Below are 72,089 nucleotides of genomic sequence, written 5' to 3' on the forward strand. Positions count from 1 at the left end.
ATCTCTTGCTACATATGACCGTGGGGAAGAAGTTGAATTTGTGTATCATTGTGGGGATGAACCTTAACTATGTGTGGATTGACACTCCCCCAACTTTTGCTAGCAAAATTTAGTAACTATCTAGAATAGTGCAACAACCAAATATTAGTGACCATAGATCTCCAATCTCAAAAGTAAACCAATGATATAGGATAGAGAGCTATTTCTACTCTTTAAATACTAGAAAGAATGAGTCTATGAAGCAAAACACAAAGTTGCAATACAGAATGAACCCGTGCCCCATTAAAACACAGTTGCTTCCATTTAAACTCAAGTGTAAAACTAGCTCAATATTATAACAACACAGAAAATTCATCACACGAACACAATGTCTCCCTTAAAAACCCAAATGATAAAAGAAACATTATATTGGCTTCAACCAAACTCTTTATTTCTTAGCGATGTACAAGTTGCAGTGTCCTTTTCCTCTCTAGTCCGTCCTCAGTGTTCATGTGGGAATTTGGGCTACAATTTCTTCCACTTTAAGCCAAAGAATCCTTCTTCTTTTGTGAAGCAAAAGTAAATAGGAGAATAGCTCGACTGGAATTGAAGCTAAAAGGCCAAGCCTCCCCAACTCTTTCACTTCCCCAAGTTCAATGTGCTTCTCCTCTTGTGTATTTTCCAATTACATTTGAGGGACCATCTCATGTTTTTATTTATTTAATGCACAATTTCTTTTTCTTTTTCCTTTTTTTCTTTTCACTTTATTTCAACACATTTGTTTCATTCATTTACACTCTCAATGCATACATTGAGAGTACTATGTTAATGCAAGTGGAACTGTCTCATGTTTTTATTTATTTAATACACAATTTGTTATTCTTTTTCCATTTTTCCAATACATTTTTTTCATTCATTTACATTCTCAATGCTTACATTGGGAGTACTATGTTAATGCAAGCGTGGACATCAATTATGATGGCATGGAGCCCTTTATGCCATCAACATTGTCTCCGACCTCATCCATAGTGTTGAAACTTATCTGTGTTGATATTTGTAGAACTCGGGCCGATAGCCCATCGTGTTCTATAGATTCAATTCGAATCAAAAGCGAGATTAATCCTAATTTACATAGATCTTGTGGAAGGAAATATGAATGAAGAACCTCTCAAGCAACAAGTTGGGTACCTTTGAGAACATCACCATTAAAACCCCAAACTCTGGTAGAAAAATGTTTTGCCAAAGGAAAGAAAAATTTTGTCCATTAACATTTGGCCGTATGGCTTTCTTATCGAGCTGAAATGGTGGAAAGGTAGCAAAACAAGGCACTTTTGGTGACCCAAATTTGTGGGTTCTAAATGGTGCAAGTGGCTATGGAGCAAACCACTATAAATATTTGATTTGAACTTGTGATTCAAACAACAGCTTTAGGTTGGTCAACATAGCAGTAGTCTTCTCTAAATCAGTTGTGGTTGTTAAATTTCCACGAAACTCTGTAACTACATAGATGAATAACTGAAAGATAAGCAACTGAAAACTGAAACCAAATTTACTTTCACCAAGATACAGAGTTTGTTACAAATTAGAAGCAGCAGAATAAAAACACCATAGATAAAAAACGCATCACACAAATTGACACATTTGTTTACGCAGGAAACCCAACAAGAGAACCTGTTATCCTTGTTGATGTATTTTATTGATAGTTCTTGAGCAATTGGATCTATTACAAACCAATATGTCTCTGAGAAAGTGTCTTCCTTCTTCTCACAATCTCAACTAATACAATTGATCTCATCTTGCCTTGATCATTGCTCAATCTTGGCCCTCTAGCATGCAATTGCTCCCCTGTTGCCTCCTTGACTTGCCCTGCGTCTTGGCTGATCCCAACCCCTTGATCTTTGCGCACTAGCAGCCTCCTAAATCCTTGCACAAATCCTCCTATTTACTAGCGCAAGCCTAGCTCCTATTTTGTAGTGCAAATCCTCCTATTCTCTTGCACACTTGTGGTCTCCTATTTCTTAGGACAGAAGCTCGTAAATCTGCGAACAATCTTCCTAAATCCTTGCACACTTGTGAGCTCGTATTTCTTAGGACACGAGCTTCAAATATGCGCTCTCCACAACCAAAGATGATCTTACAAACTCGTGAACTGTCTTGTCTCACAACCTTGTGTACAAAACTTATGATTTCCTATGCCTTCGTCCTCCACTTTATAGACCCAATTCAAACATGGAAGGAGGCCCAGTTTTATTTTAGAAGTCGAATTTTGATTGAGAGCTAACTAAGAGTTCTTCTCATCCTTACTCCAATCAACATTGGAGTTCTTAACTCGTTCTCTCTCCAATCAACACTGGAGACTAACTCGCCCTAACTGAACATGTAACTGCCACCTCGTTCTGTAATCAAATTGATGAAGACTCCACTTAACTTAAGCTCCAACTCTACGCATGCCAACTTGATTATTCCAGTGAACTGGAAATAAATTCATCCTAACTGAAGTCTAATTATGAGCTCGCACTTATACTAAGAGAAGGGCAAATCAAGGCCTTCACTGGCTAAGGCACAAGCCAAAAGACCTTTACTCGCTACATTTTCAACAGTGGTAGACACCAAATGGAAATTTGATAATGTTCATTCAGTTTGATGGCTTGCTCAAATCTCATGTAAAAACTTTCTTTGAAAATATAGTTCTTCATCCAGAGAAAGCATAGGAGAAGTTTACAGAGCACTTTCTCAAGAAAACAGTCGCCTCTCATTACTTCTCTGAGGATTTTCATCTTGCTTCATCTAGACTCTTATCAATTTCGACAACCCAATCCACACTACCAGCAGAACGTCCTTAGGTCAGTGCTGGAGATATTGTTTGCCAATGACTCCCAGAATAGGTATGGCTATTTTATTTTTAATAGGATTTCTAAGACAACTAAAAATGATAACATTTTATATGTAATTCGGAAGTCAATACCAAGCTTGTGATACTCCCTAGCTTGCATACTGCAGAATAGGTTTAAATTATCTCTTGAAATTAAGTAGCACCTCAGCCAGCTTTATAATGTTTTGCTTTTAAATAATATTCACTTTCACAGTGAAAAAATACATTGCAGTGTGCCATAAAATCCATGTAACACCCATGCAAATAGCTGTATCTTGCGATAATGAAATCATAAATACTACTGTAAACATCAATAGCAATAGACTTATGCTATGTAAGAACAAGGTCATCTAAAAATAATTTATCAATCTGCCATGCTTGATGCATCTGGAATAGCTATCAAGATATTTTCCTAAATTTTCAAATGAATAAACGTGGAATCCATGTCTAGACACAAGCATCAATACATGTTGGAAGATGGTGAAACTTTCAAATCATTTATGCAAAGTGGTGAATATGGGGATTGAGATGATGCTCGCCATTTTGAGAGAGACATTACCCATACAAGTACATCCACTGACCGTTCTTAGATGCTAATCCCATTAAGGACGACTGAAACCAATTACAGGAAAAATGAGTTCTGTTGGGAAGGCAAGTATGGGGTTTGGCATGAACTCTTAGGAGTTTGTCAATGGCAGTGATCATCCATCTACAACATCAATTTTCTCATTCTACTTTCCATCATTCTGTTCAAAATTTTCAACCTCCAACATTAATCTTTGAAGGGTATTAAGCTTTTTTGAATCCCAAAAGCTACCTAGTAGCAAGACTCTGGACACTTAATTTCCCCGAAGATCAATCTCCTCTTTCCACAATGTTCCATTTTAAAGGAAGCCTTTCCCCTTGCAAAAATCTCTCCGAACATTTCGCATAGTGAAAGTTGAATACATTTGTTGTTACAAGTAACTTCAATGCTCCACACTTATAATATCAAAAGTTATTATAGTCCTATTAGAGGGTATTTTTTATAGTTTCAATTCGCTTTTTCTTACATTTGAGAAGCAAGCACATGACAGCTGTGTCTTGCACAGTAATGGATATGAGGATATCCTACATTACTAACATTTCAATCAGATCCATTTTCAGAATCATAGATCCTTTGCTTCATAGTAACTTCTGGAAAACCAGAAGGCCCCCGGAGACTGATTTTATTGTGTATATACACAAACGTAGTTGTACGTTTCTCACAGATTGACATGTACAACACCGTTTTGATAGCATGTACAACACCACAGAGTTCCCATCTAGGAACAGGATCTCCAAAAGAATTACGTTACAGAGAATATGAAAGACATCCATCAACATGGATTACAAACAAACAGAATTTATACAAACGGCTACAGCTACATCTGGAGTTGATACATACAGATAGCCAAGAACAGGCACCAAAAGAGCCTATCATGCCTTTGCTCAGATACCAAGAAGAAAGAAAACCGTCCCAATCTATTCATCCCTGCTTCTCTGCATCACACTGTCACTGCGAACTTGGCAGTGGATCACCACAAATGGAAACTTGTGATCAAGATTTATCACATCCTGTCCTGTCCATAGCCTCCTTGTTTTAAATTGCTAGTTCAAAGATCTCCACTTTTTTCGTGATTGTTTCTTCAACGGATTAATGCAGAGAAGAAAGTTGAACAGTGGAACACTATCCAAACAACAGAACTTCGCTCAAACCATATCTCAGTTCTTATTTTCAGGCAAGAATAAGTAGCGAAACCTTAAATCAAATGGTGTTATGGCATAACTCCGAGAGCCAAGGAACCGTTGTCTTCTCTGCGTAAAGCAATTTTGCACCACAGCTGCCTGGGATGGAGCAAGAAACTGACATATCCAATCTACTAGCTCATTCTCCTCAATCACTCCCTTTGCAAAACAGTGAAGCAGCTTTGGCACAAGTAATTTCCCTTTGCTGCTTATACCAACAGATGCACAAACATAATCATGCAATGCATGGTGCAGATCTTCATGTACTTTCTCAGCTGTAAATATTCGCACCTGTATACAAGATGGAAAGTTTATGAGACAGTAAAATGGCAAAAATAAAACGTTTCCTCTGATATTAAAATAAATAAAAACTATAATAATTAAAATTTAATAGAATAAAATAAAATAAACTCTAGAAAAACTGAAAATGAACGAATTCTGAAATGCTGAAAGGTATATTAGTCCAGATTCCATAATCTTCTTGCAATTTCTAATCATGCCAACAACAATAATTGAGCTTGTTACCTTAAATTCAGTAAAGTTTTAGCTAAATTATCAGCAAGAGTGGCACACTCGAACACATTGATTTGCTATCAGCGTTTATTTTCAATGAAACAATTATGTCATGCTAAACCAACAAGATATAGCTGAAGAGCAAGAATTTAAAAACATCTTGGCATAGTTGTTAGATAATAAGCTGATGCACAACTTGTATAGCAGTAAACGTCAGCTTGCAACACATCCAAATAAAACAACTAAACTAAATACCAGCAGCTGGTTTTCAATGCATTTATGCAATTAAGATAGAGCCAGGAACTTCTGAAGACCACTTGATGAAAATCCATCAGAAGCATCACTGTTGACAGTAGAGTGCATATTCCCAACTTCCCCTATTTTATTGTTTTCTTTATGAAAATATCCTGTTTTTCCAACTTCTGCAGGAATTTTGATTCTATCCCCAAGTGTATACTCGTTGATTTCTTATGCTAGTAGCCCGCCCTTGTGATGGTCATGCAAGCACTTCCCATGTCCTTGCTGGGCTACATCCCCTGGATTGAGCACCTCCTCCTTGTAGAGATATTGGCACCACCAAGGTCTACATAAAAGTACATATATACCAATCATTTTACAGCCTGCCACCTCAGTGTTCTACCTTAAGCTGATACCATCCACAATGTCCATTTCGGTTTCACACATCAATGGAATACTACTGACATCCTGTTCAAACACCTGTAACATAGCCTACAATCTTCAAAAATGAAACATGCCCAATTAAACTAATACAGATATGCCAATTCCCAAAGTATCACAATACCACACTGTGAAATGATTGTTCATTTGTATGCCTATCAATCAAAGACATGGCAAAAAGAAACCACCAATGAACACTCTGAAGTCTAGAATTTTGTTCCACTAACCCTATTTTGTCTACCTTCTTTGACTCTGTTCCTGACTCCTAGGTCAACCCCTACAATGAAATCTGGAATTTTGTTCCACTAACCCTATTTTGTCTATCTTCTTTGACTCTGTTCCCGACACCTAGGTCAACCCCTACAATGAAATACTTTGATCATTATGCACTATATTTGTTTCACCATTAACTGACAATCTCGAGACAAACTGAATAAGCAATTTATGGATGGCAACAACTATAGACGTGTCACAAACATCAAATGGTTTGCAATACCAATTTATTAGATGGATATCAATGCTTGTAAGCTGTTATCAACATTAAAACTGAAAGGTTTTCTTAAGAAATAATAAAATAACTTGTCATCAACATAAAACTGAAATGATTAGTCAATAAAAAATAAAGAACTTGTGCATAAGTTTAAACCATACCAATCATTTCTCTCTGTGAGAGAGTGTACTCTCCTCTACCAGAGTCGACTTGCAACATATATAGAGTGTTCCAATTTTTCCCGACTAGGCTAAGTGAAGATATAACAAATAGAACACAAAGAAGCATCAATATATTCATGAAACCTTTTATCTCAGTTAGGTAAATTACAAATTATGGATATATGTGACCTTTGATAAATTAAACACCAGAATTTATAGATTTCCCAATCACATGAAACTCCTTCCTTTTGTGGCACCTAGGATGGACCAAAATTTTCTGAATCCATCCATCAAAATGCCAAAAGAAGCTTCAAGAGAGCGAGATTTTTCGAAACCTCTAAAAAAATCTCTAATGAGCTAGCCGATAATCCAAGTGATGATGAGTTTCAAATGAGAGAGATACTCTCTTATTTATACAAGACTAATGAGTTCGAATTCCTAAAGAGTAAGCCCCTAAAGTGTCAAATGAGGCAACAAAACCCTTTTATTACAAGCCAACCAAGATAGCTTTAACATTAATTATTATTTTATTTCTCCTTTAGCCCATGTCATTAATGCGAAGTGCTCTCCAATGCTAGCGTTGAGGCCTTATGTGCTGAGGATGAGGGTGAGGGCCTCAAAAGTGATGAATAAGAGGGGGATGCCCTCCAAATGCTGCAAAACATCTCCAAACCCCAATTTGGGCTTTGTGGGCTCCAAATGGGTCTCATGGGTCTCCAAATGGCTCAAGATCAAGTCGATGCTCCATCAATGAGGGCTAGAAGATGACACATGCCCTCCCATGTCTCCCCGGGAAAGACAAAACCTCCTCTAGGCCCTGGATCAGTTGCTAAGTGCCAAGTGTAATGTGTAGTCGGTTGGGCAACGTGGTCCAAGTGCATCATCATCTTTGTATAACTGGGGCACAAACAAGCAATGTGGTGGTGTTGAAGAAGCTCATGGTGTGTCAATCAATGCTCTGCATGGCTGGAGGCCCATAGCTCTCAATGCTCACCCTACAAGTGTCATTATGACCCTTGGGAAGGCTTGGATCCTGTATAGGGAGGCCAAGTCCAAGATGAAACCCCATCTGCAATCCTATATAAGATCCAATGCATCTCCTCACCTTCTAATACAATAATTCATTACTGCAAGTGAGAAAGTAAGCTCAATAATCAAGGGAAGAAGTGGACATTTCATAGTGGCATGCCCTTCCAAATGCGCCTTTAGACATGCCCAAATGTTTCCTTCCTTGGCAAGAGAGGTTAATAAATGACCATATTAGGTGATTTCAACCTCTAAGGGAGTGACAGGTCCATGGTACACCCATCAAATGGCAGGTGTCATATGAAATAGTGATGGAACAGATTAGGGGCAACAGGGGAAGCTCCAAGCCACATGCCATGGTACAAGGGTAGCTATGATGAGGGAGGCCCACACCTTGAGTGTATGAATGTAGGAGAGAGCAAACGTGGTACATGAGTTGCCCCGGCCTTTGTTTTTCCACCCTTCTTCATATGACTTTTTCCTTTTATTGATTTTTCTTCATTTTACTGCTTGACGCTGAAGGAGATGAGAGCATGACGTGTAAGATAAAGTTGTGATTACCCCCTTAAGGTGGGGTAGTTCATTGCCCACTAGGGGTTGGGACAATCATGGTTTCATTGATGATGCAAGGGGCACTCATAGGGGCCCTAGGAACCGGGTTGATGGCCATAATGATGGGGGCAGAGCTCATGTTTGACTTTTGCCCACATGCTAAATTTTATTGTCCTAGCCATCTTTTGCATTATGTGGTTACATTTCTTCTTGTATGTGGCCATATTATGCTTTTTTCTTTTTAGCTACATCAACCTCTGGGGCATCGTTCCATGCCCGACCCAATGTGTGGACAAGGGAAGGAGGAGGCTAACACATTGTGGACCCAAATGGGGAGAATGTGAAAAGGGCTTATAATGAGCGGAGGAAAGTTAGATATGTGGTATCGAGAAGCAGGACCACGCAACCAAATTCAAGGTTTCCCATGTAGTGTCACTCCTAAAGCTAATGGCCCATAAAGGAGATCCCATGGGACTAGGATACAAGATTAACCCCCAAAGTTGAGGCAAGGAAACAAGAGTACAACCAAAGCCCTTTCTTTTTGCTGAAACCCCCCACTAATCCATGCCCAAGTGTGCACAAGAAAAGCAAGCATAAACACCCAATTACATAATGAAAATATTTCATACCTTCAAGGTTGGATGGCCCACCTTCAAACATACTATCATGACAAGTGAGCGAGAGCACACGATAGCTGGCTCAAGTGGCGCATAATAGTAGCACATCGAGCTATCAGGTGGCTGCAAGGGGATGATGGTTGTCGGTTGAAGACAAATCTAGGGAAAAAAATTCCCCTATAGGGGTCACCCACAGGTGGTGGGTAATAGTTCCCACAAGTGACATGTTGAGCTCATATCGAGTATATTGTTGTAGAGGCTTCGAGCCTTGTTGTTGACCGGACTTGTGCCCTCAAAGATTCTAGGGTTTAGCTTGGGTACCATCGTCAAAATGAGGGGAAGTACATAGGGGTTTTCCCCTGGCTTTGTAACCTGGAAAAATAAAAGGGGAAAAAAAGAGCATAAAAAAGTAGGAAGACAAACTTATGCAACATAAAGCTAAAACACTTGTTGGGAAACCAAAATAATAAAGGACAAAATACTTCCTAGGAAACCAGTATCCAATAATATAGCTAAAACATTCATTGAACATGCTAACCCAAAAATATAATGAGGATGTTAGCAACTTACCAGTACCAACCCAAGTGAATGTTACAAGTACTAGCTTGAAGCGGAAAAGATTAATGAATAGATAATGCCTAGCTCCATTGTTAGATATGTTCAATCATGTAGCTTGTGAAGGTATTTTGAAAAAGAGGGAATCAATTCTACCAATTATAGTAAGAAATACCAATAGATTACAAAAGGTAAATACACCATCCAAAACACTATTCTTCAAATTGTATAAGTGCAAAATCTAGATTAGAATAATTTGTCAATCGAGTCTAGCCCTGGTTGTTGTGAGGAGTATTGTCCTCCCCACGCAATTGCAATTCTCACAAGTGGCATGTTGATCTCTTTAATGAGTATATTGTTGTAACAAACTTGAGCCCTATGTTGACAAAGCCCAAATCTTCTACAAAATCCAGTTCACGTAGGGCACCATCCTTGGAACGAGTGAAAGTGCCCAGCATGTTTCCCCAGGATGTGTATTTCATGAAAAACGAATATGAATTAGAATAAAAGAAACCAAAATGATGTATGTGAGCTATGAAGAGAAAATCGAGAGTAAGAACCCTATCCACTTGATTCTATTACGGTCTCGAGAATGAGGGGGCTCAGCGGTTGGTCCTTAGCCGCCCAACCCCCTCTTCCATACTACCCCTTGCCACTCTAGTTCGACAGTGCCTCCACGGTTGTTGTTGATACCTGTTGCCTAATGTCGCCTTCAATGGGGAGTCGCTCTGTGTTTTCTTGTTGCTATCTCTTGGTGTGGTGGTTAGTTATTAGGGTTTCGTGGCTACAATGAACTTATGCTTATGTTCGTTCAGATGCATGTGGGGAGTTAAGGAAGTGAGTTCATGACGACTCTCATGCCACTGTAGACACTGGTTCGTGCCTCTTTCATGTTGAGGTTTGCAAATGCCGCTTCTCATTCGTCGTCGTTTCCTCTGGTGTCGTCAACCGCTTGGGGTTTGTCATGGGTTTTGGTGGAGCCTTTGCCTGATTTTTTTATGAAGGCCTGCTCTGGGCATGTTTTTTGGGGCTAGCTAGGCAACCTATTCCCAACATTTTGGCTAGTTATTTGGCCAGCATTTCGTTTTGTTGGGGTTTCTGGGTTGTATATTTTGCACCCTTTGGGCTTTTGTTTTCTAGTTATTTTTGTTGCACCCATTGGGGATTCTTGGCGAGCATGCTTGCCCTGCTTACTTGCTTGGCCTTTTGGCCTTTTTTATGAATAGGCGTGAGGCGGTAATTCTTGTATGCATTCAGCATATGAAAAATGTAACTTTGTTCCTCCTTCAGATGAATAAAATTACGGGTTTCTTTTCTTAAGAAAAAAAATTAGGAACCAAAATAGGAAAAGAAAGTTAAGCAGAAAACTTTATCAGATTCTATAACAGAACATAAATAAGGCATGCAGTGAAGAAGGTATGCAAAAGAATAGGTGGGTTTCAAGAAGGCCTTTGAAATAGTCCTTAGCAAAAATTATATGTAACAAATTCACCAAATTAGAGGTTTCCTTGAGACATGTAAAAGCACAAATGATATAACAACTGGCTATCTGATACAACTGAAACTAAAATAGGCATGACCATTGCCTATTATCACAAAACTTTCTTGTAAATCGAAAAGTTGAACTTCGAAAATTTAAAATAGGCAAGTAAAGAAGTATACAAAATAGGGTAATAATCAAACAATAGCTAAAACTTCTAAAAACTTTAAACGGGCAAGAGAAGTACACAAAATAGGGTAACAATTGGACATGATTAAAACTTTAAAAAAAAAAAACTAGGCAAGTACATACACAAAATAGGGTAACAATTGGACATGGTTAAAACTTTAAAATAATGGAAAGTTTGGCATGCATAAAAGATTTAAAATCCTTGAACTAAAGGCAATAGGTTTCACATACTACATACCTTAGTTTACGTCATATGAGACTAACTAATCCTATAAGAATATTACCTCGCCATAGGTAGAAGTTTGAAAGTTGAGTATCTTTGTTTGGCAGCAACGTTACTCTTATAGAGCGGCACATTCACTCTTTGTGTTTCCTTGAAGGATCAGGCTGCAAATAGGATCATCCTTGGGAAAGGGTTTTCAGGGTCACTTCTCACCTATCCATTGACATATACTTTACAAGTGAACCCTACACAACCTAGACTCTTCCCATCGGTGAAAGTCTATAAAGAGCAGGGAGACTTAGCTGTGGTGACAGTGGACTAAGCCTCCACCGTTGCCTTTAGCCTAGCGATTGCCCTCTTAGGAACTCCTTTAGGTCCCCTGCTGGTTTGAGTGGTAACACTCAACACTTACAGGTACATTTGAGGATGAGAATATTTGAGTAATCAACAATGGAGCATCAAGACATATGACAAGTGAGCACAAACAACTAAAGACCTTATCAAGAGGAAAACCTTCCTACTATGTTGGACTTGGTGATAAGAAGAGTTATCTTATAAGAGGAATTGGATCAATTTCACTAGCGCAGAGGAAGCATCCATCTCAATAACATTTTGTTCGTATGAGGTTTGCAAAAGAACTTACTATATCTCATGTCTAGAATATATGGGAGATAGAATCACTTTTATAGATGGAAAAGTTGTGGTATTGGTTAAAAGTCTAGCATTGAAAATGCAAAGATCATTGGGATTCGTGAAGGAAGGCTCTACAGATTGCTAACCCCTCTCTCTCAAGCTTTGGTTCATATTGAAGTAAGTCCATGTGAACTTTGGCATAGACGGTTTGGACACTTTCACTACAAAATCTTACCAACTCTAAATTCAATGGTAAATGGCATCCCTGAACTCAAGGAGGATCATGAAGGAGTATGAAAGGGATGTGCATTGGGTAAAAGTGTTAAGAGACAATTTGGAAGCAATGCTTCAAGGTCAAACCAAATTTTGGATCTTATTCACTCTGATGTTTGTGGTCCTGTGTCTACAAAGTCTCTTGGAGGTCATCTATACTATGTAACATTCATTGATGACCACTCAAGGAAAACTTGGATCTATTTGTTGAAGTCTATGGATGAAGTATTCGACAGATTTCAAGAATTGAAAGTTGAAGTAGAAAACCTTACAGAAAGGAGGATAAAGGTACTAATATTTGACAATGGAGGAGAATACACATCAAAGGAACTCATAGCTTTCTGTAAGGAGGCTGGGATTAAGAGGGAGCTGATAGTCCCATATAATCCTGAACAAAATGGAGTTGTTGAACAAAAGAATCGATCAATTGAGGAAAGTGTTAGAGCCATGTTACATGATCAAGACTTGCCTAAATTATGAGGGGCGAAGCAACGAAAACTGTTGTGTATGTTCGAAATCGAAGTCCTCGTAGATCACTAGACAACATGTCTCCTGAGGAAGCATTCACTGGGAAGAAACCAAGTGTATACCATCTCTAAATATTTGTTGTCCTGTCTATACTCACATTTCGAAAGATAAGAGAAAGAAGTTGGATCCTACAAGCATGACGGGAATATTTTGTTGGTTATAGTAACAGTTTAAAGGCATATAGGATCTACATAAAGGAAAGACACCAAATAGAAGTAAGCCGAGATGTGATCTTTGATGAAAGTATTGCATTCAAGAAATCAAAGGACCTCCCGATTGACTTTGTTGATGAAGAACTTCCAATATTTGAAGAAGAATGCACAATGATGAAGAAAATTTAAATTGTGAAGAAGTAGGTCCCAACGAACCTGTGCAACAAGTCATCATCCCCGAGAGTAGAAAGAGACCTAATTTGTTAAATTCTACTCTTCTAGATGTGAAAGGACATGGAGAAGCCAAGGGTACATTTAGGGAAAGTAAGAAACCTAAAAGATATTCGGGGTATGTAGCCTATATGATAGTTAATCGAAGCAGAACCATCCACCTTTGAAGAAGCTATCAAACATCAAGAATGGAAAGATGCCATGAATGAAGAATATCAATCAATAATGAAGAATGGAGTTTGGGAGATCGTTCCTAGGCCTGAAGACAAATCTGTGGTAACTTCCAAGTGGCTCTACAAGATTAAACATGTAGCTGATGGAAGTATTGATAAATATAAGGCAAGATTTGTGGCTAGGGGTTTCTCCCAACAGGAAGGCATCGATTATGAAAAGACATTTGCACCTACAACAAGGTATACAACTATACATTCGTTGGTCTCTTTGGCAGCATCGATGGGATGGAACATCCATCAAATGGATGTCAAGACAACATTCCTGAATGGTACTATTGATGAAGAAGTCTATATAGAACAACCCTTGGGATTTGAAGTAAAAGATAGAGAGACGTGTGTCTACAGGTTAAAGAAGGCACTTTATGGCCTTAAGCAAACACCAAGGGCTTCGTATACAAGGATGGATACATAACTTGAAATATTGGACTTCTCGAAGAGTTCTTTTGATTTGAATCTCTATATCAAGGTGGTGAAGGAAGAGCCTGTAATCATTCTTCTTATGTGGATGATCTTCTCATGACAGGTGTGGAAGGTCTTATTCAAGAGTGTAAAAACCAATTGGCAGCAGAATTCAATATAATGGATCTAGGGCTAATGCACTATTATTTGGGGTTGGAACTTTGGCAAGGACCTAATAAGATATATCTAGGTCAAGGAAAATATGTGATCGAAATGCTGAAAAGGTTTGACATGATGGATTGCAAACCTATGACAACCCCTATGATCACAAATTTGAAGAGGCTAAGAAGTTCCGATTCAAGCCATGTGGATCCGACAAGGTATAGACAATTGGTTGTCTCACTGATGTATTTGGTAAATACTCGACCAGACATTCGTTTTGCAATGAATATTCTCAGTCAGTTCCAGGTAGAGCCCAATCATGATCATTGGATAGCAGCCAAGCGTACACTGAGATATCTACAAGGAACAATCCACCATTACTTGAAGTATGATAAAAAGAATGATGTTCACTTGATTGGATATATAGATTCTGACTTGGGAGGCAATGAGATGGATGGAAGAAGCACTACTGGAGGATGTTTTAGTTTGGGATCCTCCATGATATCCTAGATGAGCAAAAAGCAAGAATCAATTGCTTTGAGTAGTGTTGAGGTTGAATACATTGCAGCGTATGAAGTAAGCAGAGAAGTTATCTGGTTGAGGAAGTTGTTGTCTGACTTGTTTGAAGGACCGATGGACCCTACGGTGATACATTATGACAACACCAGCAATATAAGGTTGTTTGAAGACCTAGTGTTAAAGACAAAGAACATAAATAACAAGTATCACTATATACGAAAGCTAGTGGAAGATGGCGTGATGCAGCTACAACATATCTCCACTGATGAACAGGTAGCTGACATGTTGACAAAATCTCTTCCTAATGAAGCTTGTGAATTTGAGAGACAAGCTTGGATTGGTTGATATATCCTCCCTAGTTGAGAGGGAGAGATAGACACATCATTCTTGTCTTCACTTTGTGAAGAAAGAATGGAGGATTGGGTAAGCATCTGGTTTTCGGTACTTTTTGAGGATGAGGTAGGGCATCCAAGATGTAAGAGTAGTCGAAGAGGAAATTCCTTGAGGATGTGTTATTTCAAGATAAGAATTGTCCTAAAACGCCATACCCTGTGAACACCTGAGTGGGGTATGTGCCTTGAGAGACAATGATGATGGTGTATATCAGTCATTGGTCTTGCCAGGATTGTGCTCTGATCTTGTGGAGAGATAGAGTTGTTAGTCAAGGCCTTGCTATGTGACAATGCTAGTTGGTATGATGCAAAGAGATAAGTTGAAATGATAAGCTTATGAGATGGTTTACCAATCTGACTCTTATTATGAGATCTGTTCAATTTGAGAATGTCCATGTACCATTATGAATACCTCCCTAGTTAAGAGGAAGTGTTAAAATGTGTGACTAGATTACGTCTTCATAAATATGAAATGTACTTTTGATTCTTGTATATTGTAAAAAGAAAGAAAAATTATTATTGTTATTTTTGTAGCTTTCATGCTCAAGGTCTTTTATTTAGAGGTCGAGCACCCATTGAGAGCTTCTAGGGTTTGTCCTAGGGTCAAGAAGTCAAAAGAGTCGTTGTCATATGAAGAAGACCCCATCGAGCACATTGTAACTTGTAAAAAGAATTATTTTTGTATTTAAGAGTGTCAAAATACCCTCCAAGACCAAGTCGGCCTCATTAGGGCATGTTGTCCTCCTTGGAAGCCTATATATAGGAGGGAACTCGACCTCCTATGGACACTCACTCATCTTCTCATCATTTAAGCAAAGGAGAAGCAGAAGAAGGTTTGGGTTCTCTCTCTCTCTCTCTCTCGTGCAAAGAAGGAAGGCTAGGGTTTTGATGTTGCAAGATCAAAGTTGAGGAAATTGCTTAAAGAAGGTTGAAGGAGGGTCTATCAGGTCACCTACAAGCCCTAGAAGGAGAAACTCAAGCGAAGGCCAAAGGAAGTTGTTGACACCTAATCATCAGGATTGGGTGAATAAATACAACTGATGTAAATAAATAATAAGAAATATGAACAGTCATCGGGAGATGAAGTGAACAGTCTCCTCATGTATATAATAAAGACCAACCTGAAGGAATAATATGAATTGATTTGGTGGAGTTACTGCCTGGCCTGACATGGTATCAGAGCAGGTCCTATTTTTAGTATTCCTGCCTTTGTAACTCCATTTTTCTGCCTATTTTCCTGTTCTGCCCATATTTCAGAACTGACACCCCTGACCTGGTATTCTCTCTGGGCTCTCTGCCATAATAATTTTCTGCACCCTCTTCTCTAGAACGATTTTCGTTATCCCTTGTCTCGCTAATGCGCGCCTGAGTGCTGCGTGAGGGAGTGCTGAGGCTGCGTTTGGCAGGTCGAGGTTCTAATCCTGCTGCTGTGGATAGTAAGGCACTGTGGCTTTGGACTGGTGTGCATCTGGTGCCTCCACGCTGGAAAGAGGAACGAGGAACACTGCCATCGAAGTCTACACGTTGTTGGTATACACCTGCATTGCTCTTGATTGATTATCTTTAACGCTGCTCCATACATACGTTTACGTTGCTCCATACATACATTTACATTTACTGCTCCGTATTATGTTTACGCTACTCCATACATACATTGCTCCATATTACGCTGTCAATTGTATTTACGCTGCCCATACATACATTTACGCTGATCAGTTTTTGAGTATTACGTTGAATGTGTTGAATGTCTTCGCATTGGGATCAGAGCGAAAGGTGTTGGTGAAGGACCACCATATGCTTGGTATTGCATATAATTGGCGTTGAAAATGTTGAATGCAGTCAAAGGGAGTTGCTAGATAACATTTTATGTTTGGATGAAAGCATAAGCATGTTAATTCTTGTACATTTTGAGAGTAATTGTTTATTTATATATTAGCAAATGTTAAGCGCTATATATACCTCAGTTCAGTGCGCTGTACAATTTTGTAGTCTCGAGTATTGACATTTGTTGTCCAGTTGAATTTTCTGTCATATCAAAATTATATTTTCTCCCATTAAGAGTAAAATTTTGCCGCAGAAGTTTTTGTTACAATATGCATTCAATCATATCCATTATGGGAATAGTTCTCACTGGTAAGGAGAACTATTCTAAGTGGTCCCGGATGATAAACACACCCTCATTTTCAATGAGTTGTCGAAAGGAGTGTGTATTGGAGACGGAGACAAACAGCCAGAACAGCGTACCTCAGACAAAGAGCTAGCCATTTGGGAAAATAAGAACAGCAAAGCCTATGCATTAATTGTAGCATCTGTAAGTGAAGAGGTGAGTCGCCATATTATGCCATTTTCAACTGCTTTGGAAGCCTTATAAAAGTTGAAAGAACTCTATGACTCACATTCTGCACTTAAAGTTGTTCAACTCATGATTAAGCTCTTCACTCTTGAATTGCAAAATAATGATCCTCTTGCTCTTGCATCCGAAGTAAAGTCTATAATGCATGATATCCAAGCCACTAAAATTGATTTGGATATTCCTCTTATCGCTTTTCTCAAAGCACTTTATCCTACTTACTCCAATTATCTTGAGTCATTGCAAGCAAATGGAAATCTTAAAGACATTACCTTTGACTCTCTTGTGAAAAAATTTGTTGAAAGAAAGAAATCTTTTGGAAAGAAGACAACCCTTGAATCTTCTGAAGACGCTGTGTGCCTTGCTCATAAAGAAAAGCATCTTGCTCAAGATTCTTTTAGAGGAAGAGGTGGTCGAAGAGGAAATGGAAGATATTTCAGAGGCGGGGGGGCAAACACTCTCAAGGAGAAAAGGCAGATTTGCACTGCATACACTGCAAAAGAAATGGATCACATGATGCCTCTACATGCAAGTTACCATGGGACAAAATTGAGCAGCAAAGAAATCAACAGAAAGGTAAAATTGATGATACAGACAAAGGTGAAGCACCTGAATCCGCTCACTATGTTGTGGCACAATGTAATATTGGAATAAATGAAGATTTATTTAATGCTTCACTTGCTTCTTGGAAAAATGATTGGTTGCTTGATTCAAGAGCAACTTGCCACATGACTCATAGAAAAGATTTTTTTGAAGAATTTACTGACAATGTTGATGGAGTAGTATACTTTGCAGACCAATCAAAAATCAAGCCATCAGGGCTTGGCACAATCAGGCTTCAATTGCCTGGTTTTCCAGACTTTCTTCTGCATCATGTTCTATATCTCCCACAGCTGAAGAGAAACTTGTTGTCCTTGGTCCACATCCGCCAGCAAGGTCACTCCATTCATATGTTTGATGGCAAGCTTGAGGTGAGAAAAGCATCTGACCACTCACTTGTCATGAGGGGAATAAAAGAAGAAAGGCTTCTCACGCTGCAAGGTACCTCTGCTCGTGCACAACATTTCTCATACAATTCTCATTATGAAGAAGGTACACTTCCATCAAGTTTGTTATGGCATGCTAGATTTGGACATTTGAACTATGACAACCTCTACTTGTTGAAGAAAATTGGTATTTTTGATTTGCCTACAATTCCTAGGAAATTTAAGCAATGTGATGCTTGCATTCTAGGAAAGAATAGCAAACAGTGTTTTCATGATTCACATTCAAGAGCACATAGAAAACTTGAACTCATTCATTCAGATTTATGTGGTCCAATGCCTGTTCCTTCTACAAATGGAAATAAATATATGATGACATTTATTGATGACTACACCAGAATGTGTTGGGTTTATTTATTGAAGAACAAATCTGATGCTTTTCAAACAATCAAGAATTTTCATAAATGGATTGAAAATGATGCACAATCTCATATTGGGTCTATTCGCACTGATAATGGAAAAGAATACACATCAAATGAATTTGAAAACTATCTTCGCCAACATGGGATCAAACATCAACCAACTATACCTTATAATCCCCAACAAAATGGTGTAGCTGAAAGAATGAATAGGACAATCTTAACTATGGTACGATCCATGCTCTTCTTCAAAAATGTAAAGATAATGTTTTGGGTTGATGCTGTTCTATGTGCTGCATATATAAAGAATAGATGTCCATCTAATGCTATTAGAAACAAGACTCCATATGAAATGTGGTATGGACATGTTCCTTTGGTAAAGCATCTCAGGGTCTTTGGTTCCACCTATTATGCCTTGATACCAAAGGTACATAGAAACAAACTTGGTGCAAGAAGTCGTAAGTGTATCTTCCTCGAGTATTCAAACACATCCAAAGCGTACTGTCTCTATGATGAAGTCAATAAAAAGTTTGTTGTATCTAGAGATGTAATTTTTCTTGAATCATCCAAAACTGACAATGTTGTTGAGCGGCAACTTGATCGCTTGGATAGATTCACAATTGCAAAATCATTTCAAGAATTTGATAATCAGAGTCCACATCTTGAAGGGGGGATTCCTATACTAGATCAACATGTGGAATCTTCTTCTGAAGAACTCTCTCCCCCGCATGAAACCCAAACAATGGATGATGCTTTAAGTGATGTGATTAATAGAATTGGGAGATTCAATCTTGATTCAGTCCCAACTCAATCAACGAAGCAGCCTGGACCATCTGAGAAAGGTTTCCCAAAGTGGCTGACAAAGACACTTGAAAGTGTTCATCCTGATGAGGTCGGAAAGACGGAACTAGAAATTCAAACCGGAAAAATGGAGGTGATGTAGATGACTCTAATTCACCTGTTGATATGGATGTTTCTTATGATTGTGAATTGAACTTGTCTACAGATTTTGAACCAACTTCCTTTAAAGAAGCTGCTTCTGATGATGAATGGAAAGAAGCGATGCAAAAGGAGTATGATGCCCTCATAAAGAACGGCACTTGGAAGCTGGTTGATCCTCCATTAGGAACCAAACCAATTGGCTGCAAGTGGGTCTACAAGAATAAGTATAAAGTTGATGGCTCACTTGACCAGCACAAAGCTAGGCTTGTGGCAAAAGGTTTTGCATAGAAGGAAGGGGTCGATTACGAGGAGACTTTTGCCCCCACAACAAAATGGGCTACCATCTGAACACTCTTTGCCCTAGCAGCTCAGAATGGTTGAAAAGTCCATCAAATGGATGTAAAAATTGCTTTCTTGAATGGAGATCTAAAAGAGAATGTTTTTATGTCCCAGCCTGAAGGATTTGCTGTGAAAGGACATGAACATAAAGTATGCAAACTTGTGAAATCCTTGTATGGCCTCAAACAAGCACCGCAAGCCTGGTATGAAAAACTAACTGAGCATCTTCTGAAACTCAATTTCAAACATTATGATCTTGATGATGCAACTTTATTTGTCAAGAAAGTTGGCAAAACAGTTGTATATCTTGTGGTATATGTAGATTATCTTTTGACGTCAAGGAATAATGAAAGCTACATTGCATCCATAAAGAAGGAATTGGGGAAAAGTTTTGAAATCACTGATTTGGGCTATGTTCATTACTGTCTTGGTATTGAAGTAAATCAACATCCAAAGTCCATATTTCTTTCTCAAAAGAAATACATTGGAGATTTGTTGAACAGGTTTGGCATGACAAAATGCAATCCTCTTACTACTCCAATGGAACAAAACTTAAAGCTCACATCTATTGAAGGAAAAGAACTTGAGGATGCAACAAAGTATAGACAGCTTGTAGGAAGTCTCAACTACCTAACTACTACTAGACCAAACATTTCATTTATTGTTGGAATCCTCTCCAGGTTTATGCAAAAGCCTTATGAAGGACATTGGTCTACTGCAAAAAGATATCTAAGGTACTTGAAGGGAACTCAAGACTCTGGAATCAAGTATACGCAGGTGGACGACTTCAGTTTGATTGGATACTCTGATTCAAACTTCGATGGAGACAAAGAAACTGGGGTATCTACTTCAAGATATGCTATGAGTCTTGGATCAGGAGCTGTCTCATGGAGATCACGCAAACAATCAATTCCAGCAGATTCCACAACAGAAGCAAAATACGTGGCAGCAGCTGAGGCAACAAAAAAAATTGTGTGGCTCAGGAAAATTCATGAAGATTTGCAAGTAAAACAAGTACAATCAACTCCACTCATGATTGACAATACCTCTGCAATAAAGTTGGCCAAGAACCCAAAGTTCCATGATCGAACGAAGCACATCAATACTAAATATCATCTGATTCGACATCATGTTGAGGCCAAGACAATCCATCTCTGTGATTGTTCCACTAATGAGCAAATTGCAGAGATCTTCACCAAAGCACTTGGAAGAGAAAAGCTTGAACGATTCAAAATGATGCTTGGACTCACCAACATCCCTTCAGATTAAGGGGGGGAATGTTGACACCTAATCATCAGGATTGGGTGAATAAATACAATTGATGTAAATAAATAATAAGAAATATGAACAGTCATCTGGAGATGAAGTGAACAGTCTCCTCATGTATATAATAAAGACCAACCTGAAGGAATAATATGAATTGATTTGGTAGAGTTACTACCTGGCCTGACAGAAGCCTTGGAAGCCTTGAAACGGCTCACACGTGTGGAAGCAGCAACTGTTGTAGGGGCCGAAAATTTCAGACCTGCAATGGAGGCTGAAATTCTGTAGTTGGGGGTCGAAGTTGTGCAACTGGAAGAGATTTGACTGGGTTTGACTTGGGCAGAGGAAGCACATCATCAAGAAGGTCTAACCTGGTCTTAGAAGGGTATTGGTCTTGGTCTAGAGGTATTTGAATTCGTCATTTGAAGAATCTATAAGAAGAGGAGATTTGCGGTTTTTCCTCTCAAGTGGAGAGGTTTTGGCCCCAGCTTGCAGCCTACATCCTGTGTTCTTGTGTATTGTTGATCTTCTTGTTTTGGTAGTTGTTTGATGATAAGAACAGCATAATAATAAAAGAAGAAGCTAATAATCAAGAAAATTAAAAATACATCACAAGCAATTATCAAGTTGAAGAACAATCATCTTAGTTGCAGCCCTTAAGATTTCTCAACACTAATAGCCAATGATAAACCATAAGAAATATTCCACATGTATGAGTCATATGAGAGAGAATGTTGACATCATCCATGTGTAGGCCTTTCTAGGGCATATGTTGAGGGCTAGGGGTGTCATGTGATGTGTATAAGACCACTAAATTCACCTCCTAAGGATTGGCCCTTAGGTCTCTATCAATCTCCCTATGTGGACCTTAGTTTTGACTTTGGGGCACAAAACTGGTCTCATGGGTCTCTAGGTGGTCAAAATGCCTAGCTTTGTTCCAACGTTGGGAGCTTTCAAGGTGGTGCTAGCCCTCCCATGTCTCAGGGTGTGATACCATCCTCCTTTGGGCCCTGGATTAGTTGTCAATCCCTCACGAAGTGCTAAGCCAACTGGGGGCATGTTGGGTCCAAGTGCATCATCCCATCAAAGTCATCAAAGTAGGGCAAAGCATTGAAACATTGTGGGTGTTGGAGGTGCCCATGGCTATGTGTGATGTTTGTTAAAGCTCGGAGACCCATGGCTCTCAACGCCCCACCTGTGGGTGTCAATATGTTTCTCTAAGAGGCTTGGGCCCTAGTTAAGTCTCCCAAGCCATGGCTATGAAACCACCTGACAATTACACACAATATCTAGTGCTAGCAACTACATCATTAGGTACATTGAATCATTTTTGCATCTAAGTGAACCAAGCTTGAGAGTAATAGGCAATTTGACACTTCAAATAAGGCTTCCATTCCAAAATTAAGGTAGGAGTGGCCAATATACCACCCTATTAGGTGTTTCCAAGCCCAAAGGGGAAGTGACATGTCCTTGGTCCACCCTTCAATTGATAGGTGCCATGTGAATAATGATGGAACAAAGGGGAGAAGACTTCATGGCCAAGTGCCATGGTCGAATGGACTAGCTATGATAGGCTCCTCATCCCAAGTGTATAGATGTGAGGAGGGAGCAATCATGGATGCATGAGTTACTGACTCAACCTTTGTTTTTCCAACCTTCTTGTGTACCATTTAATTTTTCTTGATTTTTCTTTGCATTACTGCTTGTAGCTCAAAGTTCTAGAGCTTACTATGTATGATGTATAGTAGTGATTACCCCCTTAACGTTGAGGCAGCTCATTGGCCACCAGGGGTTGGGACATGCAAGGGTTCCTTCTCATAATATGAAGAGCAACATGTGATCAAGAACCAGGTGATGACCATAATGAGTGAGATATAGATCATGCTAGGATTTTACCCACATACTAATGTTTGTGTCCCAGCCATCTTATGCATTTTGATCTTCTTTTGTTTTTGCTTGTGGCCATCATATGCTTTTTCTTATTCTTTTAGTTGCATCAACTTCCCAAGGCCAAGTTTCGGGCCCTAACCAAGTATGAAGATGTATGGTGCCAAATCCCAGAGAACCAATGGTTAGTTGAACCCAAAGAAGGGAGATGGAATATGGGGCTCGTAATGTAACATGGAAAGTGGTAAGTATGGAATAGGGAGAGATGGGACTACGCTATCTCAATTAGGGTTTCCCAAATAGTGTCCCTCCTATACCCATTAGGCCATTAGGGGAGGTCCCAATGGACTAGGATGAAGAATTAACCCCCCATTTAAGGTGAGGGGACAAGATCACAGTCAAAACCCCTCTTCCTTCCATGTTACCCCATAATCCATGTCAAATACCCCAAATACAAAAAAGCATAAGCTCCCAATTGCGAAATGAATAAAATACCTTTTGATCAAAAGCCTACCTTCCAACATGTGCTCTTACCAAATGGGCGAGAAAACATATGACTGGAGCAAGTGGCATAGATATGAATGGCACATCATCAGTGGCTTCTAGTGGCTATCAAGGATTGGTTGGTTGTCAGTTGGAAGAGATGATGGGAGGAAATGTTCTAATAGAATTTTCTTGAAATTCTAGAGCTTCTTGATGAACCAACTGAAAATGGGTTCGATTCACCAGACCCAAAATTTCTTTACTAAAAATTTGCAGCGAAATAAACACAAAATTAAAAGCATAGTCACACAATACAATAACACAATATTTTCTAGGGAACTCAACTAGCATTCGGGAAAACCCTCTGCTAGTTGTAGAATTTTATTAACAGAAAATAGAGCAATTTGATCTCTTTTACAAGGCAACCGTTTCAAAAGAGAATACAAATTTTCTCACTACTTGGACAAAGCTAGAAACCTCCATCCAAGACTCGATCTTTTGCTCCCTATTTCCTTGTGCATCCTCTGCTCTTATCTTGTTAGAAATATCCTATTTCTTAGCACTGAGCAAGCCCCTATTATTTAGGAATTATTCCTAAATCCTAGCGCACTTCTGCAAGGAAATTTCTAGCCTCAAATCTGCATCTAGGCTACTCCTAGATACTCTCTTCCCACAACAAGCTCTCACACACACACCCTGTGCATACAATAATAATTATAAAGGTGTCTTCCCCCTCATAAACTTTTCAATCACGCTAAATATGGCAAGTTAATTTTAGAACTCGAACTTGTGATTGATTTGTTAACTAAGCCAAACTAACTCTTCTAACTCGTCCTGCCTCAATTAGAAATTGAAGATCACTAACTCGTCCTTTTCCAAAAATAACTCGCACTTGGAGACAAACAAGACTGAGCCTCCAACTCTTGTGCATGAGTTAACTGCTCCATGACTCATCTTGATTTATTTGAGCTCATGCATGCTAAAGGAAGATTGTTTGTTGTCATCTTGACTAAGGCACGAGTCAGGAAGACCTTCACTCACTACTTTTCAACACTACCTCTTAGCAAGAAAGGTGCTTCTAGAATAACTGTTGAGAAATCTAGGGCAGCTAAATTAGGGTAATTTCTCTTACTTTGATAATTGTTTGTGATGTTCTTTTACTTGATATACATGTAGTTAACTTCTTCTTTCACTTGATTATTATTGTGTTCTTATCATCAAACAGCAACCAAACTATGAATATCAATGAGACAAGAGGACACAAAATGTAGGTTGATAGCCAAGGCCAAAACTTCTCCTCTTAATAGGAAAACCCACAAGAATTCTTCTCTTCATATAGAATCTTCAAATGATGAATTCCAAGACCTGAGACTCTTGTTAAAGACCCCACCAAGACCAAGTTAGCTTCTACTTTTGATGAGCTTGTCCTTCACAAGTAAACCAAAGGCAACTTGATCCAAACTTCAGATTTTGGCCTCTTCTTCAGAATTTCGGCTTACTGCTTCAAGACTGCAATTTTCGGCCTTTACTGTAAAAACCCTAATTTGGGATGTGTGAGACAAGATGGTGAGAGATGACCCTTTCTTCCTTCGCGTGGGGAGTTGTTTCTTCCTTAATAACTCGGCCTGCAATCTTGATCCTTATGACTCAAATTTCAGCCTTTTATAGTGGTTGTAATTTCAATCTTACAACTGCAAAAGATGTCCTAATTTGATCGCACGTGTGAGATGAAGGTGGCCCAAATCTAGTCCTTAATGCCTCGCTCTTCCTTCCTTTATTTCTCGTTTTCTTTGCTTGTCTTTCTTGTGTTATATCGAACTTGCTTAGATATCTCTTCAAATGAGGTCGAGCTCTCTTATATATAGGCTTCTCATGGTGGTCGAATAGCCCTTATGAGGTCGACTTGTTATCCCTTGAAGATCGACTTGTTGTAACTAGGCTGACTTGATCTTGGAGGGTCTTTATGACTCAAACTGATCAAGTCCACACTGGCAGGTATTAAAGGAAAGGGCTACAAATGCAGCTGACAGGCAAGGTTTTGAACAAGTGGAGGAGACCGCTCTTGATGGTATGTTTTGAGCACGTGTGAGGCAAGTATTGGAGTTCACCAAGCCCGTTTATCACATGATTCGGTTTGCAGATACAGATAAACCAGTGATTGGCGAGGTGTATGAACAGATGGATACCATGTTGGAGCAAATAAAAGATATTGTTCATAAAAATGATCCCAACTTGTATAAACTGATTCACGATTCTGTGTGTATACGGTGGGATAAACTTAATGTTCCACTACATTGCTTGTCGTATATCCTTACGCCAAAATACTACTTTGCATCTTGGTTGGACCAACCTGCACTAGGGGGTGGGGTTAGGGTCAAACCCCATATAGATGAAGAGGTATCTACAGGGTATTTGCAAGCATTAGAAAAGTTAATACCTGACAGGGAGGAATGTGCTAGTGCAATGTCTTGAATTAGGCAGATACTTCAGTTGCACTGGTTTGTTTGGTACCTTTCATGCAATGGAAGATAGAGGCAGATTTGATGCTCTCACATGGTGGGAATCATATGGTGACCGGGGACTTTTGCCAAAATTGACAAAAAAAGTTCTCTCACAGGTTGTAAATACTTCTTTTGCAGAGAGGTGTTGGAGCATCTATAGCTTCATACATAATGTGAAAAGAAACAAACTCAATGAAAACCGGGCAAAAAGCTTGGTTTATGTGCACTACAGCTTGAGGTTGTTGAGTCATTACTATGATCAGGCTTATGAGGATCCAACATATAAAATTTTGGACAACCACCCAGAGGATGATAATTTGGAGGATGGCACTATACATCTTGACGAACTAGAAGCGGAACTTATGAGAGAGGAAGATGAAGCAATAACCATGCCACCACCATCCAGTAGCAATGCTCGAGTTCCAAGTCTTGTTCCTTTGCTGTCGCCACCTCCATCTACACCCTCACATGGAGGGCATGTGCCTTCTGGTTCTGGTCGTCGATCTGTGCCGGAGGAGACTCCTAGAAGACCACCACGACCTGCTCATACATCAGACACTTCTCGTGGCAAGGACCAAATGAAGTAGTAGATAATAGATTTACAGTTTACTTGTCTTTTCTAGTTTCTATTAGTTTCCAGTAGTAGATAATAGATTTACAGTTTACTTGTCTTTTCTAGGGCCAAATGAAGTAGTAGATAATAAATATTCTCCTAATGAGTTCACAGGCATTGCACCACATAGATCAAAATGAATCAATAGCAATATGTCAGTAGTCTTGCTATCACTTGAGGGGAATGGTCCCCTTGTATGATTTCCTTCGGCACACCCTTGACAAACACCTTCATGTTCTACTTTAAATTCGGGCATACCTGCTACCATCTTCCTTACATCGGGTAGAGCCTTATAATGTAGATGAGCAAACCTCCAGTGCCATAATTCGGATTGAAGTGATGTGTTGCAAGACATAGCTCCCAATGGGCTTCCTCCAACTTGATATAGGCTATCAACCCTAAAGCCAAGTGTAAATGCATCTTTGAAATTTTTATTCCACACACATACCATTTCATCGATGAATACCACCTTGAATCCGTTGTCCTCCATCGCCGAGATAGATACCAGGTTCTTCTTTAGATCAGGTACATATAGAATTTCTTGTAGATGAATGGTGCTACCTTGATTCAATTGAAGAGTAATATTCCCAACTCCCTTTATAGGATAGGTGACATTGTCTCCAAGGATAATTTCCAAATTTGTGTCCTTTTCAATCAGATTTGAAAGAGCTTCCTTATACCCAGTGAAGTGCCTTGAGGCACCACTATCAATCAACCAATTTCCCAAAGTGTCTGGAGGAGATGCAGTAGAAAGCGCAGATATAAGATAGAATTATTTTTTCTAGTTATCAACAACATTAGATTCATCATACCTGGTGTTTCTTGATCTCTTGGGAGGGCAACCATTTCCTTAAGGAGGAGAGGGAGCATTCCTTTTTCCTCGATTGTTGAATCTGCCATTCCTTTGATTGTTGTTGCCCCTGAAATTGTTGTTGTTGTGGTTGTCATCATCATGAGGTGTATCCCTTTTATTAGGACACTCCCTAGCATAGTGACCAAACTTGTTGCAAATGAAGCATCTTCCCTTCCTTCCATTTTTGAAACCCGACCTTCCTTGACATTGCTTCTTTGAACCTGCATTGTTCTTCTTTTTAGCATGAGCGGAGAATGCAGTAGGATCATTCCTATTTGAAGGCATATCTAGTTCCATCATCCTTGTTTCTTCTTGAGAACATCTAGTCAACAATTCTTCAAAACCTGGAATCTTGTCATTGTTAAGAATAGTAGTGTTGAACACGTGCCATTCACAAGGGAGTCCTCCAAGGGCAATGAGAATAAGCTCCCTATCAGCAATAGCTTCTCCAATTGAAAGAAGATCATTTTTTATCTCAGTGATCCTCATGAAGTAGGATTGAATATCTTCATTTCTTCCCTTCTTTATATCCTTCAGCTTGTTCATGAGGACAAGAATTTGGTTTGCATTGCTAGATTTGAACATGCCAACCAACTTGTCATATATCTCCTTTGATGTGTTCAAATCGGAGAAGTAAGAAACTAAATGCTTATGAATAGAATCCCCGATGATCTTCTTGGCTTTAACTTCACCCTTCTTGCACTTCGTCTTCGCAACAGCTGATGCATTTGAAGGAGGTTCTAAATCTTTCCCTGCACATAATCCATAACATCTTGCTCTTCTAATGTCAAATCAAGAGACATCTTCCATGCATGATAATCAGACTTATCATGAAGCTTATCATCAGACTTGAAGTAGGATGTGGAGGCCATTGAATCTTGTCTTTGATCAATGATTGCTCCTCTTAGTGATTGCTCTTCTCACTCTTGCTTGAGCTTTGCCTTCACCTCACCTCTAATATCATGTTAATTTTAGGATAACAATGGTATGTTCTATGCTTAAGAGCAATTTTACTTCAATTTCTTTATTAGCCCAATACCAATATCCAATTTAGCAATCACATCATTATGATAGTAAAATGCAGATAAAACATAAAAAATAATAGTAGAAGACAATCCAAGATAAGAGGACAGTGACACAAGATGTGGCACCAACCAGGGACAAACCCCAATATGGGGAAACCCTTGATCAATTTTTCTTATAATTCTTCAAAAGTTCAGTAGAGAGAGAGAGAGTACAATATACAATATTCACTTGCCCAATTACAGTGAAAATCTGATCAGTCAAACAACGGAAACAGAAAGCCCTAACCAGAATGTCAACGCTGGTCAACAAGGTATAATTCTTCCTCCAATTCAGCTTGGGCAATGCAAGTCAAATCAGCCCAAAAACAATCCGAAAAAGTCTAGTCAAACTTGGTCAACAAAAGTCAACACAGCAGTGAGCCCTACCACAGTCAACGCTAGTCAAACAGAAGTCCAAATTGCCTCGGATTTCGTGCCCAAAACTGTGGCCTATCCAAACAGAAATCATCCACCCAAAACCGCACTCAAAATAGGTCAACGCTGGTCAACACAAGTCAAAACAACCCTCCTGCAATTTCGGTCAATGCTGGACAACGCAGGGACTAAAAACCCTTCTCTTCTTCGCATGTGTGGAGAGTTGCCTCTGAAATTCGTACCCAATCAACGAAGGAGAGAGAAGAATGAGTGTGAGATGAGATGACAAAATGAGGAGGAGGCTCCTTGTATTTATATGCAACGTTGTGGGCTTGAGGGTGCAAATTAGATAGCTGGCTGACCTTGACAATTTGTCCATAATCAAAATAAATTCATAATTCCATTTGTACATGTCAGAATGGGATGGTCTTTAGATCAATCCTACACCTCTCAGAGAGAGGAATCCAATAAAAATATCAGTTACCTCATATGAGTTGTCCAAGGTGAAGTTTGTCCCTAGTCGTCAATTTAACATTTCTTCTACGGAACCTAATCTGAAGAGCTATTCTTTCCCACCATGCTCTGCGAGTCTATCACTTCAGTCATAAGTGCCATGTACCTTGTGTAACTCTATGGTTGGTTCCTTTGACTGAAGGTGATAATGGAAGCTCCAACTCTCTCTTGATCTCCCTTAAACAAATCCTTTGCCCACTTGGCTCGAACTCTCCCTTTACTAGGAGTCACCGACTGAGTGGCTGCCTTCACTCGCCTTGGGCTATGGTCCTCATCATCCTGGTGGTCGGCCCAACTTCCAACTAGCCTAGACTCAAACTGAGATACTCGCTGAGACTCCATCTTGAGTAGCTTCTTCTCAAGTACTCTAATCTTCTCTTGCTCTAAGGACTCCCTCTGAGTTCTACTCTCCTCAACCATCACTTCTCTACTCTAAGCTCTCCCTACCTTGCTGCTCAAGGTTGCACCTGTCTCTACCTGGAACTTGTAGAGATTCTTCTTCCTTACACCTATTTGCTTCTTACATCCAGAAGCTAAGTGTTAGAGATAAGCCTTACCTCTGTTGAAGATGACATCATAACCCTTGTCCTCAAGGGTAGCTACCGAAACAAGATTTTGCTTTAATCCTGGAACATAGAGGATACCTCTGAGATGAAGCGAATTACCTAACTTCCTCTAAAAACTGACAGTGCCAACTGCACTAGCTGCATATTGACCATCATCTCCTAGCTCTATCTAAAAATGCATGTCCTCCTTCAGGTGGCTAAAATTCTTCCTGTTCCCGACCATGGGTAAGGTTGCTCCCAAATTAATATACCATATATTTTTGTCTGTTGAGCTTGCCATGCAGGCAATCAATGAGAAATATTTCTCGAACTGGGCAGAAAATGCATCTACCTCTGCTTATGCGACTACATCATCCTTACCGGACTCCTTTCGCTTAGGACACTTAGTGGCATAGTGTCCAAACTCATGGCAATGGAAGCACTTGATCTTGCTTAGATCCTTCTTCTTGCCCTTCTAACTGGACTCGGCCACTCCTTGGCCTTGTTGCTCTTACCTACCACGGAAAAGTTCTCATCCTCTGTATTCATTGATCTACCATCTCTAGTCCCTCTCTAAATCTCTTCCTAAACACAATCAGTCCATAGCCTTTCCCAACTGGGAAAATTTTCTCTACCACTTACTGCATCTTGGAAACCATACCAAGACTTGTGAAGTCCTAGAAGAGCAAAACTCACAAGGTCATGCTCTGGTACAGTCACACCCACACCACCCAACTCATCTTGTACCTGAGTGAACCTTGACAAATATGTGACGATGGGCTCTCCAGCGCTCATCCAGATACTCCTTAACTTCTCCTTAAAAGAAAGCTTCCTAGTATCACCAGTACTTTGATATAGATCTAAAATAATTTTGAACATCTCAAAAGTTGACTTCTTCTCATGGATATGAGGAACTATATGATCTTTGGCCCCTTCTAGAATAATCCTCCTTCCCTTGATATCATTCTTAGTATGTTGGGGATCATGTCATGGTGGTATAGCCTGCTTCACAAATTTTCCCATTCCATTGTCCTCCAAAACTATCATGATCCTCCTTTTCCATGGAACGAAGTTAGAGGCTCCCTCTAAATAGTGGTATGATCTCAACCCTTGGAATGTCATCCAGCATACCCAAAGATCTCTCCAACACCTACCCACTAACAACCTTGTAGTCCTTCACAAGATGTTGTTCTTAAGGCACAAAAAGGCAACTTCTAACAACCCTCCTATACTGTAGAACTTCCTGCCACCAAATCTGTTCAATCTGGACCTACACCAACCTAGCAATCATCAACTCAGAAGGACAACAACAAAAAACATACCTCTAGACGTCCACTTTTGTCCTCAAACTCTCGACCCTATGCACATTGCTATCTAAAGTTTTTTGGCCCTAGTTAGGGCATTAGAAGAGCCCACGTCTTGGCCTCAAAACTTTCACAAACCTTCTTCCATAGGCCATGATCTCCTGTGTTGGAACTCTGCCCTTCTTTACAACCCCTCCAAGGTGAAATCTACCTTAGTTTTGCCTCCACTTTAGGGCTCGGCCCTCCTGCGATAGATAGAGACAAACTTGGCCTATTTCCAAGGTGTTCACACCACAAATCATGCACAGAATTCGACCTATGCTTGCATCCAACAATCCCTCTACCCGGCCCACACAGAACATAGAAGGAAGACCCAACCATGCCCTTCTTCACTTCCAGTGTGACTCCTTTAGAGGTCGCGGCTACCTCGGTCCTTCTCCACTGATGAATTGCTCTTGTGATGTATTAATCAACTTGCAATGGTCTTTATTTTGTTCCTCACTCTGATATCATGTAGAATTTCCTTGAAATTTTGGAGTTGCTCAATGAACCAACTGAAACTGGGTTCGATTCACCAAGACCCAAAATTTCTCTACTAAAAATTTGCAGCGGAATGAACACTGAATTAAAAGCATAATCACACAATACAATAACACAATATTTTCTAGGGAACCCAACAGAGAAAAGCGTCTACTAGTTGTAGAATTTTATTGACAAAAAATAGAGCAATCTGATCTCTTTTACAAGGCAACTGTTTCGACATAGCATACAACTTTTCTCACTACTTGGACTAAGCTACAAACCTCCTTTCAAGACTTGACCTTTTGCTCCCTATTTCCTTGTGCATCCTCTACTCTTATCTCGTTGGAAATCTCCTATTTCCTAGCGCTGAGCAGGTCCCTATTATTTAGGAATTCTTCCAAAATCATAGCACACTTCTGCAAGGAAGTTATCTGCCTCAAATTTGTGTCTAGGTTGCTCCTAGATACTCTCTTCCCACAACAAGCTCTCACACACACAACTTGTGCATACAAGAATGAATTACAAAGGTGCCTTCATCCTCCTTATAAGCTTTTCAATCATGCTAAATCTGGCAAGTTAATTTTAGAACTCAGACTTGTGATTGATTTGTTAACTGGATCAAATTGACTCTCCTTAATTAGAAGCTAAAGCTCCCTAACTCGTCCTTTTCCAAAAATACCTTGCACTTGGAGAAAAACAAGATTGAGCCTCCAACTCCTATGCATGAGTCAATTGCTCCATGACTCGTCCCAATTTATAGGAACTCGTGCATGCTAAAGGAAGATTGTTTGTTGTCATCATGACTAAGGCACGAGTCAAGAAGACCTTCACTCACTACTTTTCAACATTTCTCTTATGGGGTCACCCATTTTTGGTGGGTAACACAAATTATAGAGTAAGCCATCCTAGAGATGGTAGTCAACTGTGTTGTCCCATCGTGCACATGACCCTAGCTTTGCAACTATTGAAACACCTCCTTGAAGTACTCGTCCTCTAAATATGCCTTTCTGTTTACATCATGGGTGAATGGCTCCATGTACATCAGAGTTCCCGAAGTTGTGACCTTTGATGTGTGTGGCCTTGAAAGCATGTAGGCCAACTTGTTTGTGTTGCGCTTCTTATACTTGATCACTAAATGAAATTGTTATAAAAACACTATCCACTTGTAATGCCTGGTTTGTTGTAGATTACTTTGGGCCTGTAGGTATTGTAGTGGTTGGTGATCTGTGTGGATTATTGTCTCCTTTCCCATCAAATATTGTTTCCACTTCTTCAAAACTTACACTAGGGCATAGAGATCCTTGTCGTAGGTAGGGTAGTTAAGAACTACCCCATGAAATACTTCATAATGGTAGCATACAGGCCTTCCTCCCTGCATCAAGACCACTCCCAAAGCATACCCACTTGCATCTGTCTCCACTTTGAAGGGTTATTGCAAGTTTAGTAATGCCAGCTCTGGTGATTCACTGATTTTCTTCTTTAGCTCTTCAAAGGCTCTTTGTTGACTCTTTCTCTACTAGAAACTCTTGCCAGTTGTTGTTATGGCGTGGAGTGGTGTTACTATCGCTGAAAATGAGCCTATGAATTTCCTCGAGTACTATGTCACCCCAACGAAACTCCTAACCTCATAAACATTAGTAGGCACCAACCTTTTCATGATAGCCTCCATCTTGGCAGAGTCTACCTTCGATTTCCCTCCACCTATCACATACCCAAGATACATCCAAGACTGTTGTGCAAACTCACACTTCTTGAGATTTGCTAGCAATTGGTGCTTCTTTAATGTCTCCAACACCTGCGTCAAATGTGAGATATGCTCCTCCCAAGTAGCACTGTATACCAGTATATCATCCAAATAGGCATTAACAAATGAATCTATAAAAGGGTGCAGCATATCACTCATTAACCTCATAAATGTAGTCAATGCATTGCATAGGCCGAATGGCGTGACTAACCACTCATACAAACCTTGCCTGGTTTTGAAGGCGCTCTTCCAAGTATCTTATTCTCTGACTTGAACCTAGTTATATCCAGAATTTAGGTCCAGCTTGGTGAAGTATTTTGTTTGCTACAACTGATCCAGCAGATCATTTATTATGGGCAGGGGGTACCTATTCTTGAGCGTAATTTTGTTCAACGCCTTGTAATCTATATGCATTCGCCAAGTCCCATCCTTCTTTGGCACAATGATGATGGGTGACCCATATGGTGATGTACTCAATGGAATGACACCCTGTTCCAATAGTTGCAATTGTTTCTTCTCCTCACTTGCTTCTATAATAAACTACCTATACAACCCAATGTTTGGCAATGGGGAATCCGACAATAGCTAGATCTCGTGTTCCACTTCCCTCTTGGGTGGTAGCCCTTTAAGCTCCTGAAACACATCCCCACATTCCAGTAGTAACTCTTCCAGTTATCGTTTATGTTTCTTAGTACACCCCTACAGGGATGCCTTTACTCTTGCTGACTCTTCTAAAGACTAATTTTCTCTTGAAAACAGTAAAACATACTTCTTGCTAGAACTTATCAGTTTCTTAGCTTGGCTGGCACTTACCAATGAAACTTTTGGCTTGCCTTTGTGCGCATTGATGGTGAACAATTTTCAATCCTCGACGAGGCGGCACTGGTTGGCTCTCTGCATGAATATTGCATCTCGCATGTAGATATAGGGACTTCTAGACACCACCCCACATACATCAAGGGGAACTATATCTAGTTCTACTTCATCAATAAAATAAGCACTAATAGCAAACCTAATTTTGCACTATTTGGTTACCTTTATGTCTGCATCTTTATTTACCCAACCCAATGGATATGGGCTTGAATGATCACGAACTTCTAATCTAAATTTGTTGACCAGCTCTGCTGCAATGGGATTCGCCTGCGATTCTGAGTCAAACAGAGCATCAATATTGGTCTTTTTAACATGTATCTTTATATGGAAGAGCCTATTCTTTTTGTTTTGTTCATATTGTTGAAGGATACTCAAACTCACCTCCTTTTGCACTAATGTATAGACAATCTTCTCATCCACGTTCGAGCTGCTTTCAACTTGGTTGCTCGAACCAGTGGCCATGAAATTCTTCTTCTTATTAACTTTATTTTTGTTCTTTGAGTTAAGCTTTGGATGCAACTTCCAACACTTCTCTTTTGTATGACTATCAATGTTACAGTGGTTGCAGTTATTGTTGGGATCTTTGCACTGGTGTGTTGTGCTCGCCATCTTTTTATCTTTTCCCCCTTTACACTTCTTCTCCACTCCTTGGAAGTGTCCCAGTGCTCCTTCTGCTTCAATCCACTTGATTTCCCTTTCGTCAAGCCTATGTTCTCTAAGTGTTGTGCTTGTACACAAGCCTCATCCATCGATCTAGGCTTGAACAGCATCACTTGCTTCCGCAAATGGTTGTGTAGACCCCCCCAGATACTTGAGGAGTACATCTGGGTTCTTTGGGGAGATACAAGCATTATGGCCATCTTTCTAAATTTTATGGTGTACTCCTGTACACTCTTCCCCTGCTTCTACCTGAAGAAGTGCCACTAGATCCACTAGTCCTCTACGATACCTGATAAGGTAAAATTGTGACTCTATGAGAGGTTTTAAAATCCTCCCACTTAGTCACTGGAGAATCTCCCTCCAACCTCAAGGTCTCCATGTGGCTTTCCCAACAGGTCAAGGCATGGTTCTCTAATTTCAACCGTGCAAATAAAATCTTCTATTCTTCCCCTATATGATGAACACTGAAATAAACTCCTAATTGTTGCAACTAGTGATTTAGCTACAGAGCATTAATCTCACCTTGATATGGCTTTGATATCAACCTTCCCTTCCATTTTGAATAGGGACAGTGAATGGTTCACTACACTCAAACTAGGTTGATCTTTTCAGGTTCTTTCTTCAACTCCTTAGTTTCTTTCCAATCTCCTAATCTCCCCTCTGATCAAACATCTACGTTAAAACCCCAATCTTCTCCAAACAACCTGAGCTTATTGGTCAGGATTGCCATGAGGAGATTCATGTTACAGTTTATAGCTACAACTTGTGCTTCTAGCCGCGAAAACCTCTCCTTTGCAAGATCGCGGGGGTTATTCACAAATTCGTCAACCATGACAAGGGTTTTATGACTTTTGGCTTAGCCGATTTAGATCCCCTGCAAATCTCCACAACTTACCCAAAGAAACCTGCTTTAAAACCAATTTGATCTGTAAACTATCGTGGATATTCCATTGGACAGTTCGTCACAATAGATCTAATAAAATTATACTTAAAAATCCAAAATCTACACTACGAGGGTTTATTTCTCTTTATATTTTTGGATCTGTAAATTATTGTTTATTGTGTATGCATGCAAATTATAATTATGCAGAAAAAAAAAAAAAAAAAGAATAGCAAAATGAAAAACTCACAAACCACGCTTGGCCCAAGATATAACCTAGGAAACCCTTTCAGGAGAAAGCCCAGCTGGAAGGTGAGGTCGCTCTACTCTATTTCTCTGAATAGAAAAAGTTTTTGAGTACAAAGAAGTAAGGTCTATGGCTCGTGGGTTACTACAATGCACAAATCCTCTCAAAGTGCTCTCTCCCTATCCCTCTTGGCTACTCTACTCACCTATGGAAAAAAAATGCACTCGAAAAGAATGGAACCCCTTTTTCCCCTAGTGGCCCAATTATAACATAACTCGATAGCCTACTAGTGGTTAGGTTTGAAACTTTGATTCCTTCAACTCTTAACTAGAGTTACAATATGGACTCTTCTAGAGTCTTCTTCATCATGATCACGTGGCTTGCCCCTTTTCCACTAATAATGGGGCCTGATGTGGCATCCCCTCAAATTATGGTGGTCAATGTGGCATCCCCTCGAATTATGGTGGTCAATTTCAATAGGTCAACTTCCAGGAGGCATAACTTTCTCATACGAGCTCCAATTGAGGTGATTCTTACGTAGTTGGAAAGGTATCGACATGTAGATTGTTAAATCTAGGTCCACAATAAGGTCGAGACCACAAAAAATGTTCATTTAAAGCTTCAAAATTGCTCCTAAAGTTTTTGACCCCAAATTTTCCAAACTAGGACCACTAGTAAAAATGGTCTTGTGCACTGATTCCTCCACTTTTTCCACCCTAAAGGCATTGAGATGGATGATAATAATATAATGATCTAATCTGGATTAGATAATAGAAACAATTAGGATGAAATTTGTACAAGTGTAATGTCCTCCACGAATTGAGGACAAATGAACTTAGTAGCCTATCTATCCCTGTAGGTTATAGTCCTTTATAAAGGGGATAAGACCCCAAAATACCCATAGTTGGGCAAGTTTTGGGTCAACTAGGGTTTTGAGTAAGATACACTCAACCAATTAAGAAGATGAAGCCCCTCAAGGAAGTCTATAAATAAAGGAAGATTGAATTCATTTGGATCATCAAGTGAGGATCATTTCATCTAATTTTGAGCATTAGCTCTAAGGGTTTTAAGACCCCTTTCTTTTTATCAATTTCAGTGGTGAAAGATTCCACCCTAGTTGACAGTGTTTGCATTTCTCTTATCTATTTTGGGCACAGGAAAGCATTCTGGAGACCGCGAATTATTTGTGGTTTTTTGGTTGGGCACAAGATCATTTTCAAAGCAGTGAGTGTTTGGTCAGTGGCTCGTAGGTCTGGGCACAAAGTATCCACAGCAGCAAATTCTTTGCGTTTAGGGTAGCTCGTAAGCTTGAGCATGGAAAACCACAGGAGCAACGAAGATTATCTGTGACGTCACTGCTTATGGTCTGCAGTCAAAGTTCACTCTGAAAATCGTCAAGGGTTTCAGTGAACAGAGAGGACGCAGAAAGGCAATGCTGCCTCATCTCAGACAAATACGCAAGATTTTCTCTTGAAAAAAAGATCGCAAACTATATCTACTGACAAAGAATGCAAGTTGGACGACTATGGTTGTCGAGTTGATAATCAACGAAGAGTCTCCTAAGTTGAATGTGCAATCAAGAGATTAGGGTCTCTAAAGCATTAAACAAACTCGAGTCACCATTTAGGGTTTAGGCAGGAGATTTGTAGCTTTGGGCAAGGCGCAAGCACCTGAAGCTAACTTGTGAGAGGGTCACCATGCGTTAAAGCCCACAATGATACCACTGCAGCGTTCATGAAGTTTAGTAGCCCCAGTTTCGGTCCCTGTAGCAAGACCGAAAATCACAGTCTCGAATCCTGTGCAGATTTGAAGTCGATTGCGGACCTACGGCAGACGAAACTTGTAAAGGGTTTCTTTTGCTTTTGTTTGTGAATTAACGGATTCTGAGTTAGGGCAATCCCTGCATGGTTAATTTAAATTGAACGTGGAACTTTATGTTGTGGAAGGACATAAATTGATTAAATATGTTGATAGAAATTGTGGTTTCTTTGCATTATTGTGGGCGAAGATGTTATTGAATGATTTGTTGTTTTAAGAAGAGCTAGCATTATTACTAAAGGATTCAATTAATTGCGTTAATTACTAGAGATTTTTTTGCAAACCCTAGTGTTTCAAGAAATCCTAGGCCATAAAATTGCCCTACTCTATTACAACACGTGTAGAAGGGAGTGCAAAGGACGTGTTGAAGAAGAAACATGCTACTGAATGCAAGCAAGAAAGGCATGTTGTAGAAGATGAATCACTGGGAAGGATGAAGTCCAAGATGGAAATGAAAAGACCAAAGTTGAAAACAAAAGGGCATCAGCATTCGTAGTTGAAGTTGCATGAGAAGACCATTTGGAAGCGAAAGGCGAACAATTTGTTGAAGATAAATAAATACAACGTCAAGAAGGCAAAAACAGTAATTTGCAAAAAGAATAGAAGTTAGCTTAAGGAGAAGAGACGAAATTTATGAGTAATACAAGGTAATGGTTGAGGTTGCCATGCCCTTGGGCCAGGCAACCTAACAATCTCTGTAAGCTGATATGCATCTATTGAGCCATTGTATGTATATTTCTACTGAAACAAATAGAAAAGTTCAAGTTTCCACATTAAATCCCTGTGCATATGTGTGGATGAGTCTATGTGATTATATTGCTGAGTTGTTTTTGTATCTATAGTTGTAAATTGCATTCTATTGCATGGATGATTAATATTGTAGGGATGTCGAGGATAGACAATATTTGCTCTTATAGAGAACAGCATCCTTGTGAACTTCTATCAATTTATGTGTGCATGTGTGTGTTTGCATTTGTGTGTGTGGAAATATTAGCCAACAATGTCATTGCTCTTGAGTATGAGAATTGTGCAGAGAAATGTGTTAGTGTGTTGAACTATGACTGAGTTATGTTGTGTATGATGCTCATGGGGATGAGAGTTCCAATTGAATATACGTATGAGCATAGAGATTTTCCATAGCACAGAAGAGTATCTGTGTAAGCTAGATATGATAAGTCCCCATATGAGAGAGGATAATTTCCTTGGTTTATAAACCAACCATTGATTGCAAGAAGTGGCATAACTTGCGGGTGATGTTTGCATGAAGAGAGCCTAGAGATGTCGAATATATAATTGTTGTGGAATGCATTGTATAGGTTGCCATCCTCATGCTACAGATTGAGAAATATGGAGTAGATGCATTCATGCAAACTTGTGTTCTGTAGCATCCAGTTTCTTGACCTAAAGAAGAACAGATTGTGGAAAATATGCAATTGTTATAGCTTTGAAGACTGAATCCTAAATCTTGTGTAGTTCTATTATGCAGTGGAGGCTTGACGAGTCTACATTTCTTAACCTATGTAAAGTAGCATCCAATCGGATGAGCTATGAAAAAAAAGGTTGTAGAAGATATGCAACTATTGTATATTTGAAGACTGTGAACCCTGAATCATGTGTAGTTGTATTACACAATGGAGGCTTGAATAGTCTGCATCCCTAGCTCTACGTAGAAAGCCTAAATTTCACTGCAAAAGTACCCTAATAAGGGAGGGGAGGTGGATCCTCTTGCATCATTCAACAATAAACCCAATGAAATCAAGCATATCAAATCCAACATATGTTTTGGGGTTGGTATTGCCAACCATTGGATATGACAACGAGTGTGAAAAAAGATTGGTTGGAGAAGTAAGGTTGATTCCAGGCTTCCTATCCTCTAACCTTTTCCAAGTTGACATAACATGCACTGTGGATCTCCTTCAAAGAAGTTTTGTCATTGATGTCCAAAGTCAACTAACTAAAAAGCCAAACAGAGGCATCTAAGCTCTAATACCAATGATTGGGGAACAAATAGGATCTAGTATTTGCAGGAAGGCAACCTATCAATCTACACAGATTAAAATGTCTAAATTGTGGAAGCATTAAGCGAAAATTGTGTTGAACAAAGCAAATCAATGGTATTGTAAATTGAATAAAGTATAATCATGCAAGGTTTCGAGTGACCAGAGACTTAATTATAGATGTGTTCTTACAAAGGGCACAAATATACTATGGATTAGAAAGCAACCAATCTTATCATAACAATAGTGTGCAGTGGAAAGCTCTGTAAACAACTTAAGAGAATATAATTAAACAATGCCCACATGAATAATGTAAAGAACTTATTTGAGTAGTATAAGTGTGAGTAAAATCACAAAATAGCTAGGAAACCGGATTCGTCCTAAACCCCCTGCGAATCCCGAATCTGGCGAATCCGACACGATTCGGTCCGGATTCGTGTCCAAACCACAGGACACGTCGTGTCCGAGGGCGTGTTGCAATTTTCAGGGGCGTGTCGTGATTTTAGGACACGTGTCCGGTTTCCAGGACTCGCTAAGCTCAGCGCGGGTATGAAAAGGGCGCGTTTGCTCATTAATATTTTCATTTGGTAAGTGATTTGTGCTGTTGCAGCAAGGAGTAGAGCATTTTGGCAGCTTCATAATCAAGTCTAGGCCCTAGTATTGATATGCTATTCATGGTAATGTTAAATTCTTAAAGTAAAAGTGACATTCTCCTTAATCTTCATTTTCATCCTTTTACTTAAATTTTTAACATTACCATGAAATGACTCAGGATGTTGAGAGTGGTTCCGGCCTCATTGGATTTCATATGGAGAAAGTAGAATTTTAGATTTCATTCAAAATCCAGCAGACTTATCAGTTTTTCAGGATTTTACGATTGGGGGATTGCAATGTTTCCATTGAATTTTGTCATGTATTAGGGTATGGAACTCGTATTTAATCAAGAGCACCAAACCAAGAGCTTCTGAATATGTCGCTCCCGCTCCCGTTTTCGCTCCCACTCCCCGCTTTCACTCCCGCTCCCAAGTAACACTGTTCCTGATGATATGGATCTGGACACCATTGTTGAGTTGGCATTGGCCAACATGGATCTCAATGATCCAGTGCTAGAGCCTGTTAGATTTGATGACTTAGAGGGGTCAGCCTCCATACCAGCAGATGCAAAGGCGACTATGGATACAGGGGAGGAGGAGGATGTAGAGGAGAGCAATGGGGACCATGATGATGGGGACGGTGATGCTGATTCTGATGCTGATTGATGCCTTGAGGCTTGTATACCTGTAGTTGTTTTATATTTTCTATTTCTATTTGCCATTGGCATTGCACCAACACTACCTATGTAACACATTTTGATTTGATGACTTAATGAGAAAACTACAGTTGTCAGTGTGTTTATCTTACTATCTTGTAGTTGTAAGTTGTCTTTCAGTTATGAATTATGAATCATGATTTAAATTTTTAATAGATTTATCATTTATGTGACCAGTACCACTGACATTTATTTGAATTTTGTATGTACTATGCATGCTAATAGCTATAGATGAAGATCTATGTTTGAAATCAATAAATTTGTATCATTAATTAAAATTTGTGTAAGAAATATGATAATATCTAATTTTTAATATATATATATATATATATATATATATATATATATATATATATATATATATATATATATATTTTTAAATATTATATATATATATATATATATTATATATATATATATATATATATATATATATATATATATATATATATATATATATATATATATATTTTTAATAAAATAATATATAACGTGTCCTGTTCCGGGGGGTCAGCGTGTCCCGAATCCGACACCACGAATCCCGAATCCTACGTGTCCCGAATCCCCGTGTCAGGTGACTTAGCAAAATAGTAAACAATAATTCATTCAACCATAAAAGCCTCCCATGAATATCCACTAAGAGATAAGATATTGGCTCAATCTCTCCAATCTATTTCCAATTACAGAGAAAGATACAAACTGAGTTGCGTTTATGAGGGAGACGAGGAGATATCCTTGTGTAGAGATGAATGTGAGGCAACTTGTGCTAGTCCATGATGATCAGATACAAAGCTTTAAGATGATCTAACTAACAGGGTACAATGATACATATGATTCACATGCATAGAAGATGACTTAATCACTAATCTATGATTCATCCAAGGTGAATCCTAACAATCGACCTTGAGCACAATAAACAATGTCAGCAACCGTCCCACTCCCTATTTTCAGATCAATTGTTACAAGTGACAACTTGGTCCAAGTTGATCACTGCAATGGGCATTGGTCTAGATCCATACTTGACCTGGTCATGTATGATCAGTTATATTTGATTTTGTGTGGATCTACTACGCTATGAGATGGAACTAAGGTGGCTAGCTGAGTTGTCATCACAGTTGCACAAGGAATTTGACATTAACACAATTATTGAACTTGACATGGGCACAAGAGGTCTAACGTTGGTGCACTGACTTAGCTCTAGAAAAGAAGCTATATCTTAGTCAATGGCCCAAGATTGAACCTTGCACTAGCATAGGACAGCTAACACTGCATTGCTGCACATTGCATAGATCAAAGGGGTAGGGTATCCTAGTTTGGTTCCAACCACTCTAAAAGAATGGCACATTCACTTTTAATCTTTCCTTCTAAGGTTCCCCGGATCTAGGTGGCCCAACGACCCTAGGCCACTCCAAAGCTCACAGCGCACAGCCCCCACATGGCTCATCCTCCACACCAAGTGGCATTCACTCCCCCTCCTACACACTAGTTGCCCTCGTATGGGACCTCTCTACTCTCGTGCCCCATTATTAATTTCACCATCCCATGTTCATTCCTCTCGCCAACCTGCATTCTCATTCTGACATTCTCCTCTGCGCTCTTTCCGGCTTCGTGTCTGCAATTCTGCTCTGTGTGACCAAGAATCGCGATAGGGGGAGAGGTCGGCACCCTGGCAAAGGGAGAGGTCGAGGGTGCCCCCCAACCAATTTCAATGATGCCACCATTGCCACCATGTTTGACAACAAGATTCCCGACTCCGTACGCAGGGAGGTCCTACCCATGGAGGAAATTGAACTACGCAAGGGTCACCCAACGCTTTGGGCACTCAAGAACCTCCTTGCGCACCAGTTGAAGGAACGTGCCCAAGAGAAAATGAAAGCGGTTGGCTAGATAGCTGAACTCTCCACTCACCAAAGTCATGGTGTCTCCTCTCTCAGGCGACTTGCCAGAGACCTGCGTCTGGAATTCCCACCCAGCATTCCCTCCTCTTCCCCAGCTCCTTCCCCCTCCCACTCTTCCTCGGTTGACCCCTCCTCCCCGCCCTTTCCTTGCGCCCCTGTGGCTCATCCCCCTCCATCCCAGGCTCTCGTCCCCTCGGTGGTTGATGTTGCCTCATCTCCTTTGCGCCCCAACCCTTGGGGCTGCTACATTTTGGAGGAGCACCCGGCAGACACAAGCAGCATGCAGGTTCATGGCATTGCCCAGGTGCAATGCAATTCCAGTGAGGCCACGATGCAGTTTCAGTGTGGCATAATTTAGCTCTTGACAACATGGAAACTCTTAGGTCGGTTTTTCCACCACATTCTAGTCTCTCTGCAGGTCACTTCAGTTCCATCTCTGTGAAGGCGAACAACTCAGAGCCCCATGGCTCTTTGGCTCAATTATGCACCATTTTTTGGCACATTGTGCATCATTTTGTTATTTCATGCAGTAAACATGTATTTTCTACTCTCAGAAGCATGATTTTGATCAACATTTGTCTTGTAATGCAAACTACAAAACTGCAAGGCTCTGGTTTCTCCTTCCTGGGACAGAGTCCTTCCGCTCTCTATCTTTGGTTTCCTCCCTCAGAGGTAGAGAATGCTTGACTGCATTTTTTGTAACTTCTCGCTTGTTAATATAATGTGAATACAATTGCTTACAAAAAATGTTTCCGAGTAACTTCATTTAGCACCAACCGGTCAAAAAGAATGACACATACAACTTTAGTGGCTCCTCAAGGAGTAGAATTTAAAGAATGGCACATTCACTTTTAGTGCTTCCTTTTAAGGGTAGGGTACCTTCATTTGGCACCAACTACTCAAAAAGAATAACACATACACCTTTACTGTTTCCCCAAGGGGTTCGACTTTTATTTATTATAATATCTCAAATTAAGGAAAGATCCATATTTGAAAATCTGATTGCAGCCATACACTTTCATGCTGTAGAATTTCCCTTCTTTAATCCTTGACAATGATTGCATATGTACAAATACCTCCTTTCTTCTGCTCCAGTTATCCCCTTAAATTGTTATAAAAGGTGAAAAGTAAACAAGAAAAACAATCACTAATACTGCCTTTAAACCACACCCTCCTTTTGAATTCATTACAAATATTACGACTTACAGTGACTTTAACTTCCCGCTTCTTTTAAATACCTATAGGACATTAGAGGTAAACGACAAGACTTATCACTCATTCAAGCTTAAAAACACTCTCTACTTTCCAAGTTGCTTACAAATGCAATGATATTGACTGTGCCAGAACTTCATTTGTTCTGTTTTATTCACACCCTTCCACTTTGATAACATTAGTAAACAAGAATAGTTATGATTTATGCAGGGTTCAAGTCACTACTAGTTTTAAGTTGCTTAAACATATAGTAATAAGTATTGCCTACCGCTGGACAAGAAAGAACTCCACAGCTGAGAGCAAAGGTAACGAGTGGCTCAAAGTGATCAATGACATATTGACTTTGCTCCTCTGAAATCTTCAACTTGTGAAGCGCCAAAAGTAATGCCTAAACAAATGATTGTTGTGGTTAGGTATCTTTTAGTCTAGACAAATCAATAAAGGTCTACTGCTAAAACTGAAATTGCATACCATTTGTGGCCGGTGTATAGGAGGTTTCATTCTCAAAATAACATATTCAATAGTAGCAGCATTAAAAGAGTGCCCGCCAACTGTGTAAGCTGCCTGTGAAAAAATAATAAGCGATGTCAATCTTCCACAGAAACTAGCTTTTATTGTATATTATAAGAAAGCTTAGAACATTGTTAAAACACCCAAAAGCACATATTGGTAGCCACACCTTCTGCATGAGCGCAAAAAGCTTCAATTCACTTCTTGGAACTCCATATGCAAGGTAAGCCTGCCAAAATAATTTCAATCAAACCTTCACAAAAGGGATTTACTTAGAAACTATGATGGTATCAAAACATGCAAAATTTTGATATTTGTAGTCACGAAAAAGGTTCATTTTCAAACATAAAATATAATAAAATCAGAAAATATGAACCGAACACCTCATGATACCCTGTATAAATACTACTCAAACCCCACAACAATTTCACTTGGCACCAAATATGGCTAAAGAATTTCCTATATAGAAATATCTCCATGGCATACACCACCACCAACAGCCCCCTTCCCAAAAAAAATGAGAGAGAGAGAGAGAGACTTAACAAATATAAAAGGCATCAATTATAGTGATATGGACTGGAATTGTTCTATCAAAAAATACTTAATCCCCTAGCCCAAAATAGAGGAAGCACTTGCTTCTCAAATAAATTGTCAAACCACCAATACTGTACATACATGCATCATTAAAGCATTATAGATATTGATCCAAAACGCAAGCTTCTCTTCGTGATTCATGCAGCCAGGATTCACTTTCGCTAATTTCTCAACCAACAATCTGCAAAATCAAAATTATAAATGTTTCAGGCCCAGTACGCCAATTCGTTCATGTGTATCATGTATGTAGCATTGAGCATGTAGTTAGTTATCAAATTTTGAGAGAGTAGGGAATATCTTGCAATGTGTAATATATATTATATCTACAATAAGACATTCAACAAAGGGTTCAAAGATGGTTCACAGAGGGGAAGAAGGCAGTATGGCACAAACCTAAACTTGCGTAGAGCTTCAGCAGCATATTCAAGCTGTTCTTTCCCTACTGACATCCAAGAAACCTCCATTGCTGAGCTGTATTTTCCAATATCAGCCCACCGGAGCTTCCCACGGGTGCTGTAAGGATCAAAAGTGCTTTCTGTCCCCAAGACTTCCTCCATAACCTGGAAATCCACTGGTGGACTTCTTGCAAATGAGAAGAAAGATGATGACTCAGAAAATGATGATAGTGAAGTAGTAATATGCCCTAAAGGAGATCTGGGAGAATGGGTTCTTGCAGCAGGTGAGAACTTGGAAGAGACCGTTACAGGGTCTGCAAGATGGATGAAAATATCTTCCATGCATCGCACCATTTCTTGAGAAAGTTGATTTGGGTTTTGCCAGAGATCTTTCGTAAATTTCCTTTCACTAAATATTTCTTGTTTAACATGCTGCACTGATAATTTATGTGTTAAGTTATTCTGAAAACTTCTTGCTCTCCTTGAAGCTCCCGTCTTCTGATAACAGAAACCCAGAAAAACATAGGCATAATCAGAATTATCATTGAAACTTCTATTTTCACCTTAACATTCTTGGAACTCTAGTCTCAGTTCAGATTGGAAAAGAAAACAAATCAAAGGGTTCTGTCCTAATGTTCAAACACAACATCCAAGCTTCTATGTATTTACAACATGAAACCAAAAAGGAAATTAACATTTTGAAGTTCTAATCTCAAGTCAGATTGAAAAGGAGAATATTAAAAAGGGCTCTGGCCCAATACTCCAACAGGAAACACTAGACCCTGTGTATTTGCAATTTACAATGTCAAACAACAAAACTAGAAAGCATATTACATATTTACCTCCCTGGCAGAAAAATTTCGTTTTGAGCTCATAGACTTGAGACAGGAATCATGGTTGGGTGGGGGTGGTAATAAAAAATTGTCACTTGACGAGCAAACCAAGGAGGATTCTCGCTGTTCAAGACAGAAGCAAAACAATTGAGTTAGGTAGAAAATCATGAACAGGACCAATGAAGAAAGAAATTTAACCAACAAGACTACTAAGAAATGAAAAATAAAATAATTTTTTAACAACATACAACTGGAGAAACACAAGAAAATTACATCAAGTAATGAGTGTCTCAGGTGATCCTCTGCTTGAAGATACAAAGATGAAAATGCCTGGTCCTTTAACTTGTCCGAGGAGGAAAATGCCACTGGCGGTGACAATGATGGTAACTGTTTGAACCTGTACTCCAGAAGACGCCGTTCATTGCGTTCCTGACTTAGTTGGTACTGCAAAGAGCCTGTTTCCTCCTCCAGCTTTGTAATGGTAATTTCCAATAAGGCAATGCTGGCCAACAGCTCTTGAACCTACAATTTTCGAAAGAAACAAACCAAAATGAAACCAGAAAAGAATCAAATACACTGAAAGGAAAGTCATTTATTATGTCAATTTTTACTTAGCCTAGATATAAAATAGGACACAAAATTATAATGTGCAATAACTAAATTACGGACACCATTGCATACGAAATAGATAAAGGGATAGGAAAAAAATACATCAATTGGCAGATGACAAGGCAAGTTGGGTAAAGTTCCAGCATTCTCATGAATAGCACTTTCTAGTATGACACGCAAATCAAGTTCTTCTTGCAGTTGTTTTTGCAGTTTTTGAACCTGAGATCATACAAGTTTATCAAAAGGATGTACATTAATAACCCCAAAGATATCAGACAATATCAAACAACGGAGATCTCCTGCTAATTCACCACAGTTGGCCTCGGCTGAAACTTTGAAAGGATGACAAGCGAAGCAAGAAATTGCCAACGAAGAACTAACCACTGCTCAAGCAGCAGCAGGCTGTTGGGAAAAATATTCAATAATTCATGAGTCAAGGAGAGTATGGTCTGGTGGATCTGCTGCAGGAAGCCCCTCCCAGATGGTACAGTCTCATTTTTCACATCAGATTAGAACCCATTGTGGAGGACGTAACCATTCAGAATTGACTTATTTGGGCAGTTTCCAGGTATATGTGTATAATTAAACGAACTCAAAACAGATACAAGTTTTAAATGGGAAGGATAAATAACTCACATCATCTTCAAGTTGACAATGGTAACAATTAAAATTGCTGCCGCTCTTACTTTGTTTCGATTCATCTTCAGTTTTAGCAGCCTGAAAATTTCATTAAATCATGAATAACTCTCTCCCCCTTCTCACAAACACACACACAACACTTCCGGTCTTCAAAGAACATTCTACATGCTAATTCAATTATATATTGATGTGTATGTGTGCATATAAAGAAAAACTCATGTTGTTACCATCTTCACCCAGAAAACGTAAGCATTATCTTACCCCTAAATCAGTTAGTTCTCCATAGTTGAATTCATCTTGCAGAGGCAACTCCTGTAAAAATGGCCATCCTCTTTGTTGTTTTTGAGAATGCCTGGGAACAGAGTTTCGATATTGAATTAGATGGTATACAAAAATCCCAGTCAATCAAATACAGGTATTTGAAGAAAACAAAAACAAATTAAAGCAAATGAATATGAAAATAACACCAAATTTGAAAGAACGAAATCTTACGCTTCCACCATTGGCCCTGCACTTGGGAAGGTGTGCATCATAGAGGCAAAGACTTCAGTCTTGTGACAGAGCATTTGCAAAGAAATAGATGAAATTACAGGATGAAGACTTGAGCACCACAAGAGTTATTCTGATTCCAATTAGAAATGAAGTGGTGGTTTCAAAAAAGCTTTTCACATCGCGGACAAAGCCATCCATACGGCCTCGCTTTAGCTTTCGACACGTAACATCCTATTATCAAAAACATGCTTGCTCTTTAAACGCCCCCGTTGAGCAGATACCTACGCATTCGAAATGAAATGAAGCCAGTCAGATCTCTACTCATCCTTTATTGACAAAAACGGCCTTACTCCCCTATTTACAAAAGTTTGACAGCAAGTTCGCGAACCCAGACAGAAATGATACCGCACAAGTAAAATCCATTAAAGCTAATTAAAGTTCGCCGTGATATTGAAAGCTACGGTTAAAGATTTGTCCCTTCCAAATGATGCTGCAAGATAACTATCGGCGGTGCCCGGAAAGCTCGCCGAAAGCCTTTTCCTTTAGGAAGCACGGAAAATAAGCAACCTACTCAGTTCAAAAGAAAAAAAAATTCGCTTTGGTTTGCAGATATGGACAGCACTGTTGTAAAGTGCTTCGTATTCACGGGCTATTCTTAAAATAAGAGGAAAAAGGAACCACCTCGACAGTGATCCGCCGGTTTTCTTAAGACTTCAAGTAAAATACTACTAGTAAATTTGCGGGTTTCCTTTAAAGATAGTAGAATAAGCTATCTATGAGATTTTTTACCAGTTTTCTGGAAGACTCCTACAGTTAGTCTTTCCCTATTTTAACCATGGTAGCGAATAGGATATCCGCGGGATGCACAAAACAGTAACCAGTCCTATCTTATCCTATAAAGCCTCTAGAAAGCAGGCTATAATCTCAATGTTCCTTGCAATTTTTTTCCGAAATAAAGCTACAGGTTAAATCTGCGGATTTCTTACAGCATTACAGAAGGGAAGCAGAAAATTCAGTTCGTTTACTGTTTCTTACAAGCACGAAAAAATAGGCAATCTATGCAATCGCTTTTAGAGAGTTTTTAAAGATCTCACTAAGCATATAATCCACACGGATTCTTTTCCAGGTTTCTCCGCAAATTAGCCAGTGCGTACCCGGCAATATGTTATGCAAGGGATACGATCTCTGCACTCATTTTCTGGATTTCACATAAATGTATGACAAATAGCCAATCTATGCCGTTATTATGAAAGATAACCTTCCGTTATCCGAATTTTCTCCAAGTGAATACTGTGCAAAGAAAACAATCATACAATACATTGTCTTATTTTTTCCTTATCTTTTTCGGCAAAATAGCCAATCTGCAGAGCCATTTTCCGTTTTTTTCCTTGGCATTTAAGGTCTCTGTGCCGTCGGGAGTTGGCTATTGTTAGGAGTATCAAGTGGAAACGAAGATAGCATTACCTACTTGTCTTGCTGCTGAAGCTGATCATCATTGAGCGCAACAGATCAGGGAAACAATCTTTCAATGGCTTAAGGCTCCTCTATAATCAATGAATCCTGTTTGGTGCTTCGCCACACACAATGCCGGGGGGAATCACCTTCCTTTGAAGGTTCAAAGAAAGATAGCCGGAGCAGGCAGTGGGGTACTACTAATTCAGAGTAAAATTACAGCTTTAATTTAATTTTAAAAAGATAGTAAATTAAATGTATACCTTTCCTAGGAATAATAATAAAATAATAGAATAAGGATGCAGGAGTTAAACCGAGGGGTTGCGGATCATGTGATGATTTGTCAGCAAGTACTTAGACCGAGGGTGACATTTTGAGACTCAAATTAATTTTCGCTCTAATGTTTGTGTTGCATCTTTCCTTCCATTCATTATCAATAGAATAGTTAAGTGTGGCAGCTGTTCTTGGTGGGGTGGGACATACAGCAGACACCACAGGCCCCTCCCTCGTCTCTCTTTGTTTTCTTGGTAAATTCATACCCCCGTTCCATCACCTGCCCTGTTAAAAGGAATTCTGTTATGGCCTCATTTTGGGCTGCGCGGCCATTCGTGGGATTTGAATGTCGGTGTCAATTTTGAATGCGGTTTGTCATTTGTATGCTGAACATTCCAATGAAAAAATAATAGTTGAGCTTCTTATATTTGGTTTTACTTGCGGTGAATATTCTAATGGCGTGTAGCGTTATGTGAGTACATCAAGGTAAGACAAAAAAGTTCAATTATTATCAAAATCCAATGTTAGCAATATCATGGTGGAACGGGTAGCATAAATTGGGAATACCACTATGATGGAACGGGTGGCATGAGTTAGGAATACCTAATTTGTAAATGTTTTCTATGGAATTATGTCAGTGACATGTAAATTAAAAAGTCCTTTATTCTTGAATGAAAGATATTTAAAGTTTACATTGGTCATGAAATATCTTGGTTAAATAATTTTTTAATTTTAAAGTATTTATTAAATAATTTTAAAAGGTATTTGTGTTTTATGAAAATTAATGTTTTTTTTTGGGTTAAAAAACAAAATTATAATATGGTTAGTACTAAATAACAAATTGTTAATTTGGAATTATAATATGGTTGGTACTAAATAATAAATTAGTAATTTAGAATAATGGTTTGAAAAGAGGTTATATTGGTCTTAACAAATATTCATTATACAAGATTTCTAAAAAATATATTTCTTGTCTTTTCTTTCTTGTTCTTATATAATTTAGGTATTATACAGTGCAAGTAAGTAGGAAACGAGTTTTTACCAAGCTCACTTTGCAAGCAAAATGGTCAGGGTAAAGTTTAGAAGAAAAAATAAAGGTAATGATAGGTGATAAGACAATAATTTAATTTGAAGTCTTCTCTTGTACATTGATATATGGGATTTGGTGGGCCTGAAGTTCCAATACATTCAGATCTTTAGATGTCCCCCTTGAGATTACAATAGGGATGGTCGTAAAGTTATGCATGGAATTCATAGCTTCCCCTAAACAGAAGAATGGTAGAACTCCAATGATGTTGGCTCTTGACTATGAAATCCCTTGGGGTTATTTCGACGAAGCTTCACAAGGTCATTCTTTGGTTTATGGAATAGTTGGATTACATGTATCTCATTCTCATATCATGCACCGTCTATTTTGCTCCTAATAGAGGCTCTAATAACATAGTTGAATTTATTGCATTAATAACACTCCTCTCGGTTGCTTCACTAAAAGTCATCAAAAATTACAAGTTCTTGGGGTTTCCAACTTGTGATTGCCTAGGCAATGAAAAAGGTCATAATTGAACATGTTTTTATTCAACCATTGCTCCAGGACATATAAGAGGCAATACTTTCCTTTAATTAGTTATATTTCTCGCATGTGCTCATTGAATTGAATACCAGGGCTAACGAACTCTCTAAGGAACCCTTTGTGCTTCCTATTGGCTCTTTTGGTATATCAAAATTGGTAGAGGGGGTTGAATGGGAATTTGTGGACTTCCATTTCTAAGTGTTCACTTCATAGGTTTTGATCATTGGGTTGTTAACCTAAACTAGTATTTCATGGACTACTTTTAAGGAGTGGTCAGGAGGCAAGAATATCTTCTTGTTTAATTTTGGTCACAATCCGCTGAATCGTTGTAACTTGTTTTTTGACTCGTTGAAGGGTGTCACCTATAGGTATTGGTTTTGGTATGAATAAGAATGAAAAGCAAACCAAAGGGCCACAATGTTGGGACAGTCCTTTATAGGACCGCAACATGTATATTATTTTTCAAAAATATAAAGGTTTCTCTCCTTGTGAAAAAATAAAAAGTATTAACTTTAAAAAAACAGAATTTATATGAATTTATATTGAGATGTAAAATTGCAATTTAACGCCCATCTAGCTTGGGTGGTTGGGATGAACGATGTTAATTATTTTAACTTCAATTCAAATCCCTGGATAAACTCCAAAGCATGATTGTGGGTTTTGCATAAAAAATTGCAGATTATAATGCAGCCCAATAGTTTCAACATCATGTAGAGTGGGTGAGATTATGCCTAATTATCAATTCCCCCAACTGGATCATTAAAAACAAGATGTAATTTAATAAAATAGTTGAGAGATGACGTGGTTTGGAGATTTGGTTCCTACTTATTGAAAAGTAAGTTTTGATCAAGTGTTTAATATGCAAGCAAAAGTTAATCAATGTGAAGAGTAAAAGGTTTTGTGGAGTTGTTTTAAATATCAATGAGTGTCACTGAAGATTTCAAAGAGAATGGACTAAACATGTAAAGTCCCTAACTCTCTTCATAATATCGGTATCATTAAAAGTACAATTACAATTAAATGTAAAGAGAAGTATTGTGCAATGAAGAACTTGAGAATAAGAATAGGTTAATGTATTATAAGTATATAATAAATCTCAAGCTAGTAAATCAGAATTATCTTTTTAGTGTAGACAATGTCAAAAATAAAATTAACATTGTTAAAACGTGAAAAAACTCTTAAGATTTTTAATGAAAAAATGGGTGTTGAACTAGATCTAAAACATGACAAGATGAAAGAATGTGTAATTTTTTAGATACTGAGAAGGTGGGGGATGAAATACAGTTCCCCCTACATTTCCCTACCTACACATACACTAGGTCTAATTTTCAAGCCATTTATGACTTTATGAATCTTCATAACATGTTAACTCATGAAAATCAAAGCAACCTCATGAAGCTTCTTTCAATTTTTTGTCACGGAAACAATATGTTGAAACATATTAGTTATTTTTCGTGTTTATTTTCGTAAGGTGCAATAAACCAAAGTTGATCTTCAATGAATGGTAATCATGATCACCACCATCATCATCAATATGTGTCTAGGTATCATAATAATAATAATATATTTTTAAGGTCACAGTCAAGCCAGACACCAAATTGGTGTATGAGATTCCCTTGTTTGTGGGACAAGGGGCTAAACTCCATGCATCAATTGGCTGCTAAAGTTTACAGAGGTTTACATACTCTACCCCCCTCTGGATTTGAACTTGTGATGCCTTACAAGAAATCAAATGTTCTCAATCATTAGGCCCACTCAAGTTGTGCATAATAATCTATTATTAAGGCCATGGCTAAGCTAGACACCAAATTGGTGTATGAGACCCCTTTATTTGTGAGACAAGGGACACGCCTCCTCACAACGATTTGAATGATAGATTCTATAGAGGTGTATATACTTTGCCCCCTCTCTACAATTGAACATGTGACCTCTTACAAGGAAGCACATGTTCTTAACTATTAAGCCCACCAATTTGTTTTGATCAACATTTTCAGTGACTTAGTCCATTCTTTTCAGTGACATAATCCACGTATTTTTTCCAAATCCCAATCATTTGGGTCATCTTAAAATGGTCCAAACCCTTAAATCCAAAGTTCTATGGTCAAAATTCCCATCTTATAGTTGGAACTATGAATTTCAACAAATTGCTTGTTAAATTTGGGGAGAATTTCGCCAAAAAATGAGTGAGTGTGTCCACTTTAAAACCTTTTTTTAACATCAATGGTTAGATATTGTATTAGAGAGAGTTGTTTACAAACCTAAGAATGGTGTAATATAGAAAAATTTAAAATTAGCAACAACCTTCGAGCAAAATAGGCAGAGCCAAGTCCATACAATTATGTCCTGATCTATACTACTCCACACACAAAAAAATATTCGTAAGTAAAATTCCTTCAAATTTGTGTTAATAACAAAACTATATGACAATATATAGAGATTCAAAAAATGATAAACTATAAATTTTTCCCTAGAGGGGCAACAATGTTCAAATCCACTAAAGCTTCCATATCTTCCTCTAGGGTTGGCATGCCCTCATTCATTTGGCCCATGATGGTAACTACTTCCATGTTCTTCTCTACAACCAAACTGGTGCTACCTATTGTAGCCAATATCCCCATGCTTCTAGAGGGGAATTCACCAAACCATGAGTCCCTGTATGATATTGAGGTCAAAGGGAGGGAAATAATACAATAGACTAAGGAAAATTGAGATGTACCACAATTCTATCAACCAACGATTTTGGAAAAATCTACAAAAAATCCAACTCCAATTGTTTCTTATGAGAAATTTGCATGAAGGATTGAAGTTCTTTATTTGACTTTTTAAAAAACAAGAGTTGAGTGGTTGTGTCAACTATAAAATCATCTCTAATCCTATTATGAACACTCCCAAACCCTCCATTCATTTGTTCCAATGAGTGGTGGATAACATCACAACGTTTCGATGGACCTCCATAAGCTAGGTTTTTGCATCTCTATAACATTCTTTGAACCTTCTTTGAACCTCCCTTAGATTGTATAAAACATAGCACTAATGGTGTTAGTGGAAATGGCCCACATTATAAAAGGAAGAGGGTAGTATTTAGTGCCTAATAACTTGAGTGGGTATAGAGTACCTCCAAAGCCAAGCTTATAGATAAATGAGCATGGCTTCAACTTTTCTTCGTCCACAACCACACAATTATGCCCTTGATATGGAGTAAGAATGTAGCAAATAGAAATTTCCTAATGGAACCATGGAATTAATCCACATGCACTTACCTCCCATCTAATGTACCATTTAAGGTTGTGCCCATTGTCATAAATGGCATAGGAATTGAAGGATCTAGTAGTGATATTAAATTCTTATCTACTTTTTTATACTTAACAAAACATGTAGATAGCATGACATCCTTCACACGAGACTCCATTAACGTCGTGAGAGAGGAGTGTTTTAAGGAACTTCACACCCCCCCCCCTTCTATTTACACTTATTAATCTTACCTCCATTTTCATGTCTCCATTTTGCACCTTTAAAATTTTACAAAAGGAGATTTATTCAAAATTACAACACAAAGAAACCACCCTTTAGGTTAGATGTGAGAGGTTGAGATGTTCAAAGGGGAGTGATAATACAATGATCTACTAATGATTGAAGAGTCCCCTATTATTGATACCTAAGAAACACCATTCTCATTTATGATGGATGGGCATGGAATATTGCTAGAGCTTCTTCTTCATTATTACATGCATTCCTTAATTCCCAAACATGTAAGAATTTTTTAGACTCAAGATTTAATACAACTTTATAAATTTCACCTCTCTCCTAGAGGTTTCTTGGATCTTTGTTATGAAACCAGCTCAAGAAAAGATAGAAAAGATAGATCAACGCCTTAGAATTCAGCCTCTTCGAGGGGGCAACCTCCTTTACATTACATAAATGAACAATTCTTGGATGATTCAAATGACAAAACCTCCTTTCTATATATAGGAGTCTAAGGAGTCACAATATAATCCAGCCGACCTAACAATAATAATATAAAGCCACAAAAATAACAATAGAGGGATTCTATGGGGCACAGAAATAACAATATGGGGGTAATAGGGGCACAACAATATAAATAAGGGGTATAACTACAATAGTAATGGGGTAATCACTAGTATTATAGGGACCCAACATGCCCCTCTCCTTCAAAAAAGTGTTGTCCTCAACGCTTGAGTAGTTCTGGATACTTCTGCATAAAATTCTCATCCTCCCATGTGGAATCTTCAGTGGATAAGTTCTTCCACTTGATAAGATACTCTGAAATTGATCGATTTCGTAGCTGTCGAGTTCTTTTTTCTGTGACTGCTTCCGGTTCCAATATAATTTTTCCTTCCTCGTCAAGTTCTGGCAATATTGTTTGAATTGGGAGCTTGTCGCCTATAACCTTCTTTAAACATGAAACATGGAAAACTGGGTGCAATCGAGAAGCTGCAGGAAGCTCCAATTTGTATGCCATAGTACCAATCTTTTGCAACACCTTGTACGGACCATAATACTTTGGTGATAATTTATTATCCTTCTTAGCTTGCTTTAGGGACATTTGCTTATATGGTTGTAGCCGTAGGAATACCCAATCACCTACATCAAAACTTCTTTCACTGCGATGTTGATCTGCCTGTTGTTTCATTCTATTTTGTGCCAACACGAGGTTATCCTTTAAGAGTTGGAGGACTTGTTGTTGATGTTCGATGTGATGTTCCACTGCCTGAACCTTAGAATTTTCTCTTAAATATGATGTGATGGATGGTGGTTGATACCCATAAAGTGCCATAAATGGGGTCATTTTTGTTGCTGTATGGAAGGAAGTGTTATACCACCATTCAGCCAGAGGCAACCATTTGACCCATTGTGTCTGTTTATCAGATACAAAGCAACGAAGATATCCTTCCAAACATTTGTTTACTATCTCAGTTTGCCCATCAGATTGAGGATGATAAGATGAGCTATGAGCTAACTGAGTACCAAGACAAGAAAATAATTCTGTCCAAAAATTTCCAGTGAAAATGGGATCTCTGTCACTTACAATAATCTTTGGGTTTCCATGTAGCTTTTGAACTGTTTCCATAAATGCAGTAGAAACTGTACTGGCTTTAAATGGATGTGATAATGCACAAAAGTGTGCATACTTGGTAAGTCTGTCAACTACCACCATGATGACACTCTTTCCCTCAGACTTGGGTAAACCTGTGATAAAATCCATTGAAACCTCCTCCCAACGTTGGCTTGGAATGGATAAAGGTTGTAATAGACCCGGTGTCTTAATTGTTTCAACTTTATTTTGTTGGCAAACCAAACATTCCGCCACAAACTTTTGAATATCTGATTTAAGGCCATCCCAAAAAAATTCCTTCTTAACCCTGTGGTAAGTTTTTAAAAATCCTGAGTGCCCTCCTAAGGGAGAAGTGTGCAATTCCATAAGAATCTTTTGTTTTAGCTGGGAATTCTTACAGAGGTATAAGCGATCTTTGTACCATAACGAATCATTTTGCCAGCTAAATGTATCAGAAGTACTGGAATCTTGTTGTAGCTTTCGAATAAGTGCCCACACTTCTTCGTCATTCTTCCATTCCTCCCTTGCTTCGTTTATCCAATCTGGTTGGATAATAGAAATGGCACACAACAATGCTTCCACATCCTCATCCTTTCTTGAGAGTGCATCTGCCACCACATTTTGCTTCCCTTTTTTGTAGATGATTTCAAAGTCATAACCCAACATCTTTGTGACCCACTTTTGTTGCTCTTCAGAGGATAATCTTTGTTCTAAAAAGTATTTAAGGCTATCATGATCCGTTTTTACCTTGAAGTGTCTTCCCATTAGGTAGGGTCGCCATTTCTTAAGTGCATGGAGTATTGCCAACATTTCCTTCTCATAAATAGCTTTGCTTAAAAACTTTCCCTTGATTGGACGACTTTCAAAAGCAATGGGTCTTTCATCTTGCATTAGAACAGCACCAATTCCATTTCCTGAAGCATCACATTCCACAATAAAGGTTTTTGTGAAGTCCGGTGTAGCTAAGACCGGTGCTTGGCACATTGCCTCTTTAAGATGTTCAAAGGCCTTTGTTGCTTCCGGAGTCCATGAAAATGAATCTTTCTTCAATAATGTTGTTAGAGGTGCTGCTATTCTCCCATAATTCTTAACAAACTTGCGATAATACCCTGTCAACCCAAGAAATCCTCGCAGATGCTTTATGGATGTGGGGATTTTCCATTCCTTAATGGCTTTAATTTTGCTAGGGTCTACCTTAACTCCTTCATGAGATACAATATGACCCAAATATTCCACCTCCTGGACTCCAAAGAAACATTTGGATCTTTTTGCATATAATTGTTTCTCCTCCAATAGTTGTAGCACCCTGTCAACATGTTCAACATGATCCTTCCAAGACTTGCTGTAGATTAGTATATCATCAAAAAATACTAACACAAATTTTCTAAGGAATGGTTTGAAAATTGAATTCATCAAACCTTGAAATGTTGAAGGTGCATTGGTAAGGCCAAAAGGCATGACCAAAAATTCATAATGACCCTCATGAGTTCTAAATGCCTTTTTCGGAATGTCTTCAATCTTCATTCTGATTTGATGATATCCCGAACGAAGATCCAACTTGGTGAAGTAAATTGATCCATGCAATTCATCCAGTAATTCATCAATGACAGGAATGGGGAACTTATCTTTAATAGTGAGCTTGTTGAGCTCCCTATAATCCGGACACATGCGCCATGATCCATCCTTCTTGTGCACCAATACTACTGGAGCTGAGAAAGAACTTTGACTCGGTTGAATTATACCAGCCTCTAGCATTTCTGCAACCATACGTTCAATTTCACTTTTTTGGACATAGGGATATCTGTACGGCCTGATGTTTGGAGGAACACTTCCTGGAATCAGATGAATAGCATGATCATGATCACGCATAGGTGGGAGACCTTTGGGAGTCTCAAATACCTTGGAATGATTGTCCAGGACTTTTTGGAGATCTGGAGAAATAGATGATTCCAATGTGGAAACATCTAGCGAACATAATTGTGCAATTACACCTCTTTGCTCCTTTTTTAGAAGCTTTGTCATGCCATTAGAGCTGATTATCTTTCCTGGTTTCCCTGCAATACCCCTTAATTCAACTTCCTTTCCTTCCGTAGAAAATTTGATGAAAAGTTCTTGAAAATTAAAAGCTATTGTACCCAAGGATTGTAGCCATTGGACTCCTAGTACAACATCAGCACCTCCCATTGGAATGGAAAGCATTGGGCTAGTCAATACATATTCTCCCATGGATAGCTTGATATTATGGCACTTTCCAGAGCAATTTATTGTTCCTCCATTTGCAATCATCACTTGACACTCTGGTGCTGGATATAGGAAGCAATTCAATTCTTTTGCTACCCTACAATGAATAAAATTGTGGGTGCTTCCTGAATCAATCAACACTATTACCTTTTTCTTCTTGATTTGTCCTTCTATCTTGATGGTTTGAGGAGTGGTAATTCCCGCCAATGCATTACAAGATATGGTCGGATTTATTTGTTCTTCATCTAGGCTTTGTTCCTGGAGTATATCCTCTTCTTTTGACCTTTCTTGCTCCTTTTCTTCTTCCTCTTCACAATCTATGTAGAATAATTTCTTCTCAGCACACTTATGACCTTTTGTGTATTTGCTATCACAACTGTAACAAAGCCCTTTTGCTCTTTTTTCTTCCAATTGTTGTGGTGTCAACCTTGTAGGTTGTGGAAGACTAGGGGCAACAACACTTCCGTCTTTATAGTTGTGAGTGGTATGCTTCCTAGTTGCCATAATTTTGCTTTCCATTTTTCTTGCTAACCTGAATGCCTTCTCTAATGAATCAGGTTCCCAAAGGCGAACATCATGTTGGATATTATCCTTTAAAGACCCTATGAACACATCAATCCTATGCTCCTCTGGAATATCTTTTACCCTTATGTTCAATTTTTGGAACTCCTCAATGTGCTCCATTATTGAACCCTTTTGTTTGAGACTTATCAATTGGCTAAAAAAAGTGTTGCTTTTTGTATCCTCATAATGTGCTATCAATTCTTCCGTAAAAATTGCCCAAGTGATAAATTGTTTACGAGAACAAAGCCATTGATACCATACAAACTGATTTGGTTCCAAATATACAGTTGCCATACGTACCTTTTGTGTGTTTTGCACATTATTGAGATCGAAGAATTGCTCCATCTGTAATATCCATGTGGCGGGATCCTTGCCATCAAACTTCCTCATATCGATTTTTGGAACATGGTGAGTCTTCGATCCAACATTAGAGTCTATGGAATCATGATTAACATTTCTTTTGTTCTCATCATGAGTTTCCTTTAGTACCCTTTCACCATTAGTGACCATTTCTTGTAGCAACTTATTCATATTTATCTTCAATTCTTCCATCTTATCATCCATGCCATCAATTTTAGCGTCCATGCCATTCACCTTAGCTTCCATTCCATCCATCTTAGCTTCTACACCTTTCTTTAAACCATCCATCTTAGCTTCTACATCTTTCCTTAAACCATCCATTTTAGATTCTGTTGCTTTTTGTGCAAGTGACACTTGTTGCACTTGTTCTTGTAATTTTGATATATCATGTAGCATTTCTTCTTCTTCTTCATGAGTCATGCTAGAGCTTTCAGGTTCCTTACTAGGTGTTTGCATTTTCTTTCCTCGGGGCATCAGTTACCGATAATAATGTTCTACTATGCCCTTTGAATTCCTTCAAAATAATTTTTCAAACCAAGCTTAAGCAAAAATTTAAGAAAATCTACACACCTTTTTTCACTTTGTAGGAGCTCAATATTGCCTCTGATGTATCTCTGTACTTTTCGATCATCTAGTTCTGAATTTGTGACCTGTAGTAGCCCTCTGTGTCCTCTTTCCAATGCCACAAGTCTGACCCAAATTGGATTCTCCAAGGAAGAGTTATGCGAAATCTCCCACAGTGACTTGACTATAGACTAGTTCAGTAGAGCGAACTTGTACGACGTGCCACGAGTCACTGTTTCGATCTTTGGATCTGAAAAATGCATACAAGAAACTACAGTCCGTCCTCTTTCTATACCTTCTTACGAAATTTCAATCCGATCCCCAGAGAGAAAGTTATGACGATTTTCCCCAGGTCACCTGTTTTGAATGTAATTCAGGAGTCTGCAAAAAGACCAACTTCCTCAGATCATATCTCCACAAATATCGCGTGAAAAGCTCTGAAATTCAGAGCCAAGGTTCAATGCAATTTCTTCTCAAATGGGTTTTTTTTGCGACTTCTGAAACGTCACAGAAAAAAAGTTATAGCGAAAATGCCACGATGACCTGTTTGGAGCAGCGAAACCCTAGAATCCAAAGCTCTGATACCAAATGTTATGAAACCAGCTCAAGAAAAGATAGAAAAGATAGATCAACGCCTTAGAATTCAGCCTCTTCGAGGGGGCAACCTCCTTTACATTACATAAATGAACAATTCTTGGATGATTCAAATGACAAAACCTCCTTTCTATATATAGGAGTCTAAGGAGTCACAATATAATCCAGCCAACCTAACAATAATAATATAAAGCCACAAAAATAACAATAGAGGGATTCTATGGGGCACAAAAATAACAATATGGGGGTAATAGGGGCACAACAATATAAATAAGGGGTATAACTACAATAGTAATGGGGTAATCACTAGTATTATAGGGACCCAACAATCTTAGCCCTGAATTTTTAACCTAATGATAGTTATGAAATATGATAAAATAACAACAATGACGAACAATATTTCACCTCTTAACAATCCCAATCAACAACCAATCCAAGAGAAAAAGATATTAAATGTATGTTAGTAAGTTTCATCCCTATAGAGAAATCTTATCATGCATAATCCATATTAAAATTTACTTTATAATTGTAGGAATTACAATAGTAAATATACCTTGTCTTCCTTGAGATTATTGTTAAATCACTTAACAAACATAGCCTTAACTTGTAAAATTAGCAGGACGTACTAGTGTTGGAAATTACCAAATCATAAAGATAAAGATAATTGAAAATTAAATTTACAACAAGACAATTTTGGACAATTTAGAACTTTATATAGATATGTGTGTGTGTAAAGGTGAAGTTTATGTACATACCATAGCTTCATCCCAAGGCTAGTATAATCCTCTAGCTCTCCAAAACCCTAGCTAGGGAAAACCAAGAAAACCCTATCCAACATTAAGGAACTCCAACAAGCAAGCATTACACTATCAAGTTGTCATAGGCAATATGTCTTCTCCCCTTGAATTCTCAACACACACAATCTAAGGTTTCAACACAAAATCCTAGCTCCAATGTCTTCGAGGGATAGAAACCTAACCATAGTATTCAAGATATTCCATAAGCTCCAAGAAACGCTAGCACCTTAAATATAATAGAGATAAAGTACAAAGATGAAGAATACAAAGAGAGAGAGATAGGGAGAGAGAGCGAGATGCATTTTTCTCCTCACTTATTTAACAAAATAAGATGAAGTGATGGTTAGTAATGGAAAGGACTATCTCGTTCCTTAATTTTTACATTACACACCCTGGATTTTTTTTTTTGTTTATAATATAAATTTTCATTTTTCATATAAAGAGGCACAACAATAAATATTGTGATGCATGTAATGTGAAGAATGTGGGAGAAGCAAACTTGCAAGGAAAACTAGTAAAAGAGAAAGATGGGGCACAATGTGATTTAGAGGAGGCTTGCAAGGAACGATACAAGGACATTTATTATTTATGGGTAGAAAACTACTTTCAACTTCTCTCTAATGACCATACTCCTTCATATGAAGTGAACGCCATTGAGGGAAGTTAGGAGTAGGTTATGACTATAAGATTTTTATTTTCACATTCTCCAATGATTTTAAGTTACTCCTAAATCCACAATCGACCTTTATAACTATGTGGATGATATTTTTGTTGTCTATAGTTCTATTTATTTGGATCTACATGACCATGCTAGGCATTTGGAGCATAATACTCACAATTCGTTAAGTTTAGGCATCATAAGATGGGAGTCAACATGAGGACTTAGACATGGGACCTAGGTTTATGGATGAGCTTCATGAACCTATTTAGCATTGTGGTCAACACCCAAACATGGGACCCTAGCTTATGGTTGTACATCATTGCTACAAGCATTTATAACAATGCTTCTTCAAGGGGGGATAGAATGGTGTCTAGGGGGGTAATAGGGACTTATGAGCCCATTAGAGTTAAGAATATAATAAGTATGGTGGCTATTTAATATACTATGGACTAGATCCATGATGTTAGTTACTATTAAATAAGGTCCATTAGGTAGTTAGCATTGCATAAATGTAATATGACTTCATTAAAGAAGGAAGATGACTTCATTAAATACCTCTTTATGACTAATGTATGAGAATATTATTATATTGGACCCTAGCTCATTGGGAGATTTCCCCTTCAAAGAGGCAAGAGAAAAGGAGTTGAGCCTTCCATAAAATTATCATTATATGGTGTTACCCTACCATGAGGATTTTGATTTGAATAAAATATCGACCATTTATGATATATTGATCATGATTCAATCTTAAGGGTTAAGGATCACAATAAGAGGAGCTAGAGAGGGATGACAATGTGGATGTGTGAAGATAGAGGAATCCCTCCCTACTTAGAAGATGCCAAAGACAGAGCCTCAAACTCCCCCATGCATTGGTGGTGTTAAGTAGATGCTTAGCTTTCCACGAATAGCAAGAGCTAGAAAAACTCAAGAAGAAGGTGTAGAAAGAAATGATGGACAAATTAAAGCATCCGGCTCAAAATGTTTGCTTAATTTTTACAATGTGTGTTTAAAATTATTTTTGATGTTTCTTTTGAAATAGTTAGTCTATCAAACAAAATCTAAATCATTGTGCTTGGGAAAATAAGTGTTGGCTTAACACCTCACTTTATTGTAAAATTGAAAAGCAAAAAGGATAACAAAACTTTTTATTTCTCTACATTGTATTACAATGTATAGATGTTATCATACCCATTTTTTAATTATTTCAAAAGTATTTTTTTTAATAAGAAACATACTTATATTAAATCCACTTGTCATTTTTCTTAATGTATTCATTTTTAGTTAGCCCCTAAGGGGCAATTCAATTGGCAATCAGCTAAAGGGGCATACGTAGACACCTATAGTGATCCAAGTTGACATTAGTAAATCATCACGATTAATGATCATTTCTAGTGTTGATGGTTGACAAGCCCATGGTTTTGGTAACCATGGTATCCACCCATGGTATTTGAAAAGTAAAAGAAAAAAATAAAGATAAAAAATTGTGCAATTAGATTTTACCATATAGAACTCTTTGTTAGGTTTTACCATAATGATTTATGATATTCACCCATAGAATTTTTTTTGTAACCCATGGTATTTGAAATATAATGAAAGTGTACGAGTCTAGTGAAAAGGCATAGTAAATAATATCTACGGGCCTTCACTAGTAAAAGCATTTAAGTTTCTGATGATGTTGTCCTATTAAGCTCTTTCTCTATGATTGTTTCCTTTACATTATTCTTTTATGCACTTTCTCTACACTTGTGACATATTACATTGTTGATATTTAGTCTCATTCTTTAGACATCTCGAATCATAGAGCTATATTAGTAGAGGTCGCAATTGACCCCATGTCACACAAGCACGAAACCGATTTAGTTATATATATATATATATATATATATATATATATATATATATATATATAATCATTCTTAATAAGATATTTCCATCCACATTTTGTAATATATTATTTTGGCATCACATTTCTTATTTTTACAATTAAAAAAAATTACAAGTTATTGAAGTAATGTTTCATTTCTTCAAAATCATGCTTATTACTCTTATATTTTGATTATATACAAAAATATGACAATGTAATTTATTATTATTATTAAGATAAAATTATGATATAGCTCCACGGGGACAACTCAATTGGTGATCATTGTGATATGAAGTATTGTATAAACTAAGAGATCCAAGGTTCAAATTCCCCTAGAGTAACCTAGTCTACGAGGAGTGGTAAGGCCCAAAAATATAGTGGTAGTGGTCATAATCGACCTCGTGTCACGAGAGTATGAACTCGACTCGGTTGTCAATTCCTTTGGTAGAGAGAGAGGTCCTAAAATTAGTATAAAGTTTAAAAAACAATAAACTTAATAAAATAATTTAATATTGAATTATTTGTAAAAAATAATTATGATATTCAAAATTAATAAAATTTACTATATAAGTGAAGGATATTTTATTAAAGATTTTTGCAAAATATTATTTAAAAATTTAAAAATAGTGAAAACTAAAGAATCATAATATTTATGTTTTAAATATGTAAATATATTTTAATGATTACTTGAATGGTGAAAGTGGATAAAGTTTTAATAATGATGATGATTAATGCCCATTAGTGGTATGGTTTATTGGACCTTAAAAAGGTAAGAGATTACTCAAAATTCTTTAGCATTTTAGTTCTCTACTAGAAAAATATTAAAAGAAACATTCCACATTCAACACATTTTTGCCAACTTAAAAGGTCAAGAAGGTTGGTAGTGGGACAAATAATTTGAAAATTAGATGGAATATAGAAAATACTTTTTCATCTTCAACTCTCTAAGTGTTACAAAGGTGATATACTCTTTCATCTCATGGAATTTTTGAAATTTACCAACATCCATTTTCCTTGCGAATTCATTCTTGTTTTAACAATGTGCAATTTCTTTATGACATTACTCAAGACATAGAGATAATTTTGATTTTCTAGATTGTAGTTAACCACCTCCTTATGAATCTTAGTTTCCCTCTAACTCTTTATCACCCTAAAATTTTAATGTAATAACATTGTTAATATTATCCTTATTATGCAAAATGATCTTCTCTTCTATCCCCAATAATCTAGTCTTTATATTCATTTTATTTTCCATCTTCTTTTATCTCAATTTTCACATTCTTTCATTAACCAATTTTACTATTAAGTCCATAATTATTTACTGGTTTTTACTTTAACAAAATTAATTTTACTTTTAAAATTCTCAGTATTTCAAAATTAATTTTGGTTAACTAAATTAAGAGTGATAAAATCTTTGTAGCGTTTCCACTTCCTCTTTTTAATAATTTTATCTTTAAACTTATGAATGTCACAAGTAATATGATTGAGTGTTTTATTTTATTTTTTAATAATAAAGTTACGTTTTAAAATCTCTAATCTAAGTTGTTTTGAGTTTTTTTTGTTGTCAAGTTGTGTGAGATGATAGTTATATGCTTGATTTTTGGCTTGAGAAACCGCAACCCAAGGGCATCTAAACCATCAAAATCACTCGGGGATTGCACTCCTGGACTACATGAGCCTTTAACATGACTGGATTTTTGCCCACAAAATTTCAAACTAATGACTTTCACATCATTGAGTGACTTAGAAATACACCCATCACCGTCTATTCTACACCCAATAAACTATTTTGAACCTATTTTCACTATCATTTATTTTTATTATTTTAAAATATATTGTAATTTCACCAATGAACAATTTATTTTGATCACTTATTTATTAATTTAATATCTAATATAAATTCATCATTACCAAATAACAAATAAGACTCTCTTATTTTAAATGTAAGAAATTTCCTCTCACATCAATTTAATTCAAAATTTCCATTCACATCAATTTAATAATTTAATTTATAAAAATATATGTATTTTTTTTTCACATTCAAATCTATAACCTTAAAAAAAGACACATAATTTTTTGATTAAACTCTACGGCCATTTTTTAATAAAAATATATCTCACTGGCATCATTAAATTTCTGATAACTTGGAACCCCACAACCTTACAAGCAAGTGAACTAGTTTCAATAAATTCTAATATTAAAGGAAAGAAAAACATCAAACTCTTCAACATTATGAACATATACCATAGAGTACAACTATATGTTTCATCTATTTGGCAGAGGAGATCATGACATGCGTGTGAAAACCCACCCACCTCAACCTAATGTCTAGGTAAACTAAGCTCATCTTTCTCTAAAGGTTGGTAACCTAAAAATGAATGATGGTTCACAACTGAATATTTAAAACTCCCTTCTCTTTTGTAACCAAATATCTAAAACCCTGACCATCAAGAAACTGAAAGCCCCTAACTGTCAAGACGTTGACACATGAACAAGTTCCCATCATGATTAGGTTGTTTACATCCTTGTTCTTGACGTGAACAATATCTTTTTGAGTCGCCACCAACTAAATCTCGGTCCTCTTATTTCTGAGCTCTTCTGACATTGAACAACACCTACCGCTAAAATAAGGTGTGGTGCACGTACCAAATAAATAAAAACATAGGGTATATGAGGCTTCCAAAGTTAAAACCTGGAATTCTACCCCACGGCCGGTAATTGAATGAAAGATATTTGAAGCCTCAACAATAATGGTACGTTAAAGGTTCACTCACCCTGGAGAACACGGTAGTTTAAAGGAGCGCTGAATGCGATGTGAGTGCTTTATAATTATTGGACGACAAAATTAATGATTCAATTAATCCACCTAAGGCCTCCTCGCCTCAATATTCTCCACTTAATTTATCGTACGCTTATATCTTTAAATGTCTACATAGTATTCGACTTCGATGCAGAAACTTTTATTGTTCGAATTTCATAGTTTTATTAAATGTTTTCGTTTTAATTGGCTTAATTTAGTATTAGATAAAATTCACAAAACATTTATTTTTCTCTATTAACAAAATTCGAAACTTTTATGAAACTTAACTTGCACGGTCATCCCCTAAATATATACATATCTATTCTTTAATAAGAATTACATAGTAAATGGCATGGGAAATAGAAATAGAATTGGTAATTATTGTTTGACCATGGAAGCAACTCGCATTGTTGGTGGGCCACATGGGATTAGAAATGGAAATTCTTGTTTGACCATTACTTCCAAAGTTGATGGAGCACGCGATGACTTGCCAGTCCCGTTATTAGTAATTAAGTAACTCAAATGGTCATGTGAAACATATTATTATTAGAATTTGTTTATAATAAAGGCAAAGTTAAGCTACCAAGGCAAAGACAAATGACTTGTGTAAGAGGGGACTTATCACTATTCATTTGCATGAATTTTTTTTTTATGCGTATTAACGGCATGGCCCACCACCACACGCACGTGTTATTTGCATAACCATTAGATAAAACAATGATTGAATTTGCGTGTTTCTTCTTATCATAAAATAAAAGTACGGCGTTGAATCATTAATAATCCTTGGAAAATGTCGGCGGCAGTTTGGAGAAATGTTTGAGAAAACATGATTTATGGCCGCTTCTTTGGAGGTAACTTATTCGTCTCCCACCATGATTTCACGTGAACAAGAAAGGGCCAAGGGCTAACCACTCTAAACCATGGTAAATGGTAATCATAACCATTTTTCAAAGATTGCCGTTAATGTTGTTAATGTTTTGTGAGTGTAGTGTGTTAATTATTGTAAAATTATTATTTTCAACTAAGTCTTGTCTTTATTTATTTATTATTATTATTAACTATTTATTTGGTTGTAATGATATCAATGGAGTATCTAAATCTAATCTTTAAAGTTAATCTTTTGCACATTGAGAGTTTTTTAATGATATAGATTTCATCCAGATTCAAGCTTTGGACACCAAGTTATGCCCATATGAATATTCCCCCCCTCCCAACCACTACATTAGCATTTGTACCATTTCCATGTCGCAAACACGTGGCAATGTTTTTGCCTTGGTGTCCCCATCATATAATGCCATATTAACTACACATGGTAGACACATGGTAGTCTTTGCCCATGTATTGTCATTATATAAGGCCAAATCCTCAAAAGGGCACACTAACCCGAGGCTTACATCCAAATCTAGGATTTCCAAAAATCCCCACTGTAGCGATTTAGCAGCTCTTTGGACCTTCAGATTCATTTGGGGTTTTCAGAACTTTTGAATCTTATATTTTTCCTTTTTCTTGTTACAATTAACCAGCTAGCCTTTCAGATAATCCAAATCATGGAAATTACAAAGGCCCTCTATGAAGAAATTCTAGTATCTCTAGATATGCCTTATTCAAACCATTTTTCCATTTACATCGCCCATACCTCAATTTCCACATGGCCTCCACCTAAGCATCCCTACATCACTCCAATCCTCATCAGTATCTTCCACGTTAGTCCTTGCCTCTGCGATCAAACCCATGCTTAATTGGATATCAGGGTTTCCAAACTTTCTAGATATATCTAGATTTGGAAAAGCCCAAAAGGGATCATTTCAAAAAACTTTGGATTTTCGGACCTCTAGATTCCATCTTGCCTACTATGATTGATGAGACACGGACTGCCATTTCAACTCTTTTGCACTACCACACCACGTCATCTTACCATGTCAACATGCCACATGACCCAAAACTTGCCCTTTGTTTCACAACATAACACATCATCCTTCCACGTCAACACCTGCTTGTCTGTACGGTCCAAAAGTGCTCACATCGCCCCAGGTAACCTCCACGTGACTTGTGACCCTAACATCCAAATCCATATTTTTCAACAAAATCTCTTTATAATAAAATTCCAAATAATCATATACCCAAATCTCAACAAACTCTAGATGCCTGATATTATCACTTCATAGATCCTGCTAATGCCATTTTACAACTCTCAACAAAATCTGGATCTTGCTCCTTTTTTATCTGATTGATGAATCATCAGACCATTAGGAAGATTAAGAAAGGTCTCCAATGTCCTAAGTTGGTATGATTGACGAACCTTCATCAACTTATGAATTTCTAACTAGGCATCAGGGCATCAGGCCTTTCATTTGACCTTAATCTTGTTGCAAATGAAGTTAATCTTCAATCATTGAACATCGAGCCACTAAGAGAACTCAAGAAGTCTCTAGAAAGTCTTAAGGCTTGTATAGTGATCAGATCTCATGCTTAAGCCCCTTGCGAATCTAATCCCTTAGTCACAACTCTTGTTGGGCCACATGACAAAGGGCCTGGGCTAAAGATTCCCAATCCCCAAAAATTTGAATCAAACTCAAAACCAAGGGGACAATCCCCAAAAAATAAAACTTCTGACATACCTCTAAGCTGGTTCAGAAGAATGATAGTGACTCTTAACATGGCAAAGACCTCCTTAGAAGACTTTTCATAATATAAAAGTCTTTGTTAGTTGATAAGGGCATTCAAAATGATATCCTCGAGCAGGAATCTTCACAAAAATAACAAAATATGGCCAAATGACTCCACGACCTCACCCCAACATAATGAGATTATCTCACTTCTTTTGGGTTGTAAAACTTCAAGACATCAACCCCAAAACTTACAAATAGAAAAAACCCAGTGGTTTGGCTCATCACATGAGGAAATTAAGTCTCCCATAACTTCTCAACAACAAAATCATTTAATTTCACACAAGCACATAACACACACATAACATATCTATAAACTATCATGTAGACTTGTCACAAAAAAGCATTGTCCACCCTTTCCAAGGATTCCAATCAAGGGAAAGATCTCCCAAATCTCTTGCTTCAAATCAAGGATACAACATAGTTGTTCAATCCCATTGTTGGCATATCAATGACCAAATATACTATCCAGATTGTAAGAAGAGCCATTGGTTTAACTCAACCTGTGTATTTTACCTCACAAACCATACATCTCATATGTGACACAAGTAACATATTTTAAGAATGACCTCTCCTTACAACATTCCTTAATAATAGAAAATCACAACTAGTAGCTAAACACAATTCACCATAAATTTTAGCTTATCGTTACAAACATATTCAGTAACCTAGCTTAGCACTAGTCATAAAACATTGAACAACAATATCATTTTGTTAATAGAAAGATACACACACACACCACATACTTATCTGATTTGCATAAGCTTGCTAGAAACTAAAGAAGGGAGATTCATTATCCACCCAACCATAGCCTCAACTACATTGCAAGTTTCTTGCAGTTGGTCACCCTTGAGCCAAATTTGATGCCTTAAGAGGAAGTTTCGCTCAAGGTTCACAATTCAACTTAGGGTAGAGAACATGAAAATCAATCTCCTTCATACACAAAACTCAATAGGCTACCTTGCAACATTTGAGCCATGGGATGTTAACGCTCATAGTATGGCCACCATGGGCCTACACAACACAAAGGAAGTTCTTCACTAATCCAATAGTTCCTTTGTTCTTCCCTTTTTTAGTGCCTTACTTACTTAGTTCAGACCAATTATTCAGGAATTTCTTTTGGCCCTTTGCCTAGGATGAAGGATTCCACACAAACTTCCTTATCTAATTTATGTAATATCTCAAGTTCCACAAATGTTTGTTGTGACTAAAAAGGTTTCCTATCACCTCCTACTCATAGTCACACTCTCATCCCTATGTGTGGTTCAATTTTATCTTCATAGCATTCTCTAGTTTACTTGCATGCACTTCTTTGGTTTTCTTAGATACAACAACACACCAAGCCACCATCTTCACACACTACTCCCCCACGTGCACTTTGGTTGCTACCATCCTTTGTTAATTTCACCAACCACATACCTAACATGAGAACACGGGGTCCCTCCTAAAGTTGTGTGGTCAACTCACAAGTCTCCATAATGGGTACATAGTCCATACCTCGAGAGAACTTTAGTACCACTTTCATTCCTTCCCATAATTGTCAGTTTTTGAGTGGTTCAACTACCAAAACAAAAAGTAGGACATTTAATTCAAGTAAAATAGGAAACTTCCCAAATCCCCCTTATAACTTCCCCTCGTGCATTTTCATGTTAGATGCTCTCTTCTTCAACCTTAGTTATATATTAATTAAAAATTCATATTTACATAAAATGAAATTTGCCAAAATATCCATGATGGTCATTCTAACATTATCAATCTTAATTACAAAATACAAAACTCAGGGATTAAAAAGGGGTGTTACAATCCATCCCTCTTAAACGAACACCATAATTGATGTTCTGTTATTTATGGCGAGGACTATTTAAAGTGAAAAAAATTGATTATGTCATATTCATGGCATCCTCTAGTTCCCAGGTTTCCTCATCCACTCCAAAGTGCCTCCATTGCACCCTAACCTGCATGATAGCTTAGTCCCAACACTAAACCTTCTTTCTGTATAAGGTGCATTGAGGTTTTGGTTGGAATTTTACATCTAGTTCCACCTAAATCATAGTCCAGTCACTTTTTACATGGTTAGTATCAAGTACATATTTCTTAAACAAGGACATATGGAAAACATTGTGTTCTTTCACCGTAGGAGGAAAAGCATGTTTGTAGGACACTAGTCCCACTCTTTCTAAGATCTAAAATGTCCACAATATCTTGGGGCGAACTTGGCACAAGCCCCCCATTCTCAGTGATATTCTCTTTGGCTCGATTTTTAGGTACACATGCTCTCCCACTTTGAATTATTTATGAGTTCTGTTGTGATTAACATAG

At 38.0% G+C, this 72,089-nt stretch overlaps 1 protein-coding gene across 5 annotated transcripts; it reads right to left on the reverse strand.

Moving 5' to 3' along the window:
- Positions 1-3,833: 3,833 nt before the first annotated feature.
- LOC149168145 (ubiquinone biosynthesis protein (Protein of unknown function, DUF547)) lies at positions 3,834-49,952 on the reverse strand. 5 transcript variants are annotated; one of them, XM_089428135.1, is made up of 13 exons: positions 49,759-49,952; positions 48,291-48,571; positions 48,060-48,150; positions 47,796-47,876; positions 47,262-47,378; positions 46,824-47,072; positions 46,560-46,673; positions 45,716-46,215; positions 45,404-45,503; positions 44,898-44,957; positions 44,690-44,782; positions 44,487-44,606; positions 3,834-4,909 (listed from the first exon to the last, which is right to left on the reverse strand). In XM_089428135.1, the coding sequence occupies exons 2-13, from the start codon at positions 48,362-48,364 to the stop codon at positions 4,595-4,597; spliced, it is 1,914 nt and encodes a 637-aa protein (XP_089284261.1). In that variant the 5' UTR covers positions 48,365-48,571; positions 49,759-49,952; the 3' UTR covers positions 3,834-4,594. The 5 variants fall into 5 exon arrangements, with proteins under 5 accessions (XP_089284261.1, XP_089284260.1, XP_089284264.1 ...); XM_089428134.1 differs by having other exon boundaries at positions 49,755-49,952; XM_089428138.1 differs by lacking the exon at positions 49,759-49,952 and adding an exon at positions 49,445-49,463.
- Positions 49,953-72,089: the final 22,137 nt, after the last annotated feature.

Source organism: Pinus tabuliformis, chromosome 4_2 (genome assembly GCF_031772625.1).
Source record: "Pinus tabuliformis cultivar Carrire ecotype Pingquan chromosome 4_2, CPIR1, whole genome shotgun sequence".
Classification (NCBI taxonomy): domain Eukaryota; kingdom Viridiplantae; phylum Streptophyta; class Pinopsida; order Pinales; family Pinaceae; genus Pinus; species Pinus tabuliformis.

What these genes read in the sequence shown, in the direction of transcription:
- LOC149168145 (XM_089428135.1), bottom strand. Translation starts at nt 48,364, where the DNA reads ATGCTCTGTCACAAGACTGAAGTCTTTGCCTCTATGATGCACACCTTC. An exon ending in GAAATTTTTCTGCCAGGGAG is followed by an intron (nt 46,216 to 46,559) that starts GTAAATATGTAA and finishes TTCTGTTATCAG; the next exon opens with AAGACGGGAGCTTCAAGGAG. An exon ending in TTTTTGCGCTCATGCAGAAG is followed by an intron (nt 44,783 to 44,897) that starts GTGTGGCTACCA and finishes ATTTTTTCACAG; the next exon opens with GCAGCTTACACAGTTGGCGG.